Below are 59343 nucleotides of genomic sequence, written 5' to 3' on the forward strand. Positions count from 1 at the left end.
GTTAGTCCTCTGCTTAGTTTTTTTTTACTTTTTAATTATATGTCATGATGTCAGTTTCCCTGTCCTCCCGTGCTCTCTCCCCCTCCCCTACCTGTGTGTCTGGAGCTGGGTGGAGTGCCTGACTCCTCCCGTGCACACCTGGGGTGCATCAGCCTAATCACCACCACCTGCTGCTGAGTACAAGAAGGCTTGGCAGTCTACACTCGGTGCCAGACCGTCCGCGTGTAAAACGTGAATGTTTCTTGCTAAGCGTTGTTATATGGTACTTTCCGGCAAATGCTCATTTGGATTTATGCACCCTCCAGATTCCTGCCTCTACTCGCCCAGCTCCTGCCGCCACGTTCCAGTCCCGGTATCGCTTCCAGCTCGTCTTGTCTCCTGCTCGTCTCGTCTCCTGCTCGTCTCGTCTCCTGCTCGTCTCGTCTCCTGCTCGTCTCGTCTCCTGTCCGGTCCTGGTCTCTGGTTTGTCACCCGCTCCCCGCTCTGGTCTTCGTCTGATCCGCCTGCCCTGGTACCGCACCTGCTTCTATCCCCGTCCTGGTCCTGTCCTGCCCGCCTCTACCTGCACCGCACCCGCCTGACCCGTCTCCCGCTCCCCGGTTCCTGTACCTGCTCTTGTGACCTGTTTAAAGACTGCATTTTCACCGCTGTAAATAAACACTGTTAAAACTGCTCTGGTCTGCATCCTTTGGTCCTATCCGCACCGTTACGACAGAACGGTCTGGCCACTATGGACCAAGCAGGCTCAGATCCGGACCAGACGCGCCGCCTCACGCACTCTCACCCCGAGGCGGTGCTGGGTCAGCATGAACAATCCATTCGGACTCTATTGGAGCTAAATCAGACATTGTCCCAGCAGGTGGCACAGCTTAACCACCAGGTGGCCGCGCTCCTCGTCACCCCGCCTGCTGCAGCCGGAGCGCCGCCACGCCTCCCGGAGCCGAGAGGCACGGATCCGGAGCCGTATGCTGGACAACCTCACCTCTGTCGCGGATTCCTGTTCCAGTGCGAGTTCATGTTCCAGCAATGCCCTTCTCGTTTCAGCTCGGGGGCCACCAAGATCCGATATATATGTGGATTACTCCGGGGCAGAGCTCTCCAGTGGGCAGAGGCGCGCCTAATGAAGACGTCTGTGGATAGCCTGGATTTTAATGAATTTGTGTCCACGTTTAAGCTGGTGTTTGACCACCCGCACTACCAGGACAATGCTGCCTCCCGGTTATTGACTCTCAGCCAGGGCTCCAGGACGGTAGCGGATTATTCCATTGAATTCTGGACACATGCGGCGGAGCTGGACTGGACGGACAGCGCGCTGCGGGCTGTGTTTGTGCGGGGCCTGAACGAGACTTTGAAAGATGAATTGGTTTCCCGGGACGAACCCCCCGACCTGCGGACCCTCATCTCCCTCACTCACCGTATAGACAACCGCCTACGGGCTCGTCGCCGAGAGAGACGCCGGTCACCGGTCCCGCCGGAGCCACGCGCTGCCCCGCCCCCGCCGGATGAGCCCATGCAACTCGACAGGACCCTTGTGTCGGCCGAGGAGCGTCAACGGAGGCGTCGTCTGGCCGGGGCTTGCCTCTACTGCGGTGAGCGCGGACATTATGTGGTCACTTGCCCAGTTCGGCCAAAAGGGGGGGCCCACCAGTAGCACTGGGAGTACTGGTGGGCGAGCAACACATCCTGGACTCTTCTAATAGACTGCGGCTCAGCGCCACCCTGTGCGTTCGCACAGAGACCTTATGCGTTTCCGCCCTTATCGACTCCGGGGCTGAGAGGGACTTTATTGATGCCCAAGTCGCGGAGCAGCTCGGGGTCTACCTGGAGCCCCTCGAACGCCCCTTAAATGCCCAGGGGCTCAATGGACGTTTTCTGGGGCACATCACTCACATCACAGAACCTGTCACCGTGATTCTGTCCGGCAACCACCAAGAGAACCGTCAGTTTCATGTCCTGTCCTCCTCCGCTTCTCCTCTGGTCCTTGGTTACCCCTGGCTACGCGCCCACAACCCTGTTTTCGATTGGGCCAGGGGCGGAGTTTCGGGCTGGAGTCCCGATTGCCACGCCAAGTGCCTTCGGTCCGCCCTCCCTCCGGCCGGGAGGTCCGTTCCTGTCGCTGATCCGTCCCCAGACACCCCCAATCTGTCCTCGGTGCCTGCTGAATATCACGACCTGGGGGAGGTTTTTAGCAAGAGCAAGGCCCTCTCTTTACCGCCCCACCGTCCATATGACTGCGCCATTGACCTCCTGCCGGGTGCCCCACTACCATCTAGCAGGCTATATAACCTGTCTAAACCTGAACGCGAGTCAATGGAGGACTATATCCGTGGGTCCCTGGCTGCCGGAATCATCCGCCCGTCCACTTCACCCGTGGGAGCGGGGTTCTTCTTTGTGGCTAAGAAGGACAAATCCCTGCGGCCTTGCATTGATTACCGGGGTCTGAACAATATAACTGTAAAGAATAAATACCCGCTTCCCTTACTGGACTCGGCATTTACGCCCCTCCACGGTGCGACCATCTTCTCAAAGTTGGATTTGCGGAATGCGTACCACCTGGTGCGCATCAGGGAGGGAGACGAATGGAAGACGGCCTTCAAGACACCCCTGGGACATTTCGAATACTTGGTTATGCCCTTCGGTCTCACCAACGCCCCTGCCGTATTCCAAGCCCTCATCAACGATGTGCTCCGTGATTTCCTTAACCGATTCGTCTTTGTTTACTTGGATGACATCTTGATTTTCTCGCGGTCCCCCCAGGAGCATCATCAGCACGTTCGCCAGGTTCTCCAGCGCCTCCTCGAGAATAAACTGTTCGTGAAAGCTGAGAAATGCGAGTTTCACGCAGAGGAGGTCAGCTTTTTGGGCTTCATTGTGGGGCGGGGCCAAGTAAGAGCTGACCCTGAAAAGATCCAGGCTGTCACTGAGTGGCCCGTTCCTACCAGCCGGAGACAGCTCCAGAGATTTATCGGCTTTGCCAATTTTTATAGACGTTTCATCCGGGATTTTAGTAGGGTTATCTCGCCCTTAACTAAACTCACCTCTCCTGCTTTGCCGTTTGCCTGGTCTCCTGAGGCGCAGACAGCCTTCGAGAAGCTTAAGAGACTATTTACCTCCGCTCCCATCCTGCACCAGCCCGACCCTTCACGGCAATTCATCGTGGAGGTCGACGCCTCCGACTCGGGAGTGGGGGCCGTGCTTTCGCAGAGGTTCGACCCCCACAACCGCCTCTGTCCCTGCGCCTTCTTTTCCCGGCGATTGTCCTCGGCCGAGGTCAATTATGACGTGGGGGATCGGGAGCTCCTTGCCGTAAAGCTGGCCTTGGAGGAGTGGCGCCACTGGCTCGAAGGGGCGGAGCAACCATTCATCGTCTGGACCGACCATAAAAACTTGGAGTACATCCAGTCCGCCAGGCGCCTCAATCCCCGTCAAGCTCGTTGGTCCCTCTTCTTCAGCCGCTTCAACTTTCTCCTCACCTACCGCCCCGGATCTCGGAACGTCAAACCCGATGCCCTCTCCCGCCAGTTCGCCCTGGAGGATAGCCCGGTCACCGCAGAAACAATTATTCCCTCCTCGTGTGTGGTGGCCGCGGTCCATTGGGATATCGAGGACACCGTCCGAGAGGCCCAGACCAACGACCCCGACCCAGGTAACGGCCCTCCAGGTAAACTGTTTGTTCCCGATTCTGTCCGGTCTCAGGTGCTCCAGTGGGTCCATGCCTCCCGTTTCGCCTGCCATCCTGGTGCCGGTCGCTCTCTCTCCCTCCTCAGGAGACGCTTCTGGTGGCCCACGATGGACACAGACACCCGGGCTTATGTCGCCGCCTGCCAGGTATGTGCTCGGGCCAAGGCCTCCCACTCACCCCCTTCTGGTCTCTTGCATCCTCTCCCAGTTCCTCGTCGCCCTTGGTCCCACATCGCCTTGGACTTCGTGACGGGCCTTCCCCCTTCCCAGGGGAACACGGTGGTTCTCACCATTGTGGACCGCTTCTCCAAGGCCGCCCATTTCGTTGCCCTGCCTAAGCTCCCCACAGCCAAAGAAACTGCCGACCAGCTGACCAGTCATGTCTTCCGACTCCACGGCATCCCGGTGGACATCGTGTCCGACAGAGGGACCCAATTCACCTCTCAGGTATGGCGGTCTTTCTGCGACGGTTTGGGGGCCACGGTTAGCCTCACGTCCGGGTTCCATCCACAATCTAATGGGCAGACGGAGCGGGCCAACCAAGACCTGGAGTCGGCCCTACGGTGCACAGCCTCCGCCAACCCCGCGACCTGGAGTACTCACCTGCCCTGGATAGAGTATGCTCACAACTCCCTCGTGAGTTCCGCCACTGGTATGTCCCCCTTCGAGGCATCGCTGGGATATCAACCCCCTCTCTTTCCCACGGAGGAGAGGGACCTCGCCGTCCCGTCTGTTCAGCGCCATCTCCAGCGCTGTCGCCGGATCTGGAAGAAGGCCAGGGCGGCCCTTCTTCGGGCTGGAGCGCGCACTAAGGCGACGGCCGATCGCCACCGTGTCCCGGCGCCCGTATACCAACCTGGCCAGATGGTTTGGCTCTCCGCCAAGACGGTCCCGCTGAAGACGGACTCCCGTAAGCTGTCCCCCCGATTCCTGGGACCGTTTAAGATCATGAGGATCATAAATCCATCGGCGGTGCGCCTCCAGTTACCCCCGTCTCTCCGGATTCATCCGACCTTTCACGTCTCCCAGGTTAAACCAGTCCGGACCAGCGACCTGTGCCCTCCGGCCGATCCCCCACCGCCCGCCCGAGTCATTGACGGCCACCCGGCGTTCACCGTCCGCCGCCTGATTGACGTTCGTCGCCGTGGTAGGGGCCTCCAGTACCTCGTCGATTGGGAGGGTTACGGTCCGGAGGAGCGATCCTGGGTGCCCAGGGCACGCATTCTGGACCCCGACATGGTGAGAGACTTCCACCGCGCTCATCCTGACAAGCCTGGGGGTCCACCAGGAGGTGGACCTTAGGGGGGGGGTACTGTCATGATGTCAGTTTCCCTGTCCTCCCGTGCTCTCTCCCCCTCCCCTACCTGTGTGTCTGGAGCTGGGTGGAGTGCCTGACTCCTCCCGTGCACACCTGGGGTGCATCAGCCTAATCACCACCACCTGCTGCTGAGTACAAGAAGGCTTGGCAGTCTACACTCGGTGCCAGACCGTCCGCGTGTAAAACGTGAATGTTTCTTGCTAAGCGTTGTTATATGGTACTTTCCGGCAAATGCTCATTTGGATTTATGCACCCTCCAGATTCCTGCCTCTACTCGCCCAGCTCCTGCCGCCACGTTCCAGTCCCGGTATCGCTTCCAGCTCGTCTTGTCTCCTGCTCGTCTCGTCTCCTGCTCGTCTCGTCTCCTGCTCGTCTCGTCTCCTGCTCGTCTCGTCTCCTGTCCGGTCCTGGTCTCTGGTTTGTCACCCGCTCCCCGCTCTGGTCTTCGTCTGATCCGCCTGCCCTGGTACCGCACCTGCTTCTATCCCCGTCCTGGTCCTGTCCTGCCCGCCTCTACCTGCACCGCACCCGCCTGACCCGTCTCCCGCTCCCCGGTTCCTGTACCTGCTCTTGTGACCTGTTTAAAGACTGCATTTTCACCGCTGTAAATAAACACTGTTAAAACTGCTCTGGTCTGCATCCTTTGGTCCTATCCGCACCGTTACGACATTATATGACATCTGGCAATTTATCAATGGATTTCAGTGGCCATCATAAACGTTTCGTGCTCCACAGATGCACCCGCACACTCGATACTGTTCAGCCCTGCTCCTGTCCAAACGCGATCAGTCTGCTCCTCTCAGTTGTGGTCACTTTTGCATCTAAACTCTCAGATCAAGACAGATGTGGTTGCAGACCTTAACCCCGGGGCACCCAGTCCACAGACCTTTACCAGGAGGACCTCACGTCACTTACCTCCATCCACAGGTCCATAAAAGTAAATGAGCGGCCGTGCAAAAACACCAAAGTCCGGCAAAGTCCATTGTTTCATGGACGCTGTTTTTGATGTTGTTTTAAACCAAAGACAAGCTTAAACTCTTTTCCTTACCTTAGGCCTATGTCAGCGGTTAAATATCAGAGTTTTTTTCATGACAACATCTGATGTGCTTCACTCTACACGATTTGAAATGAGCTTTATCACCTTTAATGACCTTTAACAGACAGTGAACCAAAGCAACAGCTCAGAAAGTGTTATTAAGGTGGGGGTTATCCTGGTGGAGGTGCATCCTGGTAGAGGTTTGAAGCTAGACTTTCTTGTTCAGATCTACCTGAACATCTGCGTCGTCATATTTTTGTCTTTCACATCAGATTAATTGTAACTCTATGGCAGGAGTTAGGGGTAAAGGAGTTAATCCAGTTGCTAAGGTTGATTGAATGTTTGGATTTCCAGTTTTGTAGAATAATCCTCTTGAGTTTTGATACTAGTACTAGTTGTTGGTGAGAGACGGGCATGGGGGGCGGGGCTCTGCAGCTCATGATTTGACTTTTTGTGTGACTTTGTTGTAACATTTTAAGATTTGTGGCGTCCCAAAGTACATGTAGCTATGTATAGTTTTACCAATCACGCCTCAGGAAGCAACAGCTGATATATAATTTACCCCCAAGACCCCCCGTGACAGTGTGTTGAGGTAAATTCATCCCACTAATAAGTTGTCTTCATCCTTCATCACAGTTTGAAAATTGGGTCTTTAAAACATCTGTCCTTCTTCGTTTTCTTGAAAGCGATTGGATGAAACATAATATTTCCCCAAGCCATTACATTTGACTAAATTGAGTGTAATTACAGTAGTTAGTTAGTAGCGACACTGCCCTGTGTGTGACGTCGTCCTCTGGGGCAGGTGAATACAGATCTGAAGTCAAACATGGACGTCAGGTTGAGGTGTGGAGTTGAGCTGAAATAACAGCCGCTACAGGAGCAGAGGCTGGAGGAGACGTGAGGCGTGTGATGGACTCTGCAGACACGGGACAGCGCACAGCATGTTCTACACTGGAGGAGGGTTATGGCCTTTTTGAGTCTGGCGCCCTCTGTTGAGTTCTAGGGTATAGCACTAAGACTAAGCATTAAAGTACAGTTTATATTCAAGAAAAGACTCAGGTTTCAACACCAATTTGATATCACAATGTCAGTAAAACACTACTTTTTGCACAAGGAAAGTAGAATCTAATGTTTTAATACAGCGTGATAGTAGTTTCTGTAATATTACTAACTTCTAAGCGGTCTTATAGTTAATTAATTAAAACATAATGATCCACGGTGTCATAGATTATAATTATACAGTAGACACAAGCACAATAGGTCTTCTATGTAACCACCACCTGCTTGTCTCCATGGAGATGTTATTGCTTTACCTGTATGGCACCTTGCTTCCATGGAGATTAACAGGTACCACCGCCAGACTAAGTTACAGGTCAGATCTGTGAACTTACTGACATCCTGCTGCCATTAAGTTACTGTAATATCGACAGCGAACCTTTTATAGCAGGGGTGTCAAACTCATTTTCACCAAGAGCCACGTGTAACTGTAAGATAAATGTCACTGCGTTTTAATCTTTTTAAATAACCGTTTCTATAGTTATTACTCATTCAAGTTACAAATATTGTGTATGGATTTGCATAGATATGAAAAAAATGGCTGTTTAACTGTGTATCTAATGGTAAATTCACATTTTAAAACAGTTATGCCTTTTAATTTACTTTGTCGCGGGCCACATAAAATGACGTGGCAGGCCACATTTGGCCCACGGGCCTTGAGTTTGACACATGTGTTTTATAGAGTACACTTACTTAGTTCTCATGCCCTAGCGGACTGGCACTGTTTTGGAATGACATTTACGTTGATGAACCTTAAAACGGCAGGAAATAATGTATCAGCTCCCATTGGATTCCACAGTTTTTCGACCCAGAAGTTTGCAAATTTGTTTCTTTTATTAGTAACTGTTGAGTGTTTTGTTGTTGTTTTTTACTGATCTAAAGTTTGTTGGTTCAAATCCCGCTCTCGACATAAACTTGATTGGTCGAGCTGTTAGATCCAGTGATTCCAGCTTCCACAGATAAATGCTGTGGTTGTGTCCTTAGGCAAGACACTTAACCCCCCTCCAAAGTCTGTCTATACTGTTGTATGAATGTGTGTGTGAATGGGTGAGTGGTACCTTGATGTAAAGTGGTATGAGTGCGTAGAAGGTAGAAAACAGCTATATAAGTGAACTACAATGTCCAAATTATAACGTAATGGTCCACAGGTATAATAGATCATAAATATATTCAACTTTTTTTGTGAAAGTGTAGTAAATATGAGTTATGTTATGTCCATCCATATTGTAGCACCTCTCTTTCATTCCAGCTTGTTTTCCTTCGTTTCTATTCAATTTATCCAACTCTTTTGTTCCTGTATTAGTACTAATGCAGTGCCGGTTTGGAACCACTAACCTTGTGGTTGTGATGCGCCAGCCCCCCGGCCCCTCTCTGCCCACACTGCCCCATCTGGAACCACTCAAACTGCCATGTGATTATTTTCAAAGCTGGAGGTGATAACAGACCAGTGACTCATCCCCAGAACGGAGCTCTTTTGTGGGACTGTCATCGGCTGAGGCCCTAGGAGCCGTGGAGCTGCTGGAACAGGATTAGCTGAGCGCTGCAGAGTAGAGATGTGAGTCACGAGATGTGTAAACTAGGGCTAACTGTTTTTTTCGAATTACAGATTGCCAGATTTGCGATTTATGTTTAAATATTTCAACGTTTGCAGTCTGTGTGCAAAATAAGAGGAGATTTGGTGATTTTGTTTATGGGGGAAATGATGGTTCTACTTCAAAAGCTGCATAATTGCGTCCATTCAAATTGCAATGTACATTTGATGGTGATTAATCTTGCAGTCGTAGTGTAAACAGTAAAGCATTTCTACTAAAGGGTTGGGTTTCTGTGCTGGAGGAATGCAGTGGGTCTGGGGGAAAAGACAAAAGGAATGGAACAACACTGTCCTTAAATGTCTCATATAATGTCTAACACATTTTTGGAGCTTCTACCGAGTTTGAATGTAGTTTCCTCATCGAAAACATACATGAAGTAAGTGCTGGGCAATTAATCACATTTTTATTGAGTTCAAGAGTCTGTTATTTCTAATGGTCAGTGATCAGCCTGGGTCTTTATAAAGAGGAGATATTTTACTTCTATGGGGTATTAACGTCTAACACATAAGATATTTAGATCACCATGGTACCTTTTATTGTTTTTCGGTTATATTTGCAGCAATGTATATTTATGGAGAATTGTCGTGTGGGATCATGGGTGACTATGGGCTGATCATTGCACAGAATGCTACTGTTTACTCAAACATGCATAGATGACACCTAAAACCTCTTCGGGTGCTTTTGATGAAGGAACAATGTTATAAAATGGTAATAAGCTAAAAAAAAAAAAAATCGATTTTTGCATAATACCCCCTTTTTATTGGAGAGGTCTACAGTGAACCCTCTGTCAGTAACAGCATGTGGTTTGAAGGAGATGGAAGAAAATTGGACTGTTTTGTATCAAATGGCACTGATTAAAAGTCTGCATTGTTTCAGGAAATCAAGTCTGAAAGCCATTTTTATTTAGATTTTTTACCCTCTTTCTTGCGATTTAGCCCAGCCCTAAGTTGTGTGAAGTGTTATGTGAGTATGAAAATGTCATATTCAGTTTGGTTCCACCTGCTGATGTCATTAGGTGGTGCCCACCCTCTCCATGAAATAATTCTCTGTGCTTTTCAGTCCATTCGTTCCCTGTTCAGTTTCGTGCTCATTTTGCGTCACTCAAATACATTACAATCATATGCAGACTATTAGCTCATAGACTTGGCTCCTGTCTGTGCTTGGGATTAGATTTTTTATGTTAAAGTGGACATATTCTGCAAAATGGAAACATTTTCAAAGTTTTTAGTCATGTTATAGTTTTTTCCCTTCTCATTTACCCTCTGAAGTTGTATTTGGAGTGATTCGTGCATGTTTGAGTAATATTTAATCGCTTATTTTCAAGATGCCATGTTGCTGATCAACCTCTTTTTTTCACTGGGACACGCCACTGTGACGTACTTACTTCTTTCCCCAATTTTATTTCCTTAATAGGTGATACATGCAGGATTAGTAGACTTTTTTTTAGACTTTTTTCTGTTATTAAGTATTTTTTGATGAATATTGTCCAAAAAATGTCCAATTTATAACATAATCGTCCACAGTTGTCATAAATTATAACTTTGTAGCAGACACAAGCACAATATGCCTTCTGTAAAGCTGCTCTTTGTAACTTTTCAGGTGGAATGTTCACCCCTTGCTTGTCCCCATGGATATGTTATTGATTTCTCTGGAATTTTCTGCTGTATGGCATTAAACTTATCTCTCCTGCTTTTTTCAATAACAGACTTTTTATTGCTATTTTATTGGTTTGGCACCGCCTGCGTCTCTCCATGGAGAATTTGAGATAGATACATTGGTTTTATGTAATTTTGTGGTATACTCCAGACAAAGTTATAAGGAATCTCCATGGAGACGAGAAGGTTTCACATCCTCGGACAGAAAAATAGCCCACATAGTCCAATAGTTAACTCGTCGGGTCAAGTGAGCACCTGTGACTGGAGTGAGCTTTGATATTCACGTCTGATTGTGTCTTTGCGTCTAGACTAAACAGTGCATAATGTTAGCGGCTCTCACTTACTGTCAGCAACTTCAACCACACCATGAAAGATCCAACATCACAAGAAAATCACAAGAAATACATCATATCTGAGCTTAATCTCTCTATAAAGTCTGTCCAGCCCCATCCATCAATGACTTCTTCTCAACTGCTCGTGGAGAACAACATCTGCTTTCATCTCGCGGATCAATGTACAACAAGTCACGGCTCATTTCAAAGTTTTGCATCTGGAAATAAAAATGTCTAATGATGTATTTAGGGTAATCAGGACCTGTTCAAAGTCCGGTCGCTGTCTACAATCAAATAAATCATGTGTAGTTGGCTCTTGCATCGTAGTGGAAATATTAAGTGCGGATTAGCTCGTGTGTTGGTTTTACGTCAAATAGTAGGCCGAGTTTTACTTTGGTCCCACTCAGCACTGCTTCCCATTTTGACTCTGGAAGGCTGTTTCTCCAGACCGCTAGCATTAGCAAAAGTCTCTTCTACAGTGGAAAACGAATACCAAATAAAAATGAGGTAGTACTAATGGAATTACACCAATATTTGACGCAAAAAATAGGATATAGTCTGAGGTGATGTACGCTATTTTATTCAAGGACATCAAAAACATACCTGAAGTTGGATGAATTCACGCTTCTTTCATGAATCCCTGTCCCTCTGAACACTCCCAAAACATTCTAATTTCCCAGGATTGTTATGTCACAAGTAAAAGTTCTGAGTCCTGTTTTTAAGTCTATAAATCAAGACCAGACTCGTTCTAAGCATTTCTGCCCTCAAATTGTGTTAACTACAACTGCATGTTTGTGTTAGCATGTCGAAAAAAGGTAGTAAACGATAGTTATTGTTTGTTTTTCCAATGGTAATTCCTTCTGCTGCCAGTAGATGGTGACCTAACTCCAGGAACATATTTTGTCCTGTACAGATGCTGCATTTTGCTTGAGTTTTTCAACCTCTTGGAGTCGCTACACACATTTGTATTAAAACTATGTGTAAAAACATTATCCAGTGACTAAAATAAGAGAAAAAAAGAGTTAAAAAGTTATGCAGTGCACCTTTAAACAGCATTCTAACAGACTGAAAGTTTAAATAATATAAGAGATTATTAGGCTTATGGTTTTATTATAGGCTGAAACAAAATATATAATTTAGTGGCATTAAAGTTTGTATTTTTTATTTTTTTTACTGGGCTATTTTTCATATTTTTGCGGGTTTTGAGAGCACATTGAGTTTTTTTTTCATGGACCTGGCAACACTATTGGCAGAGCAACATACATAAGAACTGCACATTCAATATAATTTTCCACTGTTCACTTGTGTGCAGGAGCATGGATTCACAGACATGTTTCCCAGCCCCAGTGACATGCTGGTTTTAACATAAGCAAGAATCATGTTGAATTATGGAGATCAGTCCTCAAGCATCAGAGCCTGGATGGTCATAGATTTGAACAAGATGTTTTACAAATAGACCCGAGCTAAATGTGTAGACAGGCTCTCTTGCTCAAATGCTCAAGTGGAGATTTCTGCTTCCAATTTGTGTATAAAACATGAAGAGAGTTTTGAAAATGGGAGATTTGGTCAGTGGTTTCAACATTTTTATTCTTTGGGAAAGTGCATGTTAATGGATAACACAGACACTGATAACTGCATGATCACATATTCAGTTGCCTGGCAATCCCTGGATTTTTATACTAACTCAGAACATATTTAGATCAACATTTTTCCTTTTATTGTTTTAAAAATGCTATACAGTATATGCATTAAAATGTTTCATTTCCATTTTTGACGCTGAGTCGCTCTTTCTTTTAAGGTGCTATCACAAGACAATCAGTGTGGATCCCACTAATGAAACTATTGCACATTGCATCAGGTTTGTGAAGTTGTAGTATATTGTTTTGTATCATGCTTATGTATATTTGTGAAAAATGTCCATGTGGGAATATGGGAGACATAGGCTAAAACCTCATACAAACTCATACTGCTCACCATAAGGAGGGTTTAAGGGTCAAGGAGAGATAACAAGATTACTCAAACATGCATGGATGCATATAGAACCTCTTCAAGCATGTTTTTTGAATGAGTGAACAATGTTATAACACGAGAGAAAGCTTAAAAAATGTACATTATGAGAAAACACATTTACATTTTTTATGCAGCATTAAACTATTTTTGTGTCAATGCTAGCAAGATGAATTCTTGAGATCTTTGCATGTGATGCGCCCAAGCCCCGGGGCCTAAACATGGCCGCCATTTCAAGTGAATTTGGATGAGCTCAGTGGCGCCTGTCTTTAGATTAACCTTTAGCGGCTAGGTATGGGAAAAATGCTTTCTGGGCAGGAGGGATTTTTTTCGCTGCAGTACCAATCATTGGCCACTAATCTAACTCTAGACACGTCTAAGCTGGCAGTATCCTATACAGTTATTTTAATAGATCCATGGATGCACCACCAGTGGTGTGGAAACTGACCAATCACAGAGCAGCACTCTGGGCGGAAGCCAATGCCAAAAAAAACCCCAAAATAAACATAGTGAAGCTGACAAACAAACTTCAGCCTATTTTAGATTAAATACAGACTATTTTGTTTTTGAAAATCTTGCACAGGGAAGCATTTTGTGCATTTGTGGAGGGAAAGATGTTTGTGCTTTTCTCTCAACTGGATTTAACTAAAGGTCAGCCTGTTCTGCTGTTGTGACGCTTGGACCTGTCAGCGTGAAGTATTTGTGTCAACAGTGCATTAATTACGATCACTTTTCACTAGAGCCCAGATTGATGTGTACAACTCAATTCAGAGGTCTATATCACTGTGGCGACAGTCAGGTCATGTCAAAGCACCATATGGACACAACCATTGATCATTAATCTGTTTACTTCACGCGTATAAATGATATATTTTATATAAAACATGAACTATAAAATATAGTTCTGTATAGTTTTTTCAAGATGTGTCTGCTGGAAGTGGACATCCTTTACCGGTGACCATAGAGATGATCTCACTAGTCTGTTGTTACAGATCATTGGTAATAGAGATTATGCACTGACGTTGTTTTGTTTGAAAAAATGCCCCTCATGATTATCATTGAGTGGCAGTGAGGCAGTATTGTGGGCAGCTTAACAGACAAAATGTTTTTCTTTGCTTTTTTGGCTTAATTTTTGTCTATCCACAAAATTCAATTTGTTTATTAGTTTTATTTCACCGTACAGTGACTGTACAGATGAGCTAACTTGTTAGCTAACTATAGGGAGAGTGATAAAGGACACTTCCAACTCATCCCACAACAATTAATCTCCTCAACACACAGATTCAGAAACATGTTATTTAAGGAGAAAAAGTTTCAGTTCAGCTGTGTCTCATCCAAACTCTGTATCAGTTATAAATGTGCACGTGTCTGCAGTTTCCCTGTTTAACTGTTCACTAGTTTCCTACGACTGTTGACTTGATTTTCTTGTTTTAGATTTCAGGTACAAACTAAATATTTTGCAGAGTTTTAAACTTTTGTATTTGTTATTAAACAATAGCAACTCTTTCACATTTTTTATGTGTTGTAAAATTTAGATGAAGAAAATGCCATTGCTAACGCTCATATAGTGACGTCATCTGCATAACCTCTATACACATTGTACTGGTGTCTCTACAGGCCCAGGACTGCAGGTTCCAGCTGGACCTGTACATGGCCGCTGTCCCACCCATGTGTAAGAGAAGAGCCAGAGAAACCACCTAGAGGCCCCTGAGGAGTCCATCTGTGAGGAGCCTGAGCTGAGGTGAGAGCCCCAGTGTGATGGAGATGTTATTGCTTTGCTTGGAACATTGAAAAATATTGGAGACTCCATGGAGACAAGCGGCTGATGCCACCATGCCAACTTACAGGTCAGATCTGTAGAGAGGCTACCTTCTCACAATAAGAATGCATGTTTTTCAAGTGATTTTTGAGCAAAACAAACACCTGCAATGAAATAAAAGTAAGATGGATATGTTTAATGCTGTACATTCCAGGCAAAGCAATAATATATCCATGACGACAAACAAGTACCTCTAGCAGAAAAGTTACATTGTACATCTCTAAATTACATTATCACAAAATTAAAATCATACATTACAATAGATATACACGGACATGTTTAAAGGATTGTGGATTGTGTCTCCTCCAGGGCCTAATCACATGTTTGAGATGTGAGTGTTGAACATTATTCAGCTCTGAATGCAAAGCTCCACACTGTAGCTTTAATGGGAGTGTAATGTAAGAGAAGAGGCAGAGGGGTATTAGCCACAGCCTGGCTCCAGGAGGCTCTATCTCTGACCACAAAGCACTCTGCACTGTATACGACAGCACCCAAACCACAGTGCCCCTAGTGGTGTGCATGAGGCCCTGAACCTGGTGAAAACATGAACATGATTCACATGAACATGATTCACATGAACATGATTCAAATGAACAGGTCCTCGGCTGGAAATCGGCCATGTAAACCTTAGCAAAACTAATGTGTAAAAGTATACAAAAGAGCAGTGGAACAGCCTGAACAACTGCTGGGGCACTACTGGTAAATACATCATAGGGTCAGAATACTTTTGAATGAACGCTAAGTTTAGGTTTTAGCATCTTAACTCTCCCTTGCTTTAACATGGAACATCCATGATGGGTGACAGCACATTTACAAGCTATATATGCAGTTAGTCACATTCAAAAGAACGTATGCGCAGTATTTTCACTTGAATGCGATGTATTGACTGTAGTCATCAACAAATGAACTTTTTTTTTTCAATTTTAACGTGCAGTGTGCTCTTGTTGCTTAGAGAAGATGCGTGCAGCGGTGGTGCCCTCCCTCAGCCTCCTGGGGGCACTCCTGGAGTTGAGCCTAGTGCGCCTGGTCCACAGTGGGGCGTACTACCCTCACAAACAGCCCCCCCAGTCCCAGCCTCTGCCCCAGTACAGCGAGGCTCTGCCCCAGTACAGCGAGCCTCTGCCCCAGCAGCAGCACTTAGGCAACGAGATGCCCATACTGCCACCGCAATTTCCACAGCTGCCTTTCCAAAAGGGCAAGGAGAGACCCCTCCCTCAGAGTAAAGGTGATAGGACTCATTCCCTAAACCACATGGAGTTCTCAAGGACAGTATTAACTGTATCTTTTGTTTTTGCACAGGTCCATCCTTGCCCTTTAACCCTCGAGGAGCTAAAGGCCCACCCCCGATGGGAGAGGGGATTCGTGAAGGACCTCAAGGGATTCCAGGGCCCCAAGGACCCCCCGGACCCCAGGGCCCGCCGGGTCTACCTGGACAAGGGTTGCCAGGCTTACCAGGAGCACCTGGCTCTCCTGGACCACAAGGATACCCAGGGATTGGAAAACCTGGAATGCCGGGACTACCAGGCAAACCAGGAAGTTCTGGATTACCTGGACCAAAAGGAGAACTTGGTCCAAGTGGTGGCCAAGGGCTCACTGGCCCTCCTGGGCCTCAGGGACTGCCCGGGCCACCTGGATTGCCTGGGCTTTCCAAACCAGGAGGTCAGGGGTTTCCAGGCCAGCCAGGGCCACTTGGGGAGCCTGGGCAGAAGGGTTTCCCTGGGCAACCTGGTCCTCAAGGCCCCAAAGGCGAGAGAGGGCTTGGTCTTCCTGGTTTACCAGGTTTAAGGGGACCAGGTGGACCACCTGGGCCTCCTGGGCAGATGGGGCCCCCAGGGGTTGGTAAACCAGGCCTGAATGGATTTCCAGGACAGCCAGGGGTCCCAGGAAAAGCAGGAGCTCCAGGAGAACCAGGAGAGGCAGGACTCCCCGGCGACAGAGGACAACCAGGACCACCAGGAACACCAGGGTTGGGGAAGCCAGGAAAAGATGGTCTGAGGGGTCCACCTGGGATCCCAGGGGCTAAGGGAGAATCTGGTCAACAAGGACTACCTGGCGGTCCAGGCCTACCAGGATATAGCAAACCTGGTTTTCCAGGGCCCAAAGGTCACAAGGGATATGATGGCCTTCCAGGACCTCCAGGAGCCAAAGGAGACAAAGGTCAACCAGGTCCACCAGGCATGATGGGTTCTCCTGGGCCCAGTGGAATAACAGGTCCTCCAGGTCCAATTGGAATTCCTGGGAATCCAGGGTTTATTGGGCTAAAGGGAGAGACTGGTACTGTGGGTGCAAAGGGGAGTCCAGGAATTAAGGGGGAGGTGGGTCCTCCTGGAGCTCCTGGACCATCGGGTCGGTCAGGGGAGGGAGGAGAGCCAGGACCAAGAGGCTTACCAGGACCGATTGGGCCAAAAGGAGAGGCTGGGTCTAGGGGTGCACCTGGAGCTCCTGGTCTTGCAGGACTTCCTGGACCTCGAGGAGAGGGAGGTAGACCTGGAGATGCTGGACGCCAAGGACCACAGGGAATTCCAGGGCTCCAAGGGCCAGGGGGCCCAATTGGACCTCCTGGTCTGCCTGGACTAAAAGGCGAGATGGGCCCCTCCGGTAAGCCTGGATATCCAGGAGAGGGAAAGCCAGGTCCTTCTGGCCCTATGGGTCCACAGGGTAAAACTGGCCCTAGTGGGCCCCCTGGACTCCCTGGTCCTCCAGGACAGCCTGGGCCTCCAGGGCCTCCGGGGCCTTCATCTCCTGACTTAGGACAGGTTCTTCCAGCAACGGGCCCTTATAATGGTCAGCACCAAGGATACTACAAGCCCAATAATGGAGGCGAGTTGGGGGGAGGGAGTGTAGAGATGCCAGCCTTCACAGCCAAACTCACAAACCCTTTCCCTCTGGTGGGGTCTCCGGTGCTTTTTGACAAACTTCTGTACAGTGCAAATCAGGACTACAACCCCCAAAGCGGCATCTTCACCTGCACCATACCAGGGATCTATTACTTTGCCTACCACGTCCACTGCAAAGGAGGCAATGTGTGGGTTGCCCTGATGAAGAACAACGAGCCGGTGATGTACACGTACGATGAGTGTAGTAAGGGGCTGTTGGACCAGGCTTCAGGCAGCGCGGTGCTGCCCCTTAGGCCTGGAGAAACGGTGCATGTTCAGCTGCCCTCAGAGCAGGCTGCGGGGCTGTACGCGGGACAGTATGTACACTCCACCTTCTCTGGACACCTGCTCTACTCCATGTGAGGAGCATACGCCCATGTCCATGTTTACAAAGTGCACTTGTAGCCTTCACTATGTCACATCTCTACTATATCCTACTTACATACATATCCTATATCTCTGATCAGCATCAAAGACCAGTGGTTTGGTTAGACACATTGTGTTTTTACTGTCACAGTTTTACATGAGGGCTGTAATTATTTGATATGTTTACATAAACATTTCATATTTGTCCATTTTTCATGATTTTGTATTATTTATTTTTTGACTACTGAAACTTAAAGTGTTGTATTTGCTCCCAACAACAGGCAACACGTAAAACCAAAAAGTGGGAGAAAAGAGGGCACATTAGGAAAAAATAAAGTTTGTCATGTAGTTGGTCTGAATTGAAACATTGTGCCATTGTTCAGAGGTCTTTTGTGCGGTGACACATTTACATTAATAACCAAAACCTAACGACCAAAACTGAGTGTTTTAAAATATGTGAATTTGTTTGATTGAATTTATTAAAGACATTGTATCCAACTATGTCTCCTGTGTTGCTCTATTCACACTGACATTTCAGTTGACATAAGATTTACATATGTTCACATTTAAAGATTTTTAAGTACAAAGCTATTAGAACTACATCAGAAGTAGTGGACAGTGGCTGGAGCTTTCACCTACTTGAAGGTCTGCGGTTTAATCCCAGCTCCAACACGATGACAGCACTGTGACCAGTGCATGCTGTCATCGCGTCCATACTCTAGACACGTCATTAGTGATGGAAAGTAACAAAATACAAATGTACAAAAGGTGTAGGACTGCTTATAACTCCACAGCTCAGCCACCACATGCTGGAGTTCACCCGAGGGTTTGAGACGAGTGTGAAGTGGCTGGGATGAAAATTGGTACCTCTGAACTCAGATTCTCCACCGGAAAACGGTGGCATCTTCTGCAGGTGGTGGGGAATCCCTGATTCAAGAGGAGAATTTCAAGTATAGTTTCCTCCATAGTGTAGCTGGGCACTCCCTTAGAGACAGAGTGAGGGGCTCAGTCACACAGGAAGAACTTGGAGTAGAGCTGCATCTCCTCCACGTGGAAAGGAGCCAGCTGAGGTGGCTCAGGCATCTGTCTCTGGATGCTTCCTGTCTCTCAGCTGGAACGCCTTGGGATCCTCTTGGAAGAGCTGGAGGTAGTGTGATGGATGAATGTACTTAAAATTTTATGGTGTATCCTTTTTACTTTTACTTTTACTGGCTCGTACCTGTATCTCAATTTGATTCTTCAGTTGTCCTCAGAATCTATGAAATTGTAAATGTAACTGGGCGACTTAGACTCCTTCTTTAACTTAATGGTGACCTATGAAACTTGTTTGTTGGGAGTCTGCCATCTGATATCTACATGAAGATATTATTTCTTGGCCTGGAATGTTCCACGGTATAGATTTAAGGCTAGGCAAGTCAAACATTGTCAAAGTAGAGGCCTGTCTCACATCTTCAGGAAGACTGTTCCAGGTTTTAGCTGCAGAAAACTGAAACACTGATTCTCCATGTTTAGTCCTGACTCCATTAATATCCCTAGATTTCTAGCCTGATTTGAAGGTTTTATAGAGACTGGAGGTGACTGCTGACACTCTCTCTATGTTTCTGTGGGCCAAAGATGATGACTTCAGTCTTGTCTGAGTTTAGCAGAAGAAAGTTGTTTTCATCCACACACTGATCTGTTGGACGCAGTGGCAGAGTGAATCCACTGGTCCATATTCACCTGTTAAATGTATCCATCTTGTGTTTCTCAGACGGTGTAATCACTCATTTGTCAGAGGTTTTCAGCGGCAGTTATCTGGACACTGTTTTTGCAATCAAAACGTTTCGGCTCCCATCCCATTTTCAATTTGATGCTACTGGCTTTCGACACTGGGATTTATACGACTCTGAGATGGATAAGCCTTTCCCCCAAAGCGAGGAGTTTTAAAGTGAAAGTGCCCTTGTTTTCCAACTAACATCATTATGGATTGTTATTGTGCTAGTTCTGGTTTTGTCAAAAGTGTGGACCTGCTGTTCCCACACCATTCATTCATAAAAAAGTTCAAATAGTCTTCTATAAATGTAACTGCTGATTGTACATGGACTTTCTATCATGAGTCGAGCATAATCGTAGGCTCACTTGCTTCTTTTTTTCTTTTTTTTTTAGACTATATGTTACGGGCTGTTGTGCTCCAATGTTCTCTTTGCCTTTGTCTCTGTTCATGCAAATTCTGTTGGTGAGCTCCAGATCCTGATTGGCTTATTCGACTTACGCCTGGACTCTGGTTGGTCGTTGTTGTCTCTGCGCTGGGTCGGACATACACCTGCCTGCTCCACCAATCCAGGGAGTTCCACTTGTCCGTCGACCTGAAGGTTGGAGGATCAATTCCCTCTCGGAACAAGTTCTGTAATAACTACAGCGTTGACAAGTGCAAGACATTATTATTATTATTATTATTATGATTAATCTGCTAAAAAAAGTGATTATTTTATCACCTTTTTTGGTCAGTTAATATACTGACACCACAACATTCTATAGGAAAATAATATGTTTTGGAGGCTACTGTATATTGATCATTGTACAGTAATATTAAAGAATGACTAAAAACACATGTCATTATATTGTCTTTCTATATCTCTACATCTCCGACATGTTAGTGCCCTAGGAGATATCTCACACTACTAAATAAACTTGCCTCGCCTCATTACATTACGTTACATTCTTTGCTTTACAAACTTGTTCGTTTAGCAAGAACGAAGCAGCACCACTGTTTCCACACTGTATTTGAATGACTGACACTGTATTTGAATGTTCCTGTGCTTCTTGTTGTACCCACCGTCTGCCTCAGAGGTTTATATCACACAGGCTTTTCAGCTCATTTGGCATTTTTGGATGTTCTTTTTAAGTTCAAACTGAGATCTTAATCATTACAACATATTTCAATTCATGCATAGTTCCCTTCACTAAAAATCATTTTCATTTGACACAATATTTGGTAAGAATATGATAAGAAGAAGAACAGATGCCATTCTTATTGTCTCGTTGCCTCCTTCAAACCTGGATGTATGCACTCCCTATTCCCTCAAGCCAAAATGTCTCTAATATCACCCTCAAAAAAATAAATAAATAAAAATAAATAAATAAAAATAAATACATAATAATAATAATAATAATAATAATAATAATAATAATAATAATAATAATAATAATAATAATAATAATAATAATGCACACATTTATATTAGTGCTAAATCATTTTGTCATAGAATTTCAGTGGTACAATTAAGAACTAAAATGACTTGCAGAACAAAGCTCAACGAGGCCAGTTTTGTTATAATTTTTATAGTAGTATAGTTTTGTTAAAATAATTGTTGCACTGAGTGAGCTAAACTGTACAGAGGTTACAGGACCTCAGACCTCACCCCCTCAGTAACACATGGAAACCTGTTTGTATGTGATAAATGTTTGTGTTTTATTTGATCAAATCAGTAAAATTGTCTTTGTTTGAAGCGTCCAGTGCCCGCCCCATACACACACTCAGCTCTGTTCACCTGTAAAGCTCATAAGAGTCAATTTTGTAACTTTAAGTCTAAGGTTTAATATGTGTAGATTTTCTATGTAGCTACCTATGGCTTTGTAAAATTATAGTGATGTATCTTTATAGAGGGACCACAGGTGAGGGTAGAAGGTAGACATTAAACACATAAGATAAATATAAAAATGCCCTGATTTCTTTTTATAAAACCTTGATTCACCTCATATGAAGAGAAACACTGCCCCCTGGTGCTCACTGTGCATCCACACAATCCCCTTTAAACTAGTTCTTTATTCATTCACAAAAACATAAAATGATGTGATATGTTTAAGACAGGGGTGTCAGACACATTTTTACCGAGGGCCACATCAGCAAAATGTCTGCTCTCAAAGGGCCAGATGTAAAATAAATCAAACTACTTTTTAATTTGTTAATGAACTGTTTCTGTATTTATTACTTATTCAAATTACAAATATTGTGTATGCATTTGACTAGATGTAAAAAAATATGGCTGTGTAACTGTATCTCCTGATAAAATGACATTTAAAGACCATCATATCTTTTAGTTTACCCTATCGAGGGCCACATAAAATGATGTGGAGGGCCAAATTTGGTCCCCGGGCCTTGAGTTTGACACATCTTGATTTAATAAGGTTAGGCTGAAGCATTCTTTTGTTTATCAGTCAATCCTTAAAATAAACAAGGAGCTTAATCCATTGCTATCAAAGTGCTAGAAAGTGAGTAAATATATCTCACTTGAATTAATGTTTGTATCGTGTCTGTGTCGCATGTGTTGTGATGTTAATGTGTAGAAACGGAGCCACTGTTTAATGTGCAAGACAAATTTCAAATCTCTGATCTGACAATAAAGTATTATCTATCTATCTATCTATCTATCTATCTATCTATCTATCTATCTATCTGATTTAAGACAAAATGTGTACAGTGCATGTTCTATTGACTAATAAAATATAGGAAGAGTCAAAGTTACAACACATAAAAACTGCTCAGAAAAGTACAATAAGAAAGTTTAACCTTAACACATTTACTACTCAAGTCCTGATGCTCCACACATGCAGAGCTGCAGGGGGCACTGTGCTCTACATTCTGACTGTGACTGAAGAGTCACTCATGTTCTCATAATGAACCATGTCCACCTGTCAGTCACAGACATGTCAGATGCCCTCCCATCCTCATGAATAAACAAATGAATCATGGATCATGATTTCTATGCAAATGAATAAACAAACTGAAAGGTCAACTTTGACAACTTTAGTTCAATTGTACCATGGAATTGTGACGCTTTAAAGTCCCAGCTCAGTGTGTACCTGTTCTGAGAGTATCCTCCAGCTCCAGCTCACTTGGGCAGTGGAGCAGAGGTCTTGTGGAGACAGGAAGGACAGCACATACAGGGACAGGAATCTGGGGAGCACCGTGGTGAAGTCCACCCGCGTGACAGGGAGCGTCACAAGGGTGGACTGCTGCATTCACACAGCAGGATGATGTGATGGTCCATGTTAAACTGTATTTGTGAAGATTTGTGAGGGTCACTCATGTTCTCATAATGAACCGTGTCCACCTGCCACTCACACACATCAGATGCCCTCCCATTATCCTGTATCCCTGTGTCAGATGCCCTCCCATTATCCTGTATCCTTGTGTCAGATGTCCTTCCATCCTTTCATAACCTTATGTCAGATGCCCTCCCATTCTCCTAAAAACAGCAGCAGTGGTAGTTATGATTATAACAATAATGACCATGAGAGAATATGTGTAAAATAACAAAATTCACATACACTTTTTGATTGAACAAGTTTTGTAAAGTATTGTGAAATAAAATATTAAATGCTAAATTTGTGCTGAAAAGAAACTAGTAACTAGAACTGAGTAGTATTTTTAGAGAACATGTATGTATCTATCCATCTAGAGAGAGAGAGAGAGAGAGAGAGAGAGAGAGAGAGATACACACACACAAGTTTGAATGTATTGACGTATGAAGTGTGAAATGTTTAGAGGAAGTTTTAAAGAGAGGAAGAGTGTGAGAGAACAGGACTCATAGACATGATGGCCATGGCTGTGTTCAGACCTGTGCTTGTCTTTCTGAGTCTTCTGCACTGCACAGGTAAGAGACAATAACCTGTTTAAATGGAGCTACACTTATTGTCTAAATGTTTTATTATTCATCTGAAGGTTTAAAATGTCAAACCACAAAAGTGTGTCTCAGTTTGGATAAAAGAGTTTTTGTTTCATCTGAATGTGAACTCTTGTTAACTTTCTGTCTTGTGCATTTTGTTCATGCATTTATTTCATTCATGATACAAAAGAGGAACTATCAAGCTCCACATCTGAACATTATTAGAAAAAAAGTCATTTCTAAATTTAATGATGTGACTTTCATTTTGAACTTTTCACGTTTAAACACCAAACTGTTTTATATTGTTTCATTGTTGATCAGATGAATTATGTCTTAAAACTACACACAAATTGACCGGAGAGACGATGGTTTGCAGCAATAATGAGCCGTGGCTGTGGTGTTTGCATTAATTAGTCGACTTACAGTGTCTTTTCCTTCATAACTTGTCCTTGTAAAGTTGCTGTCTGACGTGGTAAAGTGTTATATTATTTTTATCCCCCACAGCTACAAACCATCCATAGTCCATCACGAGTCATTGTCCGAGCTCCTGTTCCAGTTTCTCTGTGTCTGATGCACTTACTCTGTTTCTGCTTTGGTGTAAATTGGGGCTAAAATTTCATAAAGAGGAACATGCCCTGACACATGTGAATGTAAATATGCAGCAGTAATGAGGAGGATTTGTCTACAGAAATACTTAAAACAAGTCTAGCAATGATTCATGGACTTAAGACTGAGCAAGATTTTCATCTATGATGTCACAATCCTGGGAAATTTCAAAGGGAGTGTTTGGTGAGGCTCAGAGGCAAAGGACTGAAACCAGAGAGAATGACCTGTGATACAACTCCAAGTATGTTTTTCATGAGTATTCTAAGATGGTTATAAACAGAATTTTTCATCCTATGGGTCTTTACAAAATGATTTATTTTCTTAGCAAAAGAAAATTAATCATGAACACAAAACTAATCTAGACTGAACACAACACTAAAGACACGACTTTTAACCTTGAAGTGAGCACATTTGAAGCCCAAACTCTGCAGTAAAGTGTCACAGTTCTCATCTCGGTAAAGAGTGACACTTCTTCAGTGACACGTTTAAAAACAGCTCACATGAACATTATCAAACTCTATATGTTATTGTTTAGTCTGGAATGTTCCACATTAATATGAAGTAATATTAGTTTCCATTAAACTGATGGATCTTGTGTTCTCTGGTGGTGCAGTGGTTTAAGTGTTGGACATGTGTTTGCTGAATGTCTCCACCCTCTCTCTCCCCATTTCACACCAAGACTCTGCTGTTAAATGAAACTTTTAGATCAAAAAAATATTACACTCAATTTATTTCTTTTTAAATATGAAAAACAGAACTAGTTCATCTAAATGTTTTGCAGTGGCCCAAAGTTCTTCCTCACTGACCTGATGTTTTCAGAGCATCATAATTATTCATTGCTGAGTTTATAAACACGTTTCACAACTTATAGATACGAGATGTGTGTGATTTAACAACAGAGACTAAAGCTAACGGACTAAGAAATAACACTGCAGAGAACATTCAGTCTATACCTGCTCTTGATCTACCAGCAGTAACATGGCTCATGTGTTTTGCCCAAGGACATAAAAGCAGCAGTATGCAATGTCACTAGAGGGAATTGAACCAGCAACTGTCTCTACCAACTGCTCCCTCTTGAACAGTTTAATTTCTGGAATATGAAAATATGATTTTAGATGTTTAGATCCTTCTTCTCTTGCTGAAGGTTGTTGGTGCAATCCCTGTAATATAACCAATATTTTCTTCCTTTATGATTTCTCTTCCACAGAATCAGTCTCAGCTCCACATGAGTTTGTGAAAGAGGGAGGAAAAATCACTTTGTCCTGTAACAATGTAAGAGAGAGACAAAGGAAATGTAGTGGAACCACATGGATTTTCAACTCAGCCAAAAGAACAGAATCAACTGAAGAACTTATTACACATGGACAAGTCGGGTCCAGGGTCACAGAGATGTCAAATCGACTCAAAGTGACTGAAAACTGTGGTCTGGAGATTCAAAATGTCCAGTCTCAGGATGCTGGACTGTTCCACTGTCAACAATACGATACATCTGTGCAACCACAACGTCTAGTGCCTGATGCTCCTGTGTATCTGTCTGTGGTCTCAGGTGAGTATTTTGTTATTAGATCAGGAGTCTAACCCACAACCTCCTGACTGAGAGGAGGAGACAGGAGAACCACTCTGCCACAGTAACACAGACTGACACAAGTGTTTTGTTTTTCACAGTGACTAAAACGAACAATAAGGAGAACGTTCAGTTAAGATGTAATGTGTCCTCCATTCTCTCTGATGTTGAAACAAAATGGCTGCTCAACGGCCAAGATGTCAATGATCTAACATTAACCACAACAGACCGTCGAGATGCCACCACTGTCACAGTTCCAAAATCATATTTCTATTACAAAGATGTGAATCTGTTCAAATGTGAAGTGTCTCATGGAGTGAACAAGAAGATCTTCTCTCTCAGATCCAACAAACCAGGTGAGACCAGGAGGAGGAGTCAGTTTGGGAAAAATATCAATTTATTAAAACTGAAATCCACCACAGACGACAGGATTTTTCAGTCTTAAACTATTTATAAACGTGTGCCAAAAAGCACAGACCACAGAGGAGAATCATGTGAGATTCACTCTGAGATACTAAAGTGTTCAGAAGGTCAGAGCTTTGCATTTTCTACTTTAGATTCAAGTCAGAACTGTGTCATTATTTGTGAAATGTGGTGTGATAGTTCAGATAAATGTTTTTAATGCACAGAGGCTGGTGATAAACTACAGGAAGTAGAGTCAGTGTCACTAATCTGCAGCAGCTTCACCCTGATCCTCCTGTGTGGATGTAAACACACGTGAGGATCTACTCTCACTTTTCACATTTAAACACTTCAAACTGGATTCATAGTGCTGTTTTGTGGACTGGGGTCATTATTTGCAGAGATTTACAAGAGCTGAGTAATGAAGTCGTCTTTAAATTATTTCCACCATTTCCTGAGTTTGTATCTTGAGCCTCTGTGTCCATCACTCCGTCTGCCCCTGACGCTCTGTTTTATTGTCTGGTGCAGTGGAGGTGATGTTTTGTGGTTATGATAGACCGACCAGACGTCCCTATTTACCCGGGACAGTCCCAGTTTTGAGCCCTGTGTCCCATGTCCCAGCAGATTTATACAAAACCACTGATTTGTCCCAGTTTAAGAGAAGAGGAGAAACAAAGTCAGAGAAGCAAATCAGGGCCTAAATGGAGCAGATGATCCTGTCGTGTGCGGCGGCTTAAGTACTACTAGGTTTTACAAACATTTGAACAGTAATAACCAGGACACTAAAATAAGAGTTCATTTACAAAACCAGATATTTGACTAAACTGTCCAAGGCTTAAAACTGTTTTTCTGGGATTGTTTTTCCATCCGTCCTTGAGTGAAACCTCAACTATACTGTTATTAACAATGTGAGGAGAAGATGGTGATATAAACATGAACTCTTTAACATGTTTTATTCATTTCAGAGACGACTACAACTACAACAACAACAACAACAACAACAACTAGAACTACAACAACAAAAGAAACAACAACGACAACAAGAACAAAAGCAACGACAACAACAGTCCTGACAAATAAAGGAGAAAAAGACTCCAGTGAAAACCATGCACCAAATCCATCACCACAAACTGAAGCAGGTCTACAGAGAACTAAACCTGTAGTTTTTTTACACAGTAAATGTCATTTGTTTTATAAACCAACAGACTAAAGTTTGTGTAAGTCTAAGAAATCAGGGTCAGTGTAACATCACAGAGCTGTGTGTCTGACTTTGTGTATTGGGAAGAATAGAGGCGTCTGATAAGGACTAACCCTCCATCTCTTCTCATTTCAGAGGAAGCTCAAACTACAGCCTCTCCACAGAACAAGAGCACATATGGAGGTAAAGGAAACACTACGTCTGACCTGACACAGGACAGAGTGTGGGTTAAGTGTCCTACACTGGACACAGGACAGAGTGTGGGTTAAGTGTCCTACACTGGACACAGGACAGAGTGTGGGTTAAGTGTCCTACACTGGACACAGGACAGAGTGTGGGTTAAGTGTCCTACACTGAACATGTTTTGGTTAATAAACCTGTTGAATTAGACAAGAATCCATCTTGTGCTGCTCCACGTCTGTGTTTGATCTGTCCAATCACAGAGCAGCATTGTGGATTGGGCGGAGCCAAAGGTAAAGTACCTGAACAAACCAAAACAAACATGGCGACGCAGACAGACGTACTTGAGCCGATTTGAGAAATATAAGAAATACAGGTTATTCTGTTGGAGAAAAATGTGCAGAAGGAAATGTTTGCGTTTGAGCTTTTTTCTCAAATGGAGCTAACATTCCATGATAATAAAGCTAAAAACAACTAGCACGCTAACAGTGCACATTCTGATTATCAGACAATAAAACACTTTATAATTAGATGCAGACAGAACACAGCTGTCTTATTTTTACCTCAAGAGCTGGTTATACAATATATGTGAACTGAGGAAAGACAGATTTTGCTTAAATACATGAAAACAAAAACAGGTACATGCTCTTTAAAGAGGGGGCATTTTAGGGGCATGTTTCTGATGAAGGAACAACGTTATAACATGGTACAAAGATCCAAAAAGTCTATTCATAAAACCTTGCATTATAACAATGACTATGACAAATAATGATGTTACCAACCAATAAAACACACTGTAGATGTGGAAATGTGATTCGAGCCCCTGATCTGTCTAAGTGCTGTATTCAAAGTGAAGTTTGTAAAAGTAGAGTAGTGGACAGAAGAGACAGTGAGGTATCAGTGTGTCAGAATCCGGGCTGTGTTTCCCTGAGTAGAAAGCTCCAAAAAGTAAATTTAATTTAAGTACAGTACTATTACTTGTGATTGTGTAGAGGTAAACGTGTGTGAACTGTGTTAAACTTGTGTTTGTGCATAAGTTCAGTACTTTTATTCTTGTATTTATTTACTGTGTCTGTGTTAAACTTGTGTGTGCAGGTTGGCTGTGGGCTGTGGTGGTGGTTGTAGCTGCAGTACTTCTCACTGTGGTGGCCCTGGTCACATGGAGGAGACTCAGAGGTGAAACGACAAAATACTGTATTTATGTGTCACAGAACAGAGGACTGAGGACAGAGGTGGGACTGTTTGTTAAACCTCCACCCTTCCTGGTGGAGGATCTGCCACTAAAGTAAAAACAAGAAAAAACAAGAACCAGCTAAATATGGTCCCTCGTTGCAGATTAGTTGCTGTAACTCCTCACCTCAATGATCTTCTTTTGGCTGGAGCCAAACACTATGGACCCCACACTCCCTCAGTCCACTTCTATATACAGTCTATGGTTGCAACACTGTACTTTTCTTGTGGGACAATTAAATACTTTCTTATCTTATTTATGAACTACATATGTGTTTGTTTACAGTGAAGTCTGAGGACACCGGAAACGACCCCCCTGTGAGTTTAACATTTTATTTTATAATCATAAATGTGCTACAGATCAATCATTTTTGTACAGCCCAATGATCGGATTGAACAGATAGACAAGTATGCTATAGTGGGCGGGGCTTACACAAATGTGAGATAACAGAAAAAAACAGGAAGTTGTCGTCTCTGCTCTGGTCAGTGTCTTTTGTTGTTGTGCTATTGGGCAAAACACTTCATAAATGTCATGACTCGGGGGAGGACATTGTTGCAGACTGTAGGAGATAAAAAAATCTAAAATGTAAGATAAATATCTATATAATATCTATAAATATCCATCTTGAGAGTCTCTGCTGTGAGGTTAAGTGGACGAGCAGAACAATCACAGAGCAGATACATTTGAATGTTTTCTTCAAAGGTTGAACCTGAAGAGGGAGTGTCCTACGCCACCGTCAGCTACAAGAGGAACAACCAGAGAAATGAGGTAAGAACTGGACCAGGACAAGGCCAGGACTAAACCAGGACTAAACCAGGACTAAACCAGGACTAAACCAGGACTGAACAAGGACTAAACCAGAACTAAACCAGGACTAAACCAGGACTAAACCAGGACTAAACCAGGACTGAACAAGGACTAAACCAGAACTAAACCAGGACTAGACTAGTGGTGCCAGGACTAAATCCAGGCCACCCCAGGACAAAGAGGGTTTAAAGCAGGACATATGTTTCTCTGGGTGTAAAGAGGATGTGGTGGAGGACGTGTGATCATGATCTAACAGACTAGTATGGTAACTATGGTAACTTGACTCACTGTATTTAAACAGACCAAACCTGTTCTCTGGGAGTACCATAGGACCACCAGCTCAGGAGTACCTAGCTGTAGGATTATTGTGCATGTTTGGATTGTTGAAGTGACACACACTCTGTAAATGAACCAATAACTCAACTAACTCAGTGGGCCAGGTCTTGGTCTGTGAACCACACAGTTACTGCTGAGGTGCCGTTGAGCAAGGCCCCAGTCTCACAGGTTGTGCTGAGAACAGTAGTCCACTTGTCCTAGGACAGAGATTGTAAAAACAGCTCTTCAGGTCAAAATATGTCCACTGTGTATTGTTTGAATCTAATTAGAAAGCATTTTAATGTCCAATAATCAGGTAGTGCACATTACCATGCTAATTGTCTGTGTAAACCCTCAGTCGTCCAGGTCTGATCCATGGCAAAAGACAAATCATTGTAAGAGTGAATCCAAGACACTTCTTCAGTTCTGGTCAGATTACTGCGGGACATTCTCTTATAGGATGGAGTTGTAGATGGGGAAGAGATTATGTCTCGGGCCTCCATTTCTGTTTAAGGAAAACTTCAGAGAATTTTCAGACAGTATGATATTCCTGTCTTTTCAAACCCACAAACACTTCAAGACAAAAACTGGTCCACCAAAGGACAAAACCATGAGCCTTAAACTAAATAATGTATCTACTCCATTCAGTGTAGTGAAGAGTGCAGTGAGCGTTACACTGGACAAACTAAACAGACACTCCATAAGAGGATGTACCAACACCGGGGTGAGAGCTGCTCTGGACCCCAGTCTGCAGTACATCTACATCTAAAAGACACTAACCACTCCTTTGAAGATAGTGAGGTTCAGATCTGAGCCAGAGAAAAGAAATGGTTTGAGAGAAGAGTTAAAGAAGCTGTTTTTGTTGAAAAGACAATCCTTCCTTAAACAGGAATGGAGGCCTGAGACATAATCTCTCCCCATCTATAACTCCATCCTCAGACCCAGAACAATGAGAACAATAGCAGGGTCGTTAAGGGCAGTAAAAATCAGGTACAGTGTCTTTAATACAGATGAGGGAAGTTTAAGCTGCAACTGTGAATATGCAGATTTATGTTGTAATACAGCAGGTTCAAGTTTATATGATCAGGTTCAACATTTGTGTTTTTATGAGTAAATAGAATGTGTTTTTTTCTTTACCAATTTAAGATATTGTCCTGTCCCTCTGCTCAGGTCAGACCGAGTGAGGAGGCAATGATCTACAGCTCAGTGAGGAACACCACTGTGGAGGACCCTGCTCAGCTCTACGCCACCGTCAAGAAATAAACCAACAACCAAGACACGCAAAACTAATACACCAGCAACTAAACAACCGACCCAGCACATCTAAAACGACTCATTTGGACAAAAGTAATAGTAGGTAGTAAACAGTAGTAAAAGTAGGTGAAGCCTAGTACTAGTAGTAGACCTAGAAGCAGTAGTAGCAGTTTCAGTAGTAGCAGTAGTGGTAACATATTAGAAGTATTAATAGCTTAGTAAAAACAGTAAATGCAGTAGTCTTGTATTAGTATAGATAAGTAATAGCAGTAGCAGTATCCCAGTAGAAGTGAACTTTAACATTTTAAGGTCAACTTGAACCTGTTTGGTTCAAGTGCAAAGTGCTGTACAATACAAATTAATAAACACAAACAGTTTTTTTTATATGTATTTCCCATAGTATGTAGTAGTAGTAGTAGTAACTTAGTTTTTGCTGTAGAAGTATAATAACTTAGTAGTACAAGTTGTCATCGCAGTAATACTTTTGTTCTGCAAGTTGATGTTGAGTTAAAGTTTCTGAGAAAGAAGAAGGAACTTGTCAGAATATGTGAGAAAGAAACAGTAAAGTCACACAGAGGAGGAAGAGGAAATAGGGTCAAAGGACGTCAGCCTCCTCTGCTTCTGGTTTGAGTTTTTACCACAGATGAGTGTCGTTTTGCTTTGACGAGGGAGAAACTAACACACAAATAGACACAGTTCTAGAGTCACAGACCACAGTTCATCAAAACTGGACACATTGGCACCACTTCTGCCTTTCAATAATGTGGTGATAAACATTTATAATCACACCTGCAGCTTTTTAATGTTTTAAATGGACCTATGCATCTTTTTATTTGTATTGTCAGTATTTTGTATTTGTTTCTTTTGTTTGTACTGATACTTTACAGTGACATGACTCTGGGGGGTTCTACATTTATCTACAGTGAGGCAAAAAAGTATTCTGTGGAGTCAAAATGATCACAAAAACAGTGAGAAAATCCCAGAACCTAGTGAACGACCTGCAGAGAGCTGGGACCAAAGTAACAAAGGCCACCATCAGTAACACACTACGCCACCAGGGACTCAAATACTACAGTACCAGACGTGTCCCTCTGCTTAAGCCAGTACATGTCCAGGCCCGTCTGAAGTTTGCTAGAAGCATTTGGATGATCCAGAAGAGGATTGGGAGAAGGTCATATGGTCAGAAGAAACCAAAATGGAACTTTTTGGTAAGAATTCAACTTGTCATGTTTGGAGAAGAAAGAATGCTGAGTTGAGTCCAAACAACATCATACCTACTGTGAAGCATGAGGGTGGAAACATCATACTTTGGGGCTGTTGTTCTGCAAAGTGACCAGGACGACTGATCTGTGTAAAGGAAAGAATGAACATGACATTTTGAGTGAAAACCTCCTTCCATAATCATCATTACAGGCCTCTCGCATCTTTTAAAGTGGGCAAACTTGCAGAATTGGAGGCTGATTAAATACATTTTTGCCTCACTGTATATGGTGGAATGTTCATCAGTTAACAAAGTTACACAATGAACACATTGGCCAAAACCGTTTTAACCTCCTAAGACTCAAACTCTTGCATGACATGCTTTATTTATTTCTCTTTGTTTTTCGGGCTGGTTGGGACCTGATGAGTATAAAACAAAGAATTATATTTTTACATTATGAGAGAAAATATGTCCACATATGAGGACTTTCACATTTGAATAATGATTTGCATTTATTTATTATTTGCAGCTATTTATTAAATGCCTGAACACAGCAACATTTTTTCTGAGTGTAAAAACAGAATGAGAACCAACAATTGTGTCTCATTTGAATTGTTGCCAACAGGTGCAGGAAGAAATATGCCTTTAACAAAGTCCATCTTGAATCTAGACTATAATGTTCTATAGCAGTGGTCCCCAACCTTTTTATCACCGCGGACCGGCCAACGCTTGAAAATTTTACCGCGGACCCACAATTAAGTCAATAGCAGAATAAACCACACTTACCGATCAGGAACAGCATCCAGTCCATCAAAACATAAGGTCCCTCTGCTCCTCAGTCCATCATGAGATCTACACTCGGTTCCACGAACCACTCCGGGTCCGAGATGCTTCTAGTTTCGTCATGTTTCGTCATGTTTAAAATGCAAAACTGCTGCGTAAAATTACGCAATACGCGCGCATAATTTTACGCGCGGATCTTTATATCCAGTCTCGTGTTTTTCCGCGGAGAAGTGACGGAACAGGTTTCACTTTCCTGCAGCAGATTGGACATGGAGGCTCTAACTTCCTTTGTGGACATAATTTCTTGACTGGATTATATTCTCTGGACCTTTACGGAACGAATGAGACCAACTTGGTGTGAATATGTTGATGTTTGACAGAACCAGAGCGCTCAATGGTAAGTGAAGTCCAGATTCACATTTCTGACTTCTCTGTAAAAACGGCTTTCCTGTCAGCACTGTGGTGATTGGAGGTGTAAATGGTTTACATATTCAGAAAGATGAATGCCGTAGCTTTCATTTGATGTGTAGATTGTTTGTGTGGGTGACGCAGAAATACACGTACATTGCTGTAAAGTTGTAACGTGTAACGCGGGCGGGCCGTCGGAACGCTAAGTGGTTAAGTTGTCGGCGCTCAAGTGACGGAAATGTAACCGAGAGAATCCGGTCATTTTTCAAAATAAAAGATTTTTCAAAATAAACGATTGTTCAGACTCAGATAATAAATACAACAGAAATAATTAATTATTTCTTGGTCGGCCCGCGGCCCGGTACCAATTGATCCACGGACCGGTACCGGTCCGCGGCCCGGTGGTTGGGGACCACTGTTCTATAGTCTTCTGTCACCTTTAAGTGGCAGTTTAATGACCTGATATGTCAACACCAGGACCTTGTACAGAAAAAAAAAAAATTGTGGCCTAGACAGCCAGAAATATGTTGTCCACATATGAGGACGCCAGGCCCTAGGAGGTGAAGATAGTTTGAAAACATAAGAAAAAATACAAAGTGGATTTCCTGTTTAGGAATTTGATTTTCACCATAAAGGTGAGAGTGACTCACTGTAAAACTGCTAACGCTAGCTAGCTTGTGACTGTAATTCTGTGGGAGAGACTTGTTTAAGTCAGTTCTTTTTGGTCAGATTGTATTAAAACAAAGCTCAGATTAAAGTCAAACTTGAACAAAGCTTCAGACAGAGCAGTGCCCCAGTTAGCATCACTCCTCCAGGGAATGTTGATGACATCAGCTGCAAAGTATCAATTGACAGAGCGATCATGAAAAAGAGAGTGTGGTTCTGTCACTGGGCTCTCCCTGTATATGAATAAATGAATAAAAAGAACACACACACACACACACACACACACCCCACACACACACCCCCCCCACACACACACACACACACACCCCCCCACACACACCCCACACCCACACACACAGTGTTTTCTGTCAGACATTTGCTCTAATATATGAACTAGAGATTTTACTCACGACTTAAGGCCACAGTTAAAATATACTTTATGTTGACCAACCTGAATTATACGTCTGTTAAACTTTGTAACTATCTGACATTAAAGAAGACATGTTGTACTTTTGTCTGCATATAGTTATAATCTATGACTCCTGTGGATCATTATGTTATAATTTGTACATTTATAAACCACAGGATGTAAAAAAGTAAAGTAGAAGAAAACATTTTTTCATTGTGGTTGTTTTTATTTCACTGAAAAACCTGCATCCTTCATCTCCACAAACCTGACTCTTACTTGGCCTGGAGGAGGCCTCCTCCTGCTTGTTTCCATAGAAATGTTTTCGCTATGACTATAATGTTCCACAGTATGGCATTAAACCTATCTCCATGGAAGTGGTTTAACTTTCTATTTCCATAGAATCATGCAGGTGACACGCCTCCAGAAAGTCACATATTATGTCCTTATAACATGGTTAAAATGTGTGAAAAGTGGATTTCACACAATATTTCCACTTTAACCTAAGTGCTGTTTTTGTTTCTCCACCCAGACACACACACCTCACATAATGACAACTACAGTCTCAGCCTGTGTCGCCCTCTCCTGGACACATGATGCACACACAGTTGAGTTTGTTTTATTTGGATCAACTCCTCTGAGCAAAGTTAATAAAATAAAAGAAATAGATGCCTTATAATCCTGCAGTATATTTACGATTTCTTGTGAGTAAATATGATCAGACTGCAGTGTTTTCTATGGGCTGTGGAGGACAGGACAATTCTTTGGTGGTTTGTTGTGTAACAAACAGATTGTCAGATTGCAGATTTGTTGACCTGTTTAATAGTTAATAAATTGTTATGTATGTGGAGTTTGCATGTTCCATAAACAGATGTATTTGTCAAGACCAAAATAAAAAAAAAAAGCAAAAAAAAATAAAAAATAAAATAAAAAGTGATATTTTATACAAAAAATGGGTACAATATATCATATTTGGTCATTTTAATGTTTTGTCTTTCAATTACTCTTACAGTTACTCTTGTTTTAGAGGTTTCACTGAATACTTTTTACTCCTGCTAACTTCCTGGACCACTACTTTGTACTTGTACTTGTATAATATCATGTTGAAGTAATGGTACTTTTACTTACAGTTGTTTCTACTGTCCCACCTCTGTCAAAGAGTTGTGTGTTTTGTTTCATGATGGTGTCAGTCTAGAACAGTGCATTTCAACCTTTTTTGAGCCAAGGCACATTTTTTTCATTGAAAAAATCACGAGGCACACCATAAGCAGAAAATGCATCCTATATTTACAATATAAAGTAATTCTCATCAGATTATTTTGAACAGGAATCAAATAAACACACAAAAAAAGCATTTTATAATAAAATAAAATATTTCTACTCACTCAGTGTGAAACCTGATATTTTTTAGACCAGTTAGGTGTAATTGGATAATTTCCTATGGCAATATCTCACGGCACACTAGTGTGCCACGGCACAGTGGTTGAAAAACACTGGTCTAGAAGACTCCTCCTCTGCTACACAGAGAATCAACTTCAGTGTTAGCAGCTCCTTCCCTCAGTGCGCCCTCTGCTGGCTTCAGTGTGACACTTTGACTTGTCTTGTTTTTAATACACTTAGATTTATTTATTTATTTATTTATAGCGGACAGTGCATGTTGACCAATAGTAACTGTTTAACATGCCAGAATTAGCCAAGAGGCTAGTTTTCATCTGTTGTCCGTTGCCATGATGTACAGATGGCTCCTTGCAAATTTAAATAATTTACAGAGGACACATAGAACAAAATAAAAATAAATGTGCATTTACAGGTGTGGTAAAAAGGTAGAAAAGCATTAAGTCTTGAGCAGTGAATCATAGCAAAGACAAGCGAAGTGAATCATAGTGAAGACAAACGAAATAATTAAAACAGACAGGTTATTAAAAACAGCATGCAATTAATAACAGTAAAAGATTATGTTAAAAAAGCACAAGAAAATAAACAGAGGGCCAAGAAAAAGATTTGTTGAAGCAGAATTACAGAGGCGCACATGCAAAGGACAAACACTAGATGGCAGCAGCAGGAGTTTGGTGTTGACAGGTCTGATTTGTTAAAAGCCAACGTTTAAATTGAGACTTAAAAGAGTTGTATGTTGAGCTCTCCCTGATAGTTGTAGGGATGCTGTTCCACCCTTTAGAAGCTCTAACAGAATAGGCTGATTGACCAAATGCTGTCTTTCTGAATGGAATCAGACAGTCTCCTCTTGAGGCTCCTCTAGTGATGCGGGTTGAGCTTGATCTGAGGCTAACAAAGTCATTGAGCGGTGGAGGGGCGAGTCCATGTAAGATTTTATAAACAAAGCAGGCATCTGTGAATCTTATCAGATTCTCCCAACTTAAAATATTATATTTAGATAAAATGCTGCAGTGATGGATGTGGCGTGGTTTTTTGTCTAGAACTTTGAGTGTCTGTTTATACAGTGATTGTAGTGGTCTGAGTGTGGTGTGGTTGGCCTGGGACAAGCTCGTCGGGTGCGAGAAACTAGATACTTTTAAAGAGCATGTCCCTGTTTTTACTCCATGTATTTGAGCTCAATGTGTCTTGTCCAGTGCAGATATTTTGTACAAGCAGCTCTTGAGGTCAAAATAAGACCACTGTGTACTGTCTGCATCTAGTTATTAAATGCTGAATCTTATTCAATGTTTAGAATGCAGATTCCATACATCTGTTTTCTTCCTCTTTATCTGGGACCCCCACACTTCTCTTTCCACACACACCTCCTCCAGCTCCTCTGGGGGGATCCTGAGCTGTTCCCAGACCAGCTGAGAGACTCCAGTGTGTCCTGGGTCTGAGCCTCCTCCTGGTGGAACATCCCCAGAACACCTCCCCAGGGAGGCGTCCAGGAGGATGCCTGAGCCACCTCAGATGTCTCCTCTTCACTTGGAGGAGCAGCGGCTCTACTCCAAGCAACTACAGTGTGACTGAGCTGCTCAACCTCATCTTTAAGGGAGCACCCATCCACCCTGTGGAGGAAACTCACTTTGAGTGCTTGTTTCATGTTCTTGTATAATGTATTACCAGAAGCAAAGCTCTTATACATTTCTAGCCGAAAAATCAAGACAAATCAAGGAGACCCCAAAATACTTGAACTTCAAAATGTGAGGAGCAGCTGAAGTCTCTTGGAGGAGGCCCCGGGGAAGACCCAGGACACACTGGAGGAACTATGTCTCTCGGCCGGCTTGGGGACGCCTTGGGGTCCCACCGGAGGAGGGAAAGTGATGGATCGAATTCAAGGAGTTTTAGAGACAAAAACTCTCCTGAACAAGCAGTGAATATAAAAGTCTGTCCTGTAAAATAACATAAAACACTCATTTGATTAAAATGATAAAAACATTAAAACACATGAGTCTGCGTTTCGTATCATTAGTACCACAGATGTAGTGACGTCTGATGTGTGAAGAGGAAGTTTTAAAGAGAGGAAGAGTGTGAGAGAACAGGACTCATAGACATGATGGCCATGGCTGTGTTCAGACCTGTGCTTGTCTTTCTGAGTCTTCTGCACTGCACAGGTAAGAGACAATAACCTGTTTAAATGGAGCTACACTTATTGTCGAAATGTTTTATTATTCATCTGAAGGTTTAAAATGTCAAACCACAAAAGTGTTTCTCAGTTTTTTATAAAATTGTTTTTGTTTCATCTGAATGTGAACTCTTGTTAACTTTCTGTCTTATGCATTTTGTTCATGCATTTATTTCATTCATGATACAAAAGAGGAACTATCAAGCTCCACATCTGAACATCATTAGAAAAAAGTCATTTCCAAATTTAATGATGTGACTTTCATTTTGAACTTTTCACGTTTAAACACCAAACTGTTTTATATTGTTTCATTGTTGATCAGATGAATTACGTCTTAAAACTACACACAAATTGACCAGAGGGACGATGGTTTGCAGCAATAATGAGCCGTGGCTGTGGTGTTTGCATTAATTAGTCGACTTACAGTGTCTTTTCCTTCATAACTTGTCCTTGTAAAGTTGCTGTCTGACGTGGTAAAGTGTTATATTATTTTTATCCCCCACAGCTACAAACCATCCATAGTCCATCACGAGTCATTGTCCGAGCTCCTGTTCCAGTTTCTCTGTGTCTGATGCACTTACTCTGTTTCTGCTTTGGTGTAAATTGGGGCTAAAACTTCATAAAGAAGAACATGCCCTGACACATGTGAATGTAAATATGCAGCAGTAATGAGGATCATTTGACGGCAGAAATGCTGAAAACAAGTCTAAAAATGATGCATTTTCATAACAAAACTAATCTAGACTGAACACAACACTAAAGACACGACTTTTAACCTTGAAGTGAGCACATTTGAAGCCCAAACTCTGCAGTAAAGTGTCACAGTTCTCACCTCAGTAAAAAGTGACACTTCTTCAGTGACACGTTTAAAAACAGCTCACATGAACATTATCAAACTCTATATGTTATTGTTTAGTCTGGAATGTTCCACAGAATTAATATGAAGTAATATTAGTTGCCATTAAACTGATGGATCTTGTGTTCTCTGGTGGTGCAGTGGTTTAAGTGTTGGACATGTGTTTGCTGAATGTCTCCACCCTCTCTCTCCCCATTTCACACCAAGACTCTGCTGTTAAATGAAACTTTTAGATCAGAAAAATATTACACTCATTAAAGGCACAGTACCTGATTTTTAGTGTTTTAAATATCTGAAAAACAGATCTAGTTCATCTAAATGTTTTGCAGTGGCCCAAAGTTCTTCCTCACTGACCTGATGTTTTCAGAGCATCATAATTATTCATTGCTGAGTTTATAAACACGTTTCACAACTTATAGATACGAGATGTGTGTGATTTAACAACAGAGACTAAAGCTAACGGACTAAGAAATAACACTGCAGAGAACATTCAGTCTATACCTGCTCTTGATCTACCAGCAGTAACATGGCTCATGTGTTTTGCCCAAGGACATAAAAGCAGCAGTATGCAATGTCACTAGAGGGAATTGAACCAGCAACTGTCTCTACCAACTGCTCCCTCTTGAACAGTTTAATTTCTGGAATATGAATATATGATTTAAGATGTTGAAACAGCTGTATCTTCTCTTGTTAAAAGCTGCTGGTTCAATCTCTGTGTTATAACCAAACTTTTCTTTCCTTTATGATTTATCTTTTACAGAATCAGCCCCAGCTCCACATGAGTTTGTGAAAGAGGGAGGAAATATCACTTTGTCCTGTAACAATGTAAGAGAGGGACAAATCAACTGTAGTGGAACCACATGGATTTTCAACACAACCAAAACTGAAGAACTTATTACATTTGGAGAGGTCAACCGAAATGTCAAAAACATGTCAAATCGACTCACAGTGACTGACAAGTGTGGTCTGCAGATTCAACATGTCCACCCTCAGGATGCTGGAAGGTTCTACTGTCGACAATGTGACCAATCAGGACGTCTCCTGTCCTCTGACGGTCCTGTGTATCTGTCTGTGGTCTCAGGTGAGTATTTTGTTATTAGATCAGGAGTCTAACCCACAACCTCCTGACTGAGAGGAGGAGACAGGAGAACCACTCTGCCACAGTAACACAGACTGACACAAGTGTCTTGTTTTTCATAGAGACTACAATGTACCACAATGACACAGTTCAGTTACATTGTTCTGTGTCCTCCTTTCTCTCTGGTGTCAAAGCCAAATGGCTGTTCAACGGTTCAGAAATCAATGACTCAGAAATACTCACAACGAGCTCTCCAAACATCGCCATTATTACAGTTCCACAATCACATTTACTTTATAAAGACGTGGATCTGATCAAATGTGAAGTGACTCATGGAGTGAGATCCAACAAATCAGGTGAGACCAGGAGGGTAGTTTGGGAAAAAAAATCGATTACGGGTAAAGCCCAGCAGACACAACAGGAGTTTTCTTAATCGAATTTTAAAAGTGCATAAAAAACCCATAAGGCAAAAAAATGTACTCCGTTGAATTGACAGAAGTCTCTCAGATTAAATACTGACCCACGAGTGAGTCAAGAATGGACAATGTTACGTCCTCTTTTCAATGATTTATTTATACCAACCGTCCCAACCCGGGTGTGTCCCAGCTCTGAATTTTGAAAATCTGGTCGCCCTGGGTTACAATATGACAGAGCAGCTCAGAATTACACTGGCCCCACACACATGAGGAGCACAGCGGCTTCAAAATCACTCATGAAGATCCAAAGTCGGGTCACACCTTCATGAAGTCAGAGAAGCAAATCAGGGCCTAAATGGAGCAGATGATCCTGTCGTGTGCGGCGGCTTAAGTACTACTAGGTTTATACAAACATTTGAACAGTAATAACCAGGACACTAAAATAAGAGTTCATTTACAAAACCAGATATTTGACTAAACTGTCCAAGGCTTAAAACTGTTTTTCTGAGATTGTTTTTCCATCCGTCCTTGAGTGAAACCTCAACTATACTGTTATTAACAATGTGAGGAGAAGATGGTGATATAAACATGAACTCTTTAACATGTTTTATTCATTTCAGAGAAGACTACACTAACTAAAACAACAACTACAACTATAACAGTCCTGACAAATAAAGGAGAAAAAGACTCCACTAAAAACCATGCGCCAAAACCATCACCACAGACTGAAGCAGGTCTACAGAGAACTAAACCTGTAGTTTTTCTTACACAGTAAATCAGTCATTTGTTTTATAAACCAACAGACTAAAGTTTGTGTAAGTCTAAGAAATCAGGGTCAGTGTAACATCACAGAGCTGTGTGTCTGACTTTGTGTATTGGGAAGAATAGAGGCGTCTGATAAGGACTAACCCTCCATCTCTTCTCATTTCAGAGGAAGCTCAAACTACAGCCTCTCCACAGAACAAGAGCACATATGGAGGTAAAGGAAACACTACGTCTGACCTGACACAGGACAGAGTGTGGGTTAAGTGTCCTACACTGGACACAGGACAGAGTGTGGGTTAAGTGTCCTACACTGGACACAGGACAGAGTGTGGGTTAAGTGTCCTACACTGGACACAGGACAGAGTGTGGGTTAAGTGTGTTTTAAATTGGAACATGTTTTGGTTAATAAACCTGTTGAATTAGACAAGAATCCATCTTGTGCTGCTCCACGTCTGTGTTTGATCTGTCCAATCACAGAGCAGCTTTGTGGTTTGGGCGGAGACAAAGGTGAAGCACCTGAACAAACCAAAACAAACATGGCGACGCAGACAGACGTACTTGAGCCGATTTGAGAAATATAAGAAATACAGGTTATTCTGTTTGAGAAAAATGTGCAGAAGGAAATGTTTACGTTTGAGCTTTTTTCTCAAATGGAGCTAACATTCCATGATAATAAAGCTAAAAACAACTAGCACGCTAACAGTGCACTTTCTGATTATCAGACAATAAAACACTTTATAATTAGATGCAGACAGAACACAACTGTCTTATTTTTACCTCAAGAGCTGGTTATACAATATATGTGAACTGAGGAAAGACAGATTTTGCTTAAATACATGAAAACAAAAACAGGTACATGCTCTTTAAAGAGGGGGCATTTTAGGGGCATGTTTCTGATGAGGGAACAATGTTATAACATGGTAGAAAGATCCAAAATGTCTATTCATAAAACCTTGAATCATAACTATGACTATAACAAATAATGGTGTTACCAACCAATAAAACACACTGTAGATGTGGAAATGTGATTCGAGCCCCTGATCTGTCTCTCTAAGTGCTGTATTCAAAGTGGAGAAGTTTGTAAAAGTAGAGTAGTGGACAGAAGAGACAGTGAGGTATCAGTGTGTCAGAGTCTGGGCTGTGTTTCCCTGAGTAGAAAGCTCCAAAAATGTAATTTTGCATAATAATAATTCAAGTACAGTACTATTACTTGTGATTGTGTTGAGGTAAACGTGTGTGAACTGTGTTAAACTTGTGTTTGTGCATAAGTTCAGTACTTTTATTCTTGTATTTACTTACTGTGTCTGTGTTAAACTTGTGTGTGCAGGTTGGCTGTGGGCTGTGGTGGTGGTTGTAGCTGCAGTACTTCTCACTCTGGTGGTTCTGGTCACATGGAGGAGACTCAGAGGTGAAACGACAAAATACTGTATTTATGTGTCACAGAACAGAGGATTAAGGTCAGAGGAGGGGCCTGTTTGTTGGCAGACCCTCCACCAGAAAAGGTGGAGGTTTAACAGAGTAGAATAGAGTAAAAAAAAAACAAGGACCAGCTAAATATGGTCCCTAGTTGCAGATTAGTTGCTTTAACTCCTCACCTCAATGATCTTCTTTTGGCTGGAGCCAAACACTATGGACCCCACACTCCCTCAGTCCACTTCTATATACAGTCTATGGTTGCAACACTGTACTTTTCTTGTGGGACAATTAAATACTTTCTTATCTTATGAACTACATATGTGTTTGTTTACAGTGAAGTCTGAGGACACCGGAAACGACCCCCCTGTGAGTTTAACATTTTATTTTATAATCATAAATGTGCTACAGATCAATCATTTTTGTACAGCCCAATGATCGGATTGAACAGATAGACAAGTATGCTATAGTGGGCGGGGCTTACACAAATGTGAGATAACAGAAAAAAACAGGAAGTTGTCATCTCTGCTCTGGTCAGTGTCTTCCGTTGTTGTGTTATTGGGCAAGACACTTCATAAATGTCATGACTCGGGGGAGGACATTGTTACAGACTGTGGTAGATAAAAAACTTAACTGAAAATATAAGATAAATATCTAATGCAGGTGAACTGCATGGTTCACAACTAGTGGGTCGATATTTAACCTTCCACACCAAGATGGATTCTCTCGATATTTGTGAGTTTATAAACTCACGAGAATCCATCTTGAGAGTCTCTGCTGTGAGGTTAAGTGGGCGAGCAGAACAATCACAGAGCAGATACATTTGAATGTTTTCTTCAAAGGTTGAACCTGAAGAGGGAGTGTCCTACGCCACCGTCAGCTACAAGAGGAACAACCAGAGAAATGAGGTAAGAACTGGACCAGGACAAGGCCAGGACTAAACCAGGACTAAACCAGGACTAAACCAGGACTAAACCAGGACTAAACCAGGACTAAACAAGGACTAAACCAGGACTAAGGTGAAACAATGGAGTGCATCAATCATTCTCTCTTGTATAGAATCAGTGAATAGATAATTTTATAACATTAAAACTCAAACATGTGCCTCTTTTTGTGCCACAACCTGAAGCTCCATAGATCAAAACATGGCTCTCACTTTTTCTAATATATTTCCAAACACAGTGTCTCAGAGAATCTCTTCAAGGCCTTTGGGTTTGACTTCATCAGTGAACCAGGACTAAACCAGGACTAAACCAGGACTAAACCAGGACTAAACCAGGACTAAACCAGGACTAAACCAGGACTAGACTAGTGGTGCCAGGACTAAATCCAGGCCACCCCAGGACAAAGAGGGTTTAAAGCAGGACATATGTTTCTCTGGGTGTAAAGAGGATGTGGTGGAGGACGTGTGATCATGATCTAACAGACTAGTATGGTAACTATGGTAACTTGACTCACTGTATTTAAACAGACCAAACCTGTTCTCTGGGAGTACCATAGGACCACCAGCTCAGGAGTACCTAGCTGTAGGATTATTGTGTATGTTTGGGTTGTTGAAGTGACACACACTCTGTAAATGAACCAATATGGTCTTGGTCTGTGAACCACACAGTTACTGCTGAGGTGCCGTTGAGCAAGGCCCCAGTCTCACAGGTTGTGCTGAGAACAGTAGTCCACTTGTCCCAGGACAGAGATTGTAAAAACAGCTCTTCAGGTCAAAATGTCCACTGTGTATCGTTTGGATCTAATTAGAAAGCATTTTATTTTCCAATAATCAGGTAGTGCACATTACCATGCTAGTTGTCTGTGTAAACCCTCAGTCGTCCAGGTCTGATCCATGGTAAAAGACGAAGTTCAAATCTGGGGTTGTAGATGGGGAAGAGATTATGTCTCAGGCCTCCATTTCTGTTTAAGGAAAACTTCAGAGAATTTTCAGACAGTATGATATTCCTATCTTTTCAAACCCACAAACACTTCAAGACAAAAACTGGTCCACCAAAGGACAAAACCATGAGCCTTAAACTAAATAATGTATCTACTCCATTCAGTGTAGTGAAGAGTGCAGTGAGCGTTACACTGGACAAACTAAACAGACACTCCATAAGAGGATGTACCAACACCGGCGTGAGAGCTGCTCTGGACCCCAGTCTGCAGTACATCTACATCTAAAAGACACTAACCACTCCTTTGAAGATAGTGAGGTTCAGATCTGAGCCAGAGAAAAGAAATGGTTTGAGAGAAGAGTTAAAGAAGCTGTTTTTGTTAGAAAAGACAATCCTTCCTTAAACAGGAATGGAGGCCTGAGACATAATCTCTCCCCATCTATAACTCCATCCTCAGACCCAGAACAATGAGAACAATAGCAGGGTCGTTAAGGGCAGTAAAAATCAGGTACAGTGTCTTTAATACAGATGAGGGAAGTTTAAGCTGCAACTGTGAATATGCAGATTTATGTTGTAATACAGCAGGTTCAAGTTTATATGATCAGGTTCAACATTTGTGTTTTTATGAGTAAATAGAATGTGTTTTGTTCTTTACCAATTTAAGATATTGTCCTGTCCCTCTGCTCAGGTCAGACCGAGTGAGGAGGCAATGATCTACAGCTCAGTGAGGAACACCACTGTGGAGGACCCTGCTCAGCTCTACGCCACCGTCAAGAAATAAACAAACAACCAAGACACGCAAAACTAATACACCAGCAACTAAACAACCGACCCAGCACATCTAAAACGACTCATTTGGACAAAAGTAATAGTAGTTGAAGCCTAGTACTAGTAGTAGACCTAGAAGCAGTAGTAGCAGTTTCAGTAGTAGCAGTAGTGGTAACATATTAGAAGTATTAATAGCTTAGTAAAAACAGTAAATGCAGTAGTCTTGTATTAGTATAGATAAGTAATAGCAGTAGCAGTATCCCAGTAGAAGTGAACTTTAACATTTTAAGGTCAACTTGAACCTGTTTGGTTCAAGTGCAAAGTGCTGTACAATACAAATTAATAAACACAAACAGTTTTTTTTATATGTATTTCCCATAGTATGTAGTAGTAGTAACTTAGTTGTTGCTGTAGAAGTATAATAACTTAGTAGTACAAGTTCTCATCGCAGTAATACTTTTGTTCTGCAAGTTGATGTTGAGTTAAAGTTTCTGAGAAAGAAGAAGGAACTTGTCAGAATATGTGAGAAAGAAACAGTAAAGTCACACAGAGGAGGAAGAGGAAATAGGGTCAAAGGACGTCAGCCTCCTCTGCTTCTGGTTTGAGTTTTTACCACAGATGAGTGTCGTTTTGCTTTGACGAGGGAGAAACTAACACACAAATAGACACAGTTCTAGAGTCACAGACCACAGTTCATCAAAACTGGACACATTGGCACCACTTCTGCCTTTCAATAATGTGGTGATAAACATTTATAATCACACCTGCAGCTTTTTAATGTTTTAAATGGACCTATGCATCTTTTTATTTGTATTGTCAGTATTTTGTATTTGTTTCTTTTGTTTGTACTGATACTTTACAGTGACATGACTCTGGGGGGTTCTACATTTATCTACAGTGAGGCAAAAAAGTATTCTGTGGAGTCAAAATGATCACAAAAACAGTGAGAAAATCCCAGAACCTAGTGAACGACCTGCAGAGAGCTGGGACCAAAGTAACAAAGGCCACCATCAGTAACACACTACGCCACCAGGGACTCAAATACTACAGTACCAGACGTGTCCCTCTGCTTAAGCCAGTACATGTCCAGGCCCGTCTGAAGTTTGCTAGAAGCATTTGGATGATCCAGAAGAGGATTGGGAGAAGGTCATATGGTCAGAAGAAACCAAAATGGAACTTTTTGGTAAGAATTCAACTTGTCATGTTTGGAGAAGAAAGAATGCTGAGTTGAGTCCAAACAACATCATACCTACTGTGAAGCATGAGGGTGGAAACATCATACTTTGGGGCTGTTGTTCTGCAAAGTGACCAGGACGACTGATCTGTGTAAAGGAAAGAATGAACATGACATTTTGAGTGAAAACCTCCTTCCATAATCATCATTACAGGCCTCTCGCATCTTTTAAAGTGGGCAAACTTGCAGAATTGGAGGCTGATTAAATACATTTTTGCCTCACTGTATATGGTGGAATGTTCATCAGTTAACAAAGTTACACAATGAACACATTGGCCAAAACCGTTTTAACCTCCTAAGACTCAAACTCTTGCATGACATGCTTTATTTATTTCTCTTTGTTTTTCGGGCTGGTTGGGACCTGATGAGTATAAAACAAAGAATTATATTTTTACATTATGAGAGAAAATATGTCCACATATGAGGACTTTCACATTTGAATAATGATTTGCATTTATTTATTATTTGCAGCTATTTATTAAATGCCTGAACACAGCAACATTTTTTCTGAGTGTAAAAACAGAATGAGAACCAACAATTGTGTCTCATTTGAATTGTTGCCAACAGGTGCAGGAAGAAATATGCCTTTAACAAAGTCCATCTTGAATCTAGACTATAATGTTCTATAGCAGTGGTCCCCAACCTTTTTATCACCGCGGACCGGCCAACGCTTGAAAATTTTACCGCGGACCCACAATTAAGTCAATAGCAGAATAAACCACACTTACCGATCAGGAACAGCATCCAGTCCATCAAAACATAAGGTCCCTCTGCTCCTCAGTCCATCATGAGATCTACACTCGGTTCCACGAACCACTCCGGGTCCGAGATGCTTCTAGTTTCGTCATGTTTCGTCATGTTTAAAACGCAAAACTGCTGCGTAAAATTACGCAATACGCGCGCATAATTTTACGCGCGGATCTTTATATCCAGTCTCGTGTTTTTCCGCGGAGAAGTGACGGAACAGGTTTCACTTTCCTGCAGCAGATTGGATATGGAGGCTCTAACTTCCTTTGTGGACATAATTTCTTGACTGGATTATATTCTCTGGACCTTTACGGAACGAATGAGACCAACTTGGTGTGAATATGTTGATGTTTGACAGAACCAGAGCGCTCAATGGTAAGTGAAGTCCAGATTCACATTTCTGACTTCTCTGTAAAAACGGCTTTCCTGTCAGCACTGTGGTGATTCGAGGTGTAAATGGTTTACATATTCAGAAAGATGAATGCCGTAGCTTTCATTTGATGTGTAGATTGTTTGTGTGGGTGACGCAGAAATACATGTACATTGCTGTAAAGTTGTAACGTGTAACGCGGGCGGGCCGTCGGAACGCTAAGTGGTTAAGTTGTCGGCGCTCAAGTGACGGAAATGTAACCGAGAGAATCCGGTCATTTTTCAAAATAAAAGATTTTTCAAAATAAACGATTGTTCAGACTCAGATAATAAATACAACAGAAATAATTAATTATTTCTTGGCCGGCCCGCGGCCCGGTACCAATTGATCCACGGACCGGTACCGGTCCGCGGCCCGGTGGTTGGGGACCACTGTTCTATAGTCTTCTGTCACCTTTAAGTGGCAGTTTAATGACCTGATATGTCAACACCAGGACCTTGTACAGAAAAAAAAAAAAAATTGTGGCCTAGACAGCCAGAAATATGTTGTCCACATATGAGGACGCCAGGCCCTAGGAGGTGAAGATAGTTTGAAAACATAAGAAAAAATACAAAGTGGATTTCCTGTTTAGGAATTTGATTTTCACCATAAAGGTGAGAGTGACTCACTGTAAAACTGCTAACGCTAGCTAGCTTGTGACTGTAATTCTGTGGGAGAGACTTGTTTAAATCAGTTCTTTTTGGTCAGATTGTATTAAAACAAAGCTCAGATTTAAGTCAAACTTGAACAAAGCTTCAGACAGAGCAGTGCCCCAGTTAGCATCACTCCTCCAGGGAATGTTGATGACATCAGCTGCAAAGTATCAATTGACAGAGCGATCATGAAAAAGAGAGTGTGGTTCTGTCACTGGGCTCTCCCTGTATATGAATAAATGAATAAAAAGAGCACCCCCCCCCCCCCCCCCCCCCCCACACACACACACACACACAGTGTTTTCTCTCAGACATTTGCTCTAATATATGAACTAGAGATTTTACTCACGACTTAAGGCCACAGTTAAAATATACTTTATTTTGCCCAACCTGAATTATACGTCTGTTAAACTTTGTAACTATCTGACATTAAAGAAGACATGTTGTACTTTTGTCTGCATATAGTTATAATCTATGACTCCTGTGGATCATTATGTTATAATTTGTACATTTATAAACCACAGGATGTAAAAAAGTAAAGTAGAAGAAAACATTTTTTCATTGTGGTTGTTTTTATTTCACTGAAAAACCTGCATCCTTCATCTCCACAAACCTGACTCTTACTTGGCCTGGAGGAGGCCTCCTCCTGCTTGTTTCCATGGAAATGTTTTTGCTGTGACTATAATGTTCCACAGTAATAAAATAAAAGAAATAGATGCCTTATAATCCTGCAGTATATTTACGATTTCTTGTGAGTAAATATGATCAGACTGCAGTGTTTTCTATGGGCTGTGGAGGACAGGACACAATTCTATGGTGGAGTTTGTTGTGTAACAAACAGATTGTCAGATTGCAGATTTGTTGACCTGTTTTATGGTTAATAAATTGTTATGTATGTGGAGTTTGCATGTTTCATAAACAGATGTATTTGTCTAGACCAAAATAAAAAAAGCAAAAAAAAAAAATTTCAAAGTGACATTTTATACAAAAAATGGGTACAATATATCATAATTGGTCATTTTAATGTTTTGTCTTTCAATTACTCTTACAGTTACTCTTGTTTGACATTTTTCCCTGAATACTTTTTACTCCTGCTAACTTCCTGGACCACTACTTTGTACTTGTACTTGTATAATATCATGTTGAAGTAATGGTACTTTTACTTACAGTACAGTTGTTTCTACTGTCCCACCTCTGTCAAAGAGTTGTGTGTTTTGTTTCATGATGGTGTCAGTCTAGAAGACTCCTCCTCTGCTACACAGAGAATCAACTTCAGTGTTAGCAGCTCCTTCCCTCAGTGCGCCCTCTGCTGGCTTCAGTGTGACACTTTGACTTGTCTTGTTTTTAATACACTTAGATTTATTTATTTATTTATTTATTTATAGCGGACAGTGCATGTTGACCAATAGTAACTGTTTAACATGCCAGAATTAGCCAAGAGGCTAGTTTTCATCTGTTGTTCGTTGCCATGATGTACAGATGGCTCCTTGCAAATTTAAATAATTTACAGAGGACACATAGAACAAAATAAAAATAAATGTGCATTTACAGGTGTGGTAAAAAGGTAGAAAAGCATTAAGTCTTGAGCAGTGAATCATAGCAAAGACAAGCGAAGTGAATCATAGTGAAGACAAACGAAATAATTAAAACAGACAGGTTATTAAAAACAGCATGCAATTAATAACAGTAAAAGATTATGTTAAAAAAGCACAAGAAAATAAACAGAGGGCCAAGAAAAAGATTTGTTGAAGCAGAATTACAGAGGCGCACATGCAAAGGACAAACACTAGATGGCAGCAGCAGGAGTTTGGTGTTGACAGGTCTGATTTGTTAAAAGCCAACGTCTAAATTGAGACTTAAAAGAGTTGTATGTGGAGCTCTCCCTGATAGTTGTAGGGATGCTGTTCCACCCTTTAGAAGCTCTAACAGAATAGGCTGATTGACCAAATGCTGTCTTTCTGAATGGAATCAGACAGTCTCCTCTTGAGGCTCCTCTAGTGATGCGGGTTGAGCTTGATCTGAGGCTAACAAAGTCATTGAGCGGTGGAGGGGCGAGTCCATGTAAGATTTTATAAACAAAGCAGGCATCTGTGAATCTTATCAGATTCTCCCAACTTAAAATATTATATTTAGATAAAATGCTGCAGTGATGGATGTGGCGTGGTTTTTTGTCTAGAACTTTGAGTGTCTGTTTATACAGTGATTGTAGTGGTCTGAGTGTGGTGTGGTTGGCCTGGGACAAGCTCGTCGGGTGCGAGAAACTAGATACTTTTAAAGAGCATGTCCCTGTTTTTACTCCATGTATTTGAGCTCAATGTGTCTTGTCCAGTGCAGATATTTTGTACAAGCAGCTCTTGAGGTCAAAATGAGACCACTGTGTACTGTCTGCATCTAGTTATTAAACGCTGAATCTTATTCAATGTTTAGAATGCAGATTCCATACATCTGTTTTCTTCCTCTTTATCTGGGACCCCCACACTTCTCTTTCCACACACACCTCCTCCAGCTCCTCTGGGGGGATCCTGAGCTGTTCCCAGACCAGCTGAGAGACTCCAGTGTGTCCTGGGTCTGAGCCTCCTCCTGGTGGAACATCCCCAGAACACCTCCCCAGGGAGGCGTCCAGGAGGATGCCTGAGCCACCTCAGATGTCTCTGCATTCATTTAAAAGCGTTTGGAGAAAACAAATTTTCTAAACACTGAAGCCTTGAATACAGAACAATACAGGATTATTCAAACATGCACTTAACAGATTAACAACAAATCAATACATCAGCTGGTCATTAATAAAACTTCAAATGATAAAACCTTTAAAATACAGTCACAGTTTTGCATTATTACCAGTCCAGATGTAGTGACGTCTGAACTGTGAAATGTTTAGAGGAAGTTTTAAAGAGAGGAAGAGTGTGAGAGAACAGGACTCATAGACATGATGGCCATGGCTGTGTTCAGACCTGTGCTTGTCTTTCTGAGTCTTCTGCACTGCACAGGTAAGAGACAATAACCTGTTTAAATGGAGCTGCACTTATTGTCTAAATGTTTTATTATTCATCTGAAGGTTTAAAATGTCAAACCACAAAAGTGTTTCTCAGTTTGGATAAAAGAGTTTTTGTTTCATCTGAATGTGAACTCTTGTTAACTTTCTGTCTTATGCATTTTGTTCATGCATTTATTTCATTCATGATACAAAAGAGGAACTATCAAGCTCCACATCTGAACATCATTAGAAAAAAGTCATTTCCAAATTTAATGATGTGACTTTCATTTTGAACTTTTCACGTTTAAACACCAAACTGTTTTATATTGTTTCATTGTTGATCAGATGAATTACGTCTTAAAACTACACACAAATTGACCAGAGAGACGATGGTTTGCAGCAATAATGAGCCGTGGCTGTGGTGTTTGCATTAATTAGTCGACTTACAGTGTCTTTTCCTTCATAACTTGTCCTTGTAAAGTTGCTGTCTGACGTGGTAAAGTGTTATATTATTTTTATCCCCCACAGCTACAAACCATCCATAGTCCATCACGAGTCATTGTCCGAGCTCCTGTTCCAGTTTCTCTGTGTCTGATGCACTTACTCTGTTTCTGCTTTGGTGTAAATTGGGGCTAAAACTTCATAAAGAGGAACATGCCCTGACACATGTGAATGTAAATATGCAGCAGTAATGAAGACGATTTGACGGCAGAAATGCTGAAAAGAAGTCTAAAAATGATGCATTTTCATAACAAAACTAATCTAGACTGAACACAACACTAAAGACACGACTTTTAACCTTGAAGTGAGCACATTTGAAGCCCAAACTCTGCAGTAAAGTGTCACAGTTCTCACCTCAGTAAAAAGTGACACTTCTTCAGTGACACGTTTAAAAACAGCTCACATGAACATTATCAAACTCTATATGTTATTGTTTAGTCTGGAATGTTCCACAGAATTAATATGAAGTAATATTAGTTGCCATTAAACTGATGGATCTTGTGTTCTCTGGTGGTGCAGTGGTTTAAGTGTTGGACATGTGTTTGCTGAATGTCTCCACCCTCTCTCTCCCCATTTCACACCAAGACTCTGCTGTTAAATGAAACTTTTAGATCAGAAAAATATTACACTCATTAAAGGCACAGTACCTGATTTTTAGTGTTTTAAAAATATGAAAAACAGAACTAGTTCATCTAAATGTTTTGCAGTGGCCCAAAGTTCTTCCTCACTGACCTGATGTTTTCAGAGCATCATAATTATTCATTGCTGAGTTTATAAACACGTTTCACAACTTATAGATACGAGATGTGTGTGATTTAACAACAGAGACTAAAGCTAACGGACTAAGAAATAACACTGCAGAGAACATTCAGTCTATACCTGCTCTTGATCTACCAGCAGTAACATGGCTCATGTGTTTTGCCCAAGGACATAAAAGCAGCAGTATGCAATGTCACTAGAGGGAATTGAACCAGCAACTGTCTCTACCAACTGCTCCCTCTTGAACAGTTTAATTTCTAGAATATTCTTCTTTTGCTGAAGGTTGCTGGTTCAATCCCTCTAATATAACCAATATTTTCTTCCTTTTTTCCTTTATGATTTCTCTTCCACAGAATCAGTCTCAGCTCCACATGAGTTTGTGGAAGAGGGAGGAAAAATCACTTTGTCCTGTAACAATGTAAGAGATGGACAAAGGAAATGTAGTGGAACCGCATGGAATTTCAACTCGGCCAAAAGACCAGAATCAACTAAAGAACTTATTATCCATGGAGAGGTCAAGTCTGGGGTCACAGAGATGTCAAATCGACTCAGAGTGACTGAAAACTGTGGTCTGGAGATTCAAAATGTCCGACTTGGGGATGCTGGAAGATTCTACTGTCAACAATACGATACATCTGTACAACCAGAACGTCTCCTGTCCTCTGATGCTCCTGTGTATCTGTCTGTGGTCTCAGGTGAGTATTTTGTTATTAGATCAGGAGTCTAACCCACAACCTCCTGACTGAGAGGAGGAGACAGGAGAACCACTCTGCCACAGTAACACAGACTGACACAAGTGTCGTGTTTTTCACAGTGACTAAAAAGAACAATGAGGAGAACGTTCAGTTAAGATGTAATGTGTCCTCCTCCTTTCTCTCTGATGTCAAAACAAAATGGCTGCTCAACGGCCAAGACGTCAATAATCTTACAATAAACACAACAGACCGTCGAGATGCCATCATTGTTACAATTCCAAAAACACATTTCCTTTACAAACACATGGATCTGTTCAAATGTGAAGTGTCTCGTGGAGTGAACAAGAAGATCTTCTCTCTCAGATCCAACAAACCAGGTGAGACCAGGAGGAGGAGTCAGTTTGAGAAAAATATAAATTTATTAAAACTGAAATCCACCACAGACGACAGGATTTTTCAGTCTTAAACTATTTATAAACGTGTGCCAAAAAGCACAGACCACAGAGGAGAATCATGTGAGATTCACTCTGAGATACTAAAGTGTTCAGAAGGTCAGAGCTTTGCACTTCTACTTTAGATTCAAGTCAGAACTGTGTCATTATTTGTGAAATGTGGTGTGATAGTTCAGATAAATGTTTTTAATGCACAGAGGCTGGTGATAAACTACAGGAAGTAGAGTCAGTGTCACTAATCTGCAGCAGCTTCACCCTGATCCTCCTGTGTGGATGTAAACACACGTGAGGATCTACTCTCACTTTTCACATTTAAACACTTCAAACTGGATTCATAGTGCTGTTTTGTGGACTGGGGTCATTATTTGCAGAGATTTACAAGAGCTGAGTAATGAAGTCGTCTTTAAATTATTTCCACCATTTCCTGAGTTTGTATCTTGAGCCTCTGTGTCCATCACTCCGTCTGCCCCTGACGCTCTGTTTTATTGTCTGGTGCAGTGGAGGTGATGTTTTGTGGTTATGATAGACCGACCAGACGTCCCTATTTACCCGGGACAGTCCCAGTTTTGAGCCCTGTGTCCCATGTCCCAGCAGATTTATACAAAACCACTGATTTGTCACAGTTTAAGAAATCGAAGAAACAAAGTCAGAGAAGCAAATCAGGGCCTAAATGGAGCAGATGATCCTGTCGTGTGCGGCGGCTTAAGTACTACTAGGTTTTACAAACATTTGAACAGTAATAACCAGGACATTAAAATAAGAGTTCATTTACAAAACCAGATATTTGACTAAACTGTCCAAGGCTTAAAACTGTTTTTCTGGGATTGTTTTTCCATCCGTCCTTGAGTGAAACCTCAACTATACTGTTATTAACAATGTGAGGAGAAGATGGTGATATAAACATGAACTCTTTAACATGTTTTATTCATTTCAGAGGAGACTCCAACAACAACAACAACAAAAGCAACAACTACAACTACAACAGTCCTGACAAATAAAGGAGAGAAAGACTCCAGTGAAACTACAACTGCACCAAAACCATCACCACAGACTGAAGCAGGTCTACAGAGAACTAAACCTGTAGTTTTTCTTACACAGTAAATGTCATTTGTTTTATAAACCAACAGACTAAAGTTTGTGTAAGTCTAAGAAATCAGGGTCAGTGTAACATCACAGAGCTGTGTGTCTGACTTTGTGTATTGGGAAGAATAGAGGCGTCTGATAAGGACTAACCCTCCATCTCTTCTCATTTCAGAGGAAGCTCAAACTACAGCCTCTCCACAGAACAAGAGCACATATGGAGGTAAAGGAAACACTACGTCTGACCTGACACAGGACAGAGTGTGGGTTAAGTGTCCTACACTGGACACAGGACAGAGTGTGGGTTAAGTGTCCAACGTTGAAATATATTTTGGTTAATAAATTGCTTCCTGCTCCAGGTCTGTGTTTGATCTGTCCAATCACAGAGCAGCTTTGTGGTTTGGGCGGAGCCAAAGGTGAAGCACCTGAACAAACCAAAACAAACATGGCGACGCAGACAGACGTACTTGAGCCGATTTGAGAAGAAATCCAGACTAAGAAATACAACCACTTCAGACATGTTTCTGATGAGGGAAAAATGTTATAACATGGTACAAAGATCCAAAAAGTCTATTCATAAAACCATAGCATTATAACTATGACTATGACAAATAATGATGTTACCAACCAATAAAACACACTGTAGATGTGGAAATGTGATTTGAGCCCCTGATTTGTCTAAGTGCTGTATTCCAAGTTTGTAAAAGTAGAGTAGTGGACAGAAGAGACAGTGAGGTCTCAGTGTGTCAGAGTCTCGGCTGTGTTTCCCTGAGTAGAAAGCTCCAAAAAGTTAATTTAATTTAAGTACAGTACTATTACTTGTGATTGTGTAGAGGTAAATGTGTGTGAACTGTGTTAAACTTGTGTGTGCAGGTTGGCTGTGGGCAGTGAGGGCGGCTGTAGCTGCAGTACTTCTCACTGTGGTGGCCCTGGTCACACGGTGGAGAGTCAGAGGTAAAACAACAAAATACTGTATTTACTGTATGTCTGACAGAACAGAGGACTGAGGTCAGAGGAGAGGACTAACATTACCTTCAAATAATCTTACTCAAGTAGAAGTAAAAAGTTTTTGGGTAAAGTCACTTAAAGAGTAACTGAGTAAATGTAACTGAGTATTACCCACCTCTGTCTGCCACCTTCTTGTATCCATGGAGATGTTGTTTTGCCTGGAAAAGTGCCATGGTGCACCCACAGACTGTAAGTGGACTTATCTAACCCACTGCCTCATTCCAAACAGGAAGTGAACATGGGCACGTTCAGTTTGCTCCAGTTTACTTTCTAGTGAAATATCATCACCCGACTCTGTAGCTGCTGCTGTGAGGCTCGTTATGAAGGTTTGTTTAAATATTGTCTCCCTAAATCAAGATATGAACAAAAATAACAGACCAATCAGGTGGGCTCTTTCTCCAAAGTCGCTGGATAATCAATCCATGGGTCGCTCCGTCTAGCATTAGGAACAGGTTTGATTGACAGTATTGTTAAGTGCTCGTCAAACCTGAGGTGCAGGTGGGAGGGGGCGTGTACCTGACTAACTCCTCACCTCAATGATCTTCTCTTCTTTCTGAGGTGAAACAACAAAATACTGTATTTATGTGTCACAGAACAGAGGATTAAGGTCAGAGGAGGGGCCTGTTTGTTGACAGACCCTCCACCAGAAAAGGTGGAGGTTTAACAGAGTAGAATAGAGTAGAGTAAAAAAAAACAAGGACCAGCTAAATATGGTCCCTAGTTGCAGATTAGTCGCTTTAACTCCTCACCTCAATGATCTTCTTTTGGCTGGAGCCAAACACTATGGACCCCACACTCCCTCAGTCCACTTCTATATACAGTCTATGGTTGCAACACTGTACTTTTCTTGTGGGACAATTAAATACTTTCTTATCTTATTTATGAACTACATATGTGTTTGTTTACAGTGAAGTCTGAGGACACCGGAAACGACCCCCCTGTGAGTTTAACATTTTATTTTATAATCATAAATGTGCTACAGATCAATCATTTTTGTACAGCCCAATGATCGGATTGAACAGATAGACAAGTATGCTATAGTGGGCGGGGCTTACACAAATGTGAGATAACAGAAAAAAACAGGAAGATGTCGTCTCTGCTCTGGTCAGTGTCTTCCGTTGTTGTGTTATTGGGCAAGACACTTCATAAATGTCATGACTCGGGGGAGGACATTGTTACAGACTGTGGTAGAAACTTAACTGAAAATGTAAGATAAATATCTAATGCAGGTGCATTGCATGGTTCACAACTGGTGGGTCGATATTTAACCTTCCACACCAAGATGGATTCTCTCGATATTTGTGAGTTTATAAACTCACGAGAATCCATCTTGAGAGTCTCCCGCTGTGAGGTTAAGTGGGCGAGCAGAACAATCACAGAGCAGCATTGATGTTTGTGCAGAAGCCAAAGGACAAACACCTCAAGTAGATAAAAATCCTCAGAAATCCTTTATTGTCCAATAATCAGGTAGTGCACATTACCATGCTAGTTGCTGTTAGTTTTACCATCACAGCAAAACACTCTGGTCTCTGAAAATGCTTAAAAATGCTTAGAAACTCATTGCTGTGAATAATTAGGATGTTCAGAATGCCTAAGTTAAATGAGGAATAACTAATTCTGTTTTTCATGTTTTTAAAACAGTAAAAATCAGGTACAGTGTCTTTAATACAGATGAGGGAGGCTTAAACTGCAACTGTGAATATGCAGATTTATGTTGTAATACAGCAAGTTCAAATATGTGGGGGTTTTGTTTCTAATAATCTCATGCAAACAAATATGTTCTTATTAATGTAAGATATTGTCCTGTCCCTCTGCTCAGGTCAGACCGAGTGAGGAGGCAGTGACCTACAGCTCAGTGAGGGACACCACTGTGGAGGATCCTGATCAGATCTATGTCAATGAATGAACCGACAACCAACAACAACCAACCCGCCCAAAACTCACCGACCATCAACAAATACACAACCAGCCCATCTACTGTCTACAAATGAACCAACAACCACACAACCAGCCCAGCACACACAAAACAACTCATTTTGACTGGTTGTATCTTCCATCTTGTCCTGTATGTGATGTAGCCTGTTTAACCTGTGCTATAAAGTCACAAAAGTAATAGTAGCTGAAGCCTAGTACTAGTAGTAGACCTAGAAGCAGTACTAGCAGCTTGAGTAGCAGCAGTAGTAGTAGCACATTAGAAGTATAAATTGCCTAGTAATCGTAATTGTAGTAGTCTTAGAATAGTAAGTAAGTACCTTGTAGCAGTGAATTTTTTTTTTTTCATTTTAAGTCAATTTGAACCTATATAGTGCAAAGTGCTACAATACAAATCAAGAAATACAAACAGATATATTTATTTAGATGCATTTATATGTATTTCCCATAGCCTGTAGTAGTTAGTAGTAGGAGCAAAGTTGTAGCTGTAGTAGTAAGAACTGAAAGTCACATAGAGGACGAAAAGGAAAGAGGGGCAAAGGACGTCAGCCTCCTCTGCTTCTGGTTTGAGTTTTTACCACAGATGAGTGTCGTTTTGCTTTGATGAGGGAGAAACTAACACACAAATAGACACAGTTCTGTTTGCAGTCACAGACCACAGCATAAAGTTCATCAAAACTGGACACATTGGCACCACTTCTGCCTTTCAATAATGTGGTGATAAACATTTATAATCACACCTGCAGCTTTTTAATGTTTTAAATGAACCTATGCACTTATCTGTTTATTTGTATTGTCAGTATTTTGTATTTGTTTCTTTTGTTTGTACTGATACTTTACAGTGACATGACTCTGGGGGGTTCTACATTTATCTATATGTTGAAAGGTTCATCAGTTACCATGGTTACACAATGCCACATTAACATTTTCAGGAGCCTGTGATCAATACAAGTTTGATTTTCAACAAAATGGTGAGAGTGACTAACTGAAAAACTGCTAATGTGAGTAATGTAATTATTTAAGTTTAACTCAACTCTCCTGTTGTAGTTCCAGCTAAGTCAGTTTTTTTATGTTCAGATTGTGTTAAAACAAAGCTCAGACTAAACTCTAACTTCATGAACAGCTTCAGACAGAGCAGTGCCTACAGTTAGCATCACTCCTCCAGGTAATGATGATGACCTCAGCTGCAAAGTATCAATTGACAGAGCGATCATGAAAAAGTATGTATGTACAGTATTTCAAAAAGTAAACTGGAAGAAAGACTTTTTTTCATTGTAGTTGTTTTTATTTCACTGAAAAACTTGCATCCTTCATCTCCACAAAACATGTTCTCAGGAAGGAATATATCACTTTATTTCTGTATTTCAGTAACTCCAAGTCACTTTTCACTACTTAAAACATCTGTGTATTTTATACTTTTCGTTGCTGTGAGGTTATGTTCTGAAATCCAAGCTGAATCTTATTTCATTGAACAGAAGGGGTCGAAAAAGACGATCTATTTTTGTACCGTAAAGGGTTTAAATGCCATTGTGTCCTTCAAGCCTTTGTCGCCACCTACTGGACGATGCAATTTGGGAGACAACAGATCTGCTGGAGTTGCCATCTGCTTTAACACGTTTCATTTAAAGCTGATGACGATGGATACTGGTGGACGGATGTTATTAATACAGACAATGTTTCCATAATCTTATCAAATATCTGTGGGTACAGTAATAACACTCAAAATAAAGCTCTATTACAGGAAATGACTCATG

The 59343-nt window shown here is 41.9% G+C and overlaps 2 protein-coding genes and 2 long non-coding RNA genes across 4 annotated transcripts; all 4 read left to right on the plus strand.

Annotated features, from left to right (window-relative positions):
• Window positions 1-14287: 14287 nt before the first annotated feature.
• LOC117383896 (collagen alpha-1(VIII) chain-like) lies at window positions 14288-18236 on the plus strand. Its single transcript, XM_033981146.2, has 3 exons — window positions 14288-14418; window positions 15451-15721; window positions 15796-18236. The coding sequence occupies exons 2-3, from the start codon at window positions 15454-15456 to the stop codon at window positions 17733-17735; spliced, it is 2208 nt and encodes a 735-aa protein (XP_033837037.1). The 5' UTR covers window positions 14288-14418; window positions 15451-15453; the 3' UTR covers window positions 17736-18236.
• A 5080-nt stretch (window positions 18237-23316) lies between these two features.
• LOC117384977 (uncharacterized) lies at window positions 23317-31013 on the plus strand. The gene is made up of 8 exons (XM_055228658.1): window positions 23317-23374; window positions 25200-25538; window positions 25658-25912; window positions 27292-27339; window positions 28432-28512; window positions 28853-28884; window positions 29270-29335; window positions 30860-31013. The coding sequence occupies exons 1-8, from the start codon at window positions 23317-23319 to the stop codon at window positions 30950-30952; spliced, it is 972 nt and encodes a 323-aa protein (XP_055084633.1). The 3' UTR covers window positions 30953-31013.
• An 11816-nt stretch (window positions 31014-42829) lies between these two features.
• Window positions 42830-45153, plus strand: LOC129456762 (uncharacterized). Its single transcript, XR_008648922.1, has 3 exons — window positions 42830-42863; window positions 43337-43402; window positions 45066-45153. It is a non-coding gene; the product is annotated as an uncharacterized LOC129456762 (long non-coding RNA).
• Window positions 45154-53456: 8303 nt separating this feature from the next.
• LOC129456764 (uncharacterized) lies at window positions 53457-56599 on the plus strand. The gene is made up of 4 exons (XR_008648924.1): window positions 53457-53494; window positions 54825-54872; window positions 55523-55603; window positions 56566-56599. It is a non-coding gene; the product is annotated as an uncharacterized LOC129456764 (long non-coding RNA).
• The last annotated feature ends 2744 nt before the right edge of the window (window positions 56600-59343 follow it).

This window comes from Periophthalmus magnuspinnatus, chromosome 2, assembly GCF_009829125.3.
Source record: "Periophthalmus magnuspinnatus isolate fPerMag1 chromosome 2, fPerMag1.2.pri, whole genome shotgun sequence".
NCBI lineage: Eukaryota > Metazoa > Chordata > Actinopteri > Gobiiformes > Gobiidae > Periophthalmus > Periophthalmus magnuspinnatus.

Coding starts and splice junctions, on each gene's coding strand:
- LOC117383896 (XM_033981146.2), top strand. CDS start 15,454: ATGCGTGCAGCGGTGGTGCCCTCCCTCAGCCTCCTGGGGGCACTCCTG. Junction 15,722..15,795: donor ACCCCTCCCTCAGAGTAAAG/GTGATAGGACTC, acceptor GTTTTTGCACAG/GTCCATCCTTGCCCTTTAAC.
- LOC117384977 (XM_055228658.1), top strand. CDS start 23,317: ATGGCCATGGCTGTGTTCAGACCTGTGCTTGTCTTTCTGAGTCTTCTG. Junction 25,913..27,291: donor TCTCAGATCCAACAAACCAG/GTGAGACCAGGA, acceptor TTCTCATTTCAG/AGGAAGCTCAAACTACAGCC. Junction 27,340..28,431: donor GAACAAGAGCACATATGGAG/GTAAAGGAAACA, acceptor TTGTGTGTGCAG/GTTGGCTGTGGGCTGTGGTG.